This window comes from Gossypium hirsutum, chromosome A06 (assembly GCF_007990345.1).
Source record: "Gossypium hirsutum isolate 1008001.06 chromosome A06, Gossypium_hirsutum_v2.1, whole genome shotgun sequence".
Lineage (NCBI taxonomy): Eukaryota > Viridiplantae > Streptophyta > Magnoliopsida > Malvales > Malvaceae > Gossypium > Gossypium hirsutum.
Window position 1 is genome coordinate 46,773,289 of NC_053429.1, and position 72,089 is coordinate 46,845,377.

The 72,089-nt window shown below is 32.9% G+C and overlaps 1 protein-coding gene and 1 pseudogene across 1 annotated transcript; both read left to right on the forward strand.

The window, feature by feature from the left end:
* The first annotated feature begins 27,670 nt into the window (after window positions 1-27,670).
* LOC107963145 (uncharacterized) lies at window positions 27,671-28,048 on the forward strand. The gene has a single exon (XM_016899727.1). It carries the CDS (start codon window positions 27,671-27,673, stop codon window positions 28,046-28,048), a length of 378 nt encoding a protein of 125 aa, XP_016755216.1.
* Window positions 28,049-42,936: 14,888 nt separating this feature from the next.
* Window positions 42,937-48,559, forward strand: LOC107963146 (amino acid transporter AVT6E-like; annotated as a pseudogene).
* The last annotated feature ends 23,530 nt before the right edge of the window (window positions 48,560-72,089 follow it).

A 72,089-nucleotide genomic window follows, 5' to 3' on the forward strand; every position in this document is an offset into this window, starting at 1 on the left:
ACCTTTTTATTATTATTACTATTGTATTATTACTATTATTATAATTATATTTTATTTTTTATTACTATTACTATATTATTTTTATTTTTATTTTCTATTATTATTAATATTATTATTAATACTAATATTAATATTCTTATTATTACTCTTATTATTATCATTAGTATTATTATTTTTACTACTATTATTATTATCAATATTATTATTACTATTGTTTTCGTTATCATTGTCATTTTTATTTTGTCATGTTTTATATATATATTTATGTACTTATGTACTTGCTTATTTCATTTTCTTTATGCATTTGTTTTATTTTTTTATTACTAGTCTTGCTTTTATTTCATCTTTTTATAATTGCTCATATTATTGTTATTGACATTGTCACACCTATTATCATGCTATTATACGTATTAGTACCATAATTTGCTTTTATATTTCACTATAAATCACGTCATATTTTTTCTCGATACATTAAAATAATTTTTTCATAAAAGCAATATTCCATATTTAGAAATTCGAGAAAATCGTGCCCTAACTTACTGGGTTTCGAATTTTCTCATTTAATCTAAATAATGGAATATTCTTTTAAAATCGCAACACGAGTTTTGAATAAAATGCTTATTCTCGGAGATACGAGGTGTTGTGTCCTAACTTACATCATAATACAAGAAATAGTGATGTATTACTTACATATAAACTTACATCTCATTTAATATCAACGCAATAACATTAAATTACACATTGTCTTATTAAAAATCATATGAACTTACAATTTCCCATAATATCCATAATCATAGAAATCACATTTATGTATGATAATTCAATGCACTTCATGTACCATAGACATATTTTTAAATCAATTCATAAACTTGGCACCATAATCATTTAATTTAACATAATTCAATTAATTCACTAAATTTAACTTTCAAATATAAATTACAGCATTATTGTTGTATTATTATCATACCAACTTACATACTTTCAACACCTCGGAGATCATAGTAAATATATCAATTTTACATTGAAACATGCATAAATTAATGCTTATTATACATATGAACTTACCTTGATATTAAAACGGCCATTTTACCAACTTTCCCAATTTTCGATTTTTCTCTCATTCTAGGTTCAAATCTCATTTTTCGGGATCTAAAACATCATATTTTACTTATTTAATTAATGTACTATTCAAAACAGTCCTTAACTCAAACTTTGGAAAAATTACAATTTTGCCCCTAAACTTTTGCATATTTTCACTTTTGCCCCTAGGCTCGGGAATTAAACTTCGTCCCTTATTCTTATGTTTTATGACATGATGATCACTTTTCCCTTCTATGGCAACATCAAATTCTCACTCTAACATATACTTATGACTATTAGGTATTTTTACCGATTAAGCCCTTTTGCTCGTTTTCACTTAAAACTGAGTAGCACAAGTTGTCTAACATAATTTAAAACCTCATGTTGTATCATAAAACACCAGAATACACAAATTTTACCTATGGGTATTTTTCCAAATATGAACCCTAGGTTGAATTATTGCTAGCATAAGTTAAATCAAGTTACCGGGACTCCAAAAACGTAAAGAACTTGAAAAACGGGGTTAGAACGAACTTACAATTGAGCTTGGGAAGCTTGAAAACCCTAGCCATGGAGTCTCCCTTGGTATACACGTCCATGGTGAAGAAGATGAGCAAAATTGGCTTTTAATTTTGTATTTTAATTCATTTTACCCCTAAATGACCAAAATACCCTTACTACTAAACTTTCTAAAAATTCCATCCATGTCCAATTTTCGTCCATAACTTCGAAATTGGTCAAATTGCTATTTAAGACCTCCTAATTAATATTTCAAATCAATTTCATACTAGAAACTTCTAGAATGCAAGTTTTGCAACTTATTCAATTTAGTCCCTAGCTTCGAATTAAGCACTTTATGCATAGAATTTCTTCACGAAATTTTCACACAATCATGCAATCATATCATAGACCTCAAAATAATCAGAAAATAATTATTTATATCTCAGATTTTGTGGTCCCGAAACCTCTGTTCCAACTAGACCCAATTTTGGGCTATTACATCCGTGCAGGATAGTGGATCGCTTTCGGGATACATCCGTACCTATGTCTTCGTGAGATTTTCATCTCCGTGTAGCCATAGGGAAATGTATTCCCCTGTACTGAACTCGGTCTATATGAGCCTATAATGGGTGAAGATCGAGGAATCTACTGGTTCGGGTACCTTTACTTTAGAACCGAGCCGCATATAGCGAGCCGTAGGAACCCACCTTAGGTAGAGCTACACCAAACCCTAGTGGTTACCTGAGCAAGTGCTATGTTTTTTATTCCTTGTTTGCTATAAACTGCGTATGAAATACTGACTTGCTTTGTTTTACTTTGATTGTATTTGCATGGCATTTTCATCATAAAAGGTGTTGATTCACATTCGGTTGCTAAGTAGATAACTTATCATGGAAAAGGGGTTTTTTGATAAAGTACAAGACAATGTGACTGTCCAGATATGGGCTGAGACAAACAACAAGAGAAAGGTGATAGTCTTACCGAGGGGTACGTGTCAGAGTTGTGGGATTTTACTCGGATCAGCGTAACTCAGAATAATCTCTAAGAGATGAAAGAAATTTGGGGTCAGTGGGATGACAAGATCAAACAGCTATTCTACTGTCATTATGGTGATTTACCCTATCTGCTTGATATCAAGGTAGACGAGCACCTATTTTGGGCCCTCACCTAGTATTGGAATTCTGTTTACAGTTGCTTCACTTTCGGGAAGGTAGATTTGGTACTCACTATAGAAGAGTACACGGCTTTGCTCCGTTGCCCAAAAATTCAGGTTGACAAAATTTATTCCAGAGCTGCCAACGTCCCAGCATTCTCAAAAAGGCTGATGAACATCATAGGGATGAGCGAACAGTGGGTTACAGCCCGGATCAAACAAAAAGGAGATTGTAAGTGTATTCCTTGAAAGAATTTGAGGGATCTAATCTTAGCGCATCCTGATGTGAAGAAGAGGGTAGATGTCTTCTCTTTGAGCATTTACAGACTGGTTATCTTCCCCAAAGCTTTGGGGCATGTAGACTGTAACATCCTGATTTTTGGGCCTAGTCAGAACAATGGTTTTGGGACCACAAATTCGATGAGGAAAAATTCATTTTTATTATATTTTTATGGTCTACGATTTCACGAAGTGATTTCGTGAAAATTTCGTTCAAAGATTTTGACGTTTGGGCACTCAATTTGGTCAAAAGGACTAAATTGTAAAAAGTGCAAAAGTTGAGTTCTACATGTTAGAAGTCTCTAATTGTTATGAGTTTTTAAATTAAAGGTCCTTACATGTTAGAAGTTTGTGGACAAAAATGGACATGGTATGATAGTTTTTTTTTAAATTTTTTCATTAAGGGCATTTTAGTAAATTGGTAATTAAAATGAATTAAAAATGCCAAAATAAGCCAAATTTGCTCATCTTCTTCCTCATGGATGATTTTTTTATGAAAAACACCATGGCTAGGGTTTTCAAGCTTTCCAAGCTCATTTGTAATGGATCCCGAGCCTATTTTTAATGTTCTTTACATTTTTGAAGTCCCGGTAACATGTTCTAGCTATTTCTACCATTATTTTGAGCTAGGGTTTGTGTTTAAAAATTTACTCATGAATGATATGCATGTATTTTGATGTTTAATGGTAGAATATTAAGCTTGAAATTGTGTTAAACAACTTTTGCTAAGTGATTTTACGTGAAAACGAGTAAAACGACATAATTGGTAAAAATACCTAATGTTCATAAGTACATGTTAGAGTGAGAATTTGATGTTGCCATAGAAGGGAAAAATGGTCAGAATGTCATAAAACATAAGAAAATAGGATGAATTTTAATTTGTGAACCTTGGGGCAAAAGTGCAAATATGCAAAAGTTTAGGGGTCAAAATGCAAATTTGTAAAAATATGATTTTTGGACCCGTATGAATAATGTGACTAATTATTAGGCTAAATTTGATATTATAGATGAAATAAATCGAGATTCGGGCTTAAATCGGGAAAATACAAGGTTATAGACTAAAATGGTAAATTGTCATTTCTGAATCGAGGTAAGTTCGTGTGTTAATAATAATGCAATACCATGCATGAATTTTAATTCTCTATTGATATGGCATAAATTGTATGAGTTAATATGTTTAAGAGAAGTTGATGGATGGTATGTATGATATGGAAAAATGTAATGCTTGTTGTGACATGTGAAATTGAATGGCAAATTATTGTTACATGAATTGAGTGTTAAATTACTATTACCTGGGTTGTATGAATTGCTACACGGTTGTACCTGATGAGATTTCAACAAGTTTGTACGTAAATAATTTATTGATTCTTTTTATTTTATTATATTTTGTTATCATATGAAATGTGGCTGCCTATAGAATGACTATTTGTTGTAAATTGCAAATTGAAAAAGGACTATGAATAAATTTGTAACATGTTGGAAAGTGAGGAATTTCCCGGTTTAGCCTTCGGAATAGAAACAATACGAATGATCTATTGTGAGGTCGCATGTGTATTACTAAGTGTAGGCTACTATGCGTACCCGATAACTTCGATCACGTGTGTAGTACTAAGTGCAGGCTACTACGTGTATCAGATGGTTAGGTCACGTGTGTAGTACTAAGTGTAGGCTACTATATGTACCGGATAATTGGTCGCATGTGTAGTACTAAGTGCAGGCAACTATGCGTACCAGATAGCTTTGGCTATAAGTGTGAAAATATGTGCAGGCATCTGAGTATCAGTTATTATTCCGAAGAGTTCAATGGGAAAATTGATTAATTAAAAAATACATGTGAACATGATTATATGATGAATAAGTACAGGTATATGTTTAAGAAATTTTTGAGCAACATGATCGATATTTGAGTGAACTTCGATAAGACAAAATGGATAAAGTGAAATTATGTAAGACTGAATTTTAGTAGTAAAACAGTGTTGGACAGCAGCAGTTGTGTGAATTTGAAAATTTACCAAAAATTGTGTAAGTTCAATTAAATTTCAAATAAATTATATAATTAAATCTTAATGAGCCTATTTTCATATAAAGGAAATAGAGGGAGCAAACAAGTTTTATATTGTGTGATATTCTAATTTTTGTGAGACAGTGTTAGAATGAATTGGAGATCCACTGTTCTGACTTGGAAAAATTGTTAAAAATTGTAGAAAACTAATTATAGGTTATAATCTATATTCCTAGAATATATTATGAGTCTACTTTTAATATAAATAAACGATAACATTATCTGAGTCTCGTACTACGAGATAAATAAATTTTAGTGAAGAAAGGTCGAAGCTGTTAAACAACAAAATAGGGGAGACTTTTAATAATAAACTGTACTTATTGACTTGACCAAAAATTCTAAAAATTTTATGGTAGAAAAATATATGAGTCTAGTTTCTATAAAAATTTACATATCTTAATTTGGAGTTCCTTAACTCTAGATATAAATGATTTAGTGACTGTTACTCAAGAAAGCGGCTTAACCAGAACATCTGTAAATGTACAATTGGGTTAGTTTTACTGAGGAAAGCATGTTAGTAAATCGCTTATTGTTATTTCATGTGAGCTTAATAAGCATAAAGCTTACCCCCTCCTTTCCATTTCTTTTAGTGTTGTCAGGTTAGCTCAGGGTTGGAGATCGTTGGAGGCAGCATCACACTATCAAGCCAACACCTTGACAGTATAAACACATATGCTAGAATTGTCAAGTGAGTGGCATGTATAGGGACCTAGTTTTATAACATGTATTATTATAATTTGGCCAAATATATTGGTCTTTAGTGAGCTAATGATTCTGACTTATAAATCTAGCTATTTATATTATGTTTGATATCGGTGATGTGCATATGCATGGTTGGTAATAAGTTGTTTAAGTTATTTAATTAATGAATTAAGTCCGTTAACACCTCGTGTTTGACTCCAGCGACGGTCTCGGGTACGGGACGTTACATAGACGAGGCGGTTTCTGACCTTTTTGACAGGCATAGTAAAGGGTCCACACCTGTACCTACGATCTTGGCTAAAACTTTTAGATCATTGAATGCTTGTTGAAAAGCGAGCGAAGGGAGATTTATTGGGTGTGCACAGCTCTTGCTATCTTGGTTCCACAGTCATTTTTGGTAAGTGGAAAAGGTCTCGTATCGCATCTTCTACGAAAACTACTCTCCACTAAAAGAGTTAGTGGCTACACCGAGACGAGATAACATTACAAAGGAAAACTGGATGACGGTTCTTCAGAATTTGCAAGAGGAAGACGTTGAATGGAGAGCCCCGTGGATGATTCCTGACGAAATATTATATCGATGTGGAGACTTTGATTGGGTTCCCTTGTTAGGAATATGGGGAGCCGTTGGGTATGCTCCTTTGCTTGCATTAAGACAATACAGATCAAGACAGTTTACGCCACCAACATACGGGTTAGCTTAGTGCGAGTTCGTATTCACGGGGAATAATTACAAAAAGAAAGTTTGTAAGATATCAAATGCCTGGAACCAGACTCGTAGAATGAAAAAGTTTGCTGCCAATTCCATGACTACCCTTAAGTATGACCGGTGGTGGGATCAGAGGATTAAAGACAACATCCCTACGTCAGATCAAGAAAACCCCCGATCAATGGAAGAACACTTGAAAGTAATCCCATCTGAGCTAGAGATCATCAGACAACATTTCAAGATAAAGAGCCTGGAACTAGAAAAAAGGATCGAGCAGTTGGAGGAAGAAAAATTGCAACTGGGGTTAGAAGTTGATGTCCAGAAAATAGAAGTTGAAAGACTCAGAAAAGGAAAGAACAAGGCTGAAGAGGATTTGGACAGTTTGAAAACAAACTACAAGAAGCTGCGAAGGTTAATTAGAATTGTTGGGTTAGGAAAAATGTCTGAACAGTGGCGGCAGGAAGTTAAATAAGAGAAAAGTAAAGCCAGCCAATGGGAAGAAAAATTTCTAGATGCTCAAGCTCGAGAAGGTACTCTAAAAAGGAGTTTGGTAGAAAGCCAAAGCGGGAAAGAGGGATTAAAGATTCGGGTGTCAGAATTAGAAAGGTCATTGTATCAGTACCGTACCCGTAACTCTGTAATCGAGTTGAAAGCTAGTCAAAGTAGAATTGAAGAGTTAACAGAAAAGTTAGAAGAACTTAAAGTAGCACTGCAAGATCGTGAACTTCAGATTGAACTCCTTGAGGTAAATAACAAGCAATGGAAGGAGCAATTTCATCAATTTCAAGATCAGGTCAAGAACAGGGATTACGTCATGGGCGAAGCTTTGACTCAAGTGCAAGAAGTGGCTGATCACTTAAAAACTGTGACAGCCCAAAATTGACCCTAGTCGGGAAGTGGTTTCGGGACCACTAAACCGAGTCATAAAAATAATTAACCATCATAATTGATGCTCATTATATGTACATGTGCATGTGTGAAAATTTCGTGTTTGAATTTTGTTAATTGTAAGTGAATTTTATCAAATAGGACTTATGTGAGAAAATTTTGAAATGTGCTAGGCAAATGCAAAGTGGCCTATTAATGCATATTGTGAAAATGATGGGTTTGCATGTCAATTTACCCAAATTAAGGCATAGTGGCCGGCCATGCTATGAGTGGAAACATGTCATAAACATGTTATGTTAGTGAGGTATGTTAGGAAAAATAAAATAAGGAGTATGGGTAATAAAGAAATGGAAACAAAAAAAAATGTGTGGTTGTTTCCCCCCCCCATTGCCGTGAGTTAAAGAAAAGAAAAGAAAAATTTTGTTCATCCTTTTTCATCTTCTTTTGGCCGAAAATTCTAAGGAAGGAGGAAGGAGTTCTTGCTTCATGTTTGGTTTGGAAGAGGATTAGGAGGAGGTTTGGCCATACTTGTATCTAGATCAAGGTATGTTTGAGGTTGTGCCATGAGATTCATGCATGTTTTTAGTTGCTAGCTTGAGTTCTAATTAGCCCATGGTTCAAATCTTTGCTATGTCATGGGGATGATATTCGGCCTAGGTGGATTTTGTGTTAATGCCATTGCATGCTAAATATGAAGCTTGTTAATGATGCATGTGATGGTGGATTGATGATTCTTGAATCTTCTTTTTAGCATTTTTGAGTGAGCACATATGTGCATTGGTTGCTAGATGGAGAAGAATCGGCTAGCAAGTTGTGTGCTAAGGCTGAATATAATTTTTGTGTATTAATGAGTAATGCATGTGTTAAATTGATGGAAAGGGAGAGGATGCTTTACTAGTGTATATATGTGTGTATTAGCCAAGTTTTGAACTTGAAACAAAATGGTGTTTAGTCAATACAAGTAACCATACTTGTAGAATGTATTAAGTGTTGCAATCGGCCCCAACATAGACATGTATGTTCAGCCACATGAATAAGTACATAAGCTATTTGTATGTTCGGCCATAGGTAGCCTATTGTTGGCTTTAGCTTGACTTAGAAAATTCGGCTAAGGGGAAATATTAGCTAGTATGTTGAATTCGATTCATGATTTCGTACACATGTGACTCTAATGTCTAATGTATATATGGGCTAAGTACCTTGAGCTTCTCTTTTGATGTTCGAATGAATTGTATTAAATTGCTTGATGTGATTAAAAATGCGTATGACCATTGTGTATTTGAGCTAAAAGGGTGGCCATATGACCTATCAAACTCCTTGTCATATTCGGCCATAAGCTAGCAAAATGAGACTTTAATGAGTTAAATTTGTTTGAATTAGCTCAAGAGCTTAGAGGACCCCAGTTGGATAAGGGAAAGGAAAAAGTGGTCGAGTAGCCATCGGAATCGTTCGACAACATCCGAGGTAAGTTCTTGAGTAAAAGAGCTTAAATTATGATTTGATTAGATCATGTTTTAAGCAAATCAAAATCATGCTCCTTGTGTGTGGCTATTGAGCCGAAATTGCAAGAATGATAAGTGTCTTGTGTTTGAATTTTGCTAACGAAAACGAAATACGAATGTGCCATGATTTATTGTTAAATGTGCATGGTTATTTGAATGATGTCCGGGCTAAGTCCCGAAGGCTTTGTGCTAAGTGACCATATCCGGACTAAGATCCGAAGGCATTTGTGCGAGTTACTAAATCCGGGTTAAGTCCCGAAGGCATTTGTGCGAGTTACTAAATCCGGGTTAAGTCCCGAAGGCATTTGTGCGAGTTACTATAACCGGGCTATGTCCCGAAGGCATTTGAACGAGTAGCTATATCCGGTTAAATTCTGAAGGTACGTGATTTGGGAATGAATGATCTTGCTGTAAAAATTTCAGTTAATACGCTTGAAACATCCCAACATTGAGGTATGTTTCGTATGTGCTTTGAATTAGTTGAGCCCTTACAAATAAGTATTCGCTCAGTTGATAAATGAGCTACCGGCCTTTGGCTAAGTTGATCTTTGTGTATGAATAAAAGGGTTGGTAATGTGAAGTAAGTATGATATTGAAAATTTGTGCATATGAAATTATCCGTTTAGCTACTTGAATGCTATACTTTTGTTGTGCTGGAATCCCTTGCTCAAAACTTACTAAGCATAAATTGCTTACTCCGTCTCCTTGATTCTCTGTTTTATAGATTTTGGTTCTCCAGCTATCGGACTCGGGATTTTGAAGTCGAAGTCGCCCACACTATCAAAGCCCCCCCTTTTGGTACAATTTTGGTTGAAGGACTAAATCGTAAAAATATCAAAGGTTAAGAGCAAAACGGTCATTTGGACCGAGGGTGAGAATTTGACTTGTGATGTATAATGTGGGGTATTAATGATATAATTTTGTTGTTATAGACCCCGAGGAACAAATTCCAGAGGTTGATCGAGGTAAACGCAAGGTTTCAGAATAATTGAAACACAACTCCGAAACAAATACCAGGTAAGTTCAGATAACTTAAAGTAAACCCCTAATATGCATAATTGTATGATTTATGAATGCATGATGATTGCATTTATTATTGGCATGAAATATCATAGAAATGCATATTTGATGGTAACATGTGAAAAATGTCTCGGTTGATGTTGACAAAGAGAATTCGATGGTAACCCGTAATTACATGTGATTTGAGATCCTGCATGTGTTGCAGTAAGGATTTAGCCCAGACGAGAAATCTGTTGATCTCAATTATGAAAAGGATCTAGCCTGGACGGGTGTTCCTTGAATGATCGAGCCTCCCGAAGAATATGTGAGCATTATGGATTTAGCCCGGACAGGTAATCTGATTAGGGTCTGAATTTAGCCTGGATTGGTAATTCAGATCCGAGCTCAGTAAGGGTGTATGTCTATAAGGGATTTAGCCAGGACTGGTAATCCCGACATCACCTTATGAGTTCATGATATGGGGAATTTAGCCTGGACTAGTAATCCTGCCATAAGATGTGAGGTTTGCGGGAGTGCATATATGTAAAATGATCATTCGTAAGAATTGACGGATAATGGGTATTCCATCGAGATTTCCTAGAAACTCAACGGGATTAATATGATGCATGTCAATAAGATGATGAATGATGAGCTCATCTACATAAATTACATGATGCTTTGTTATGTGACTAACTCATTGATTGAGTGCATGTGATATGGAATCATTTCATAATTGATGATTTCATGATTTAAATATGGATGTATGATAATTACTCGGTAAGTTTACTTTCCAATTATTAGAGCTTACTAAGTATGTAAATGCTTACCCCTCTCTTTTCCCTATCTCACAGAGCTCGATGACTCATACGGACTGGAAGACAATTAGAGAGTCGACACACTATCAACTAGTCAAGCTTTGGTATAAAGACATTTTTATTTTGTTCAATGGCATGTATAGGATTTTTGAGTATTTTGTTATATGTGTCATTTGATTTGCCAAATGAAGGCATGTAAAAATATGTTTATCCTTTTGTATATGGCCATGAAAATTGCTTTAATTGAAGTAGGCTTTGACCTACGAATTTTTGTATGGTTTTATTTACAAGTGATGGGTTGTTACCAATTGGAAATGAGTTACATGAACGAGCCAATTTCGGACGAATTAAAGTGACATGGAAACCTCATATCATTGGTTTCATCAAGATTATTTACAAGTGTATAATCATGTTTTCCTTCGAACTTAGTAACCACTAGGTATAAGGAGTAGAAAGGGGTGACTTAAGGCTTGGAAAGTAGCCTATTAGGGTCCTTCCCATGGGTGTTGGCTATGGACGTGTGTCCCCTGCATTTAAAATTTTAAATCAAAAACGCACACGAGTAGGCCACACAGGCGTGTGTCCTTACAGTGTCTAAAAGACAATGTTGTCCACGGGCAGGCAGCACGGGCGTGTGCCACGGCCGTGTTGATAAGTCAGTGTTGCACACAGCCGAAGGGCATGGGCGTGTCCCAAGTCACATGGGCGAGTGAGTCCACACGGCCCATCTACACGGCATGTAACACTTTAAGATAAGGAAAATTTTTCTAAGGAGCCCAAGGTTTATTGAACGTGCCCGAATTTGTCCCGCACTGCCTCTAGGTACGTTATAGGCATCGAAGGCCTATATAAGGGACGAGATATTCATGGTTGAAAGGTTTTAAATTTGAGCAAAAATTTTCGACCCAAATAGTGTGTTATAAGTGTAAAGCCCCAGTAATGCCTCAAACCCTATCCCGGCATCGGATACGGGTGAGGGGTGTTACAGTGTGGCCTGGCTGTATGGTTCAATTTGTTTTGCTAACGTCATAAACAGAGAGTTACACGGCCTGAGGATACATGCGTGTTGAAGACACATGGGTGTGTCCCTATGTCTACACGGGCATGTGACCCTGTGTCATGAAAATTTTTCTAAGTTTTCCCAAAACTTTCCAAAGTTCTCGATTTAGTCCCAAACTGCCTTTAATGCATGTTTAGAGCCTCGGTAGCTCGTGTAAGGGACATTATGCATGTGATTGAATGTTTTTTATTTAAATGAAATTTTATGGCCTGATTTTATGAAATTTTGTATGTTTAAGTCCGGTAACGCCTCGAACCCTTCCCGACATCGGATACGGGTAAGGGGTGTTACAGTCTAAATGTCTTAAGTGTGTGGTATCTCTATTTAAAGATTCAGCTTACCAGTGGTGGAATACATTGATTTCTGTAGTGCCGAAAGAGAGGATTACTTGGGAATTCTTTCAAACTGAGTTTCGCAAGAAATATATCGGTTAGAGGTTTCTCGACCAGAAATGTGAAGAATTTTTGGAGCTTAAACAGGGTTGTATGATAGTGTCCGAATATGAATGAAAATTTATTCGATTGAGCAAATATGCTCGAGAATGTATTCAAACTGAGACTGCAATATGTAAGTGGTTTGAAGTGGTTTAAACGAAGATATAAAACTATTAGTCGGGATCCTCGAGTTGAAAGAATTTGTTGTACTAGTTGACCAGGCATATAAAGTTGAAGAGCTGAGCAAAGAGAAAAGACACGCTGAGACTGAATCTAGGGATTCACGCAAGAGATTGACGGGAAAGTCATACCAGTCAACATCAAAGAAATCTAAAAAACATCACTACCGTCCTACTACTTCTATGGGATACTCCAGTAGAGACAGAGGTACCCGACACTCCAGTCCTAAATCATAGACTACATCTATAACGAGTGTGGGTAAAGCTAGAAACATTAGACCCAAGTGCAAGCACTGTAACAAGCAACATTATGGTGAGTGTCGAATAAAGAGTGGAGCGTGTTTTAGATACGGTTCCTTTGACCACTATCTCAGAGATTGCTCAGAGAAATCTAAGAAAGATAATATTCAAACTTCGAGGCCGTGTAACACAGCTGCGAGAGGTAGACCACTTCATAATCCTGGAAATGTGAGTGATAGTTGTAGTGTGACGAAAGATTCTACTGCAAGGTCTGAGGAACGAACACCAGCTAGGGCTTATGCTATTCGTGCGCGCGAATATGCTTCTGTGCCAAATGTTATTACCAGACTTTTTCTCTTATTGATACTGATCTAACTGCTTTAATTGATCCCGGATCAACTCATTCATATGTTTGTATGAATTTAGTGTCTAGTAAAAGTTTACCTATTGAGTCCACTGAATTCATGGTTAAAGTATTAAACCCTCTAGGCTAGTATGTGTTAGTTGATAAGGTTTGCAATAATTGTTTGTTAATGACTCAGGGTTACAATTTTTCAACTAATTTGATGCTATTACCGTTTGATGAATTCGATGTGATTGTGGGCATGGATTGGCTAGCTCTGCATAATGTTGTGGTAAATTGTAAACAAAAGCATATCACATTGAAATGTCAGATTGGTGACATGCTTTATATTGAATCAGATAATTTGAATGGGTTACCTATTGTGATATCAGCTATGTCAACACGGAAATATGTGAGAAAAGGTTGTAATGTTTACCTTGCTTATATATTGGATACTAAAGTGTCTAAGCTGAAGCTTGAATCAGTGCCAATGGTTTACGAGTATCTTAATGTGTTTCTAGAGGAGTTACCTGGATTACCGCCTGTCAGAGAAGTCGAATTTGCTGTAGAACTTGTATTGGGAACAACACCGATATCGATAGCATAGAATAGCTCCTACAGAGTTAAAAGAGTTGAAAGCACAGTTGCAAAAGTTAACTGATAGGGTTTGCTCGACCTAGTTTTTCACCTTGAAGTGCATCGATTCTGTTCATAAAGAAAAAGGACGGATCGATGAGATTATACATTGATTACCGTCAGCTTAACAAAGTTACAATCAAGAATAAATATTCACTGCCTCATATTGATGATTTGTTTGATCAAATGAATGATGCTACAGTATTCTCAAAAATTGATCTCTATTCCGATTATTATCAACTACGAGTGAAAGATTCGGATATGCTTAAAATGGAATTAAGAACCAGGTATAAACATTATGAATTTCTTGTGATGTCATTTGGTTTAACTAACCCACCTGCAGTATTTATGGATTTGATGAATAAAATCTTCAGACTGTATTTAGATAGATTTGTTGTGGTATTTATTTATGATATTCTGATATATTCCCGAGATGAGACTAAACATGCCAAGCATATGAGAATTATTCTACAAACTTTGTGAGATAAACAATTGTTTGCTAAATTTAGAAAATGTGAGTTTTGGCTTCGGAAAGTTGGTTTTCTACGACACATAGAATCAGCTGAAGGCATCAGAGTCGATCAGAATAAAATTTCAATGATTGTTAACTTGAAACCACCGAGAGACGTATCTGAAGTCAAAATTTTTCTGGGATTAGATGGTTATTACTGGAGATTTGTAAAAGAGTTTTTGATGATAGGTACACTGATGACACGGCTATTACAGAAAGATGTGAAATTTAAATGGTCCTATAAATGTCAGCAAAGTTTTAACCAGTTGAAAGCCCTGTTAACCGAAGCAACAGTTCTGGTTCATCCTTAATCAGGTAAGGAATTTTTTATTTTCAGTGATGCGTCATTGAACGATTTAGGTTGTGTTTTGATGCAAGAAGGTAAAGAAATAGCTTATGCTTCTAGACAGTTAAAGCCACATGAAAAGAACTATACAACACATGACTCAGAGTTGGCAACTATTGTCTTTGCATTGAAAATTTGGTGACACCATTTGTTCGGTGAAAAATGTCATATATTTATCGATCACAAGAGTTTAAAGTATCTGAGTCGCAAAAGATTTGAATTTGAGATAGTGTAGATGGCTTGAACTATTGAAAGATTATGAGTTAGTTATTGATTATCACCCGGGAAAAGCAAACGTAGTTGTTAATGCGTTGAGTAGAAAATCCTTGTTTGTTCTACGAGCGATAAATACCGACTGTCACTATCTGATGATGGCTCGATTTTAGCCAAGTTAAAAGCTAAACCAACATTTTTACAACATATCTGCGAAGCTTAGAAATGTGATAGTGCGATGTTAGCTAAACGGGTACAGTGTGAGTTGACTTCTGATTCAGAATTTCAGATAGGACTAGATAATTTTTTGTTATTCAGAGGTAGAATTTGTGTACTGAAAAATCCAAAGCTTATACAAAAAATTTTACACGAAGCTCATAGTGGTAGCTTTTCTCTTTTCTGTTCATCTAAAGAGTAATAAAATGTACAATGATTTAAGACAGATTTATTAGTGGCCGGGATGAAACGTGAAATTTCTGATTTTGTATCTAGATGTTTGATATGTCTGCAAGTTAAAGCTAAACATCAGGTACCTTGAAGACCGTTACAGCCAGTGATGATACTGAAGTGGAAATAGGATAGAGTTACTATGATTTTGTATCGGGGTTACCCCTATCTTCGAAAAAGAAAGATGCCATTTAGGTTATCGTCGATCATTTAACAAGGCTGCACATTTTATTCTAGTACATACAGATTTCTCACTTGATAGATTAGCTGAGTTATATGTTTTAGAGATTTTCAGATTACACGAAGTATTAGTCTTCATTATTTCAAATAGAGATCCGCGATTCACATCGCGATTTTGGAAAAAGTTATAGGAAGCTCTGGATACGCGAATGCATTTTAGCACTACATTTCACCCTCAGACCGATGCTCAATCCGAGAGAGTGATTCAGATTCTTGAAGATATGCTTCGGTGTTGTGTTTTAGAGTTTGAAGGTAAATGGGAGAAATACTTAACGTTAGTTGAATTGGCGTATAATAATAGTTTTCATTCGAGCATAAAGATGGCACCGTATGAGGCTTTGTATGGTCGTAAATGTCAAAATCCATTATATTGGACTGAGCTCAGAGAGAAAAAGATATATGGGATTGATTTGATTTGCGAGACTGAGGAAAAAGTTAAAGTAATTCGAGATAGCTTAAAAGCAGCTTCAGATTGTTAGAAATCTTATGCGAATCTTAAACGTAAAGAAATAGAGTTTCAAGTTGGTAAAAGGGTATTTTTGAAAGTTTCACACTAGAAGAAAGTTCTTTGGTTCGGTCGTAAAGGAAAATTGACTCCGCTATTTATCGGACCGTATGAGATTACTGAGAGAATCGGACCTATTGTGTATCGATACATAACATCATCGATCGATCTTTCTTCTTCACAAAGAGCACCGGTGCACCCCATGGTGAATAGCTCGGTCTCGTAAAAACCTTATTCATTAACTCTTACAACTATACCTTCAATTCTTTCAATTCCGTCGGAGCCATCTGATGCAGAGCAATCGAGATGGGTGTCGTACCGGGGACCAACTCAATTCCAAACTCAACTTCCCTCACTAGAGGTATTCCGGGTAATTCCTCAGGAAACACGTCTATAAACTTGCAAACCACTGGTACCGATTCAATTTTCAACTCGGACACTTGAGTATTCAGCACAAAAGCTTCGTAAACCTTATATCCTTTCCTCAAATATTTCTCAGTAGTTAAAGACGATACTACTACAGGCAGATTATCTGACCCATTTGGTCCAACTCGAAGAACATTCTCGTTTTCACATTTAAACTCAATTATCTTTTTCCCACAGTCCACTACAACACTATAAGTAGTCAACCAATCCATCCCAAGGATTACATCAAATTCATTAAACGGCAATAACATCAAGTTAGCCGAAAAACAATGACCTCTAATTGTTAAAGGACAATTTCTACACACTTGGTCCACTAACACATATCTACCCAAAGGATTGGACACTCTTATCAAAAATTTAGTGGAGGTATCAATTCCATACAAATATAGGAGTAGGTAGACCCCGGATCAATTAAAGCAACGACAGATATATCATGGATAGAAAAAGTACCCCTAATCACGTTGGAAGACTCCGTCTCTTCGCGGGCACGAATAGCATAAGTCCTCGCAGACGCTCTGCCCTCGGACCTTACCGCAGCGTCTTTTGTCGTACCCCTACTACTAGCCCCACTCCCGGGGTTCTTTTGTGGTCTACCCTTCAACGGAGCACTGCTTACCTTCATTTCTTGCTTCTTTTCTCTCTCTTCTATCTCAAGGCAATCATGAATAAAGTGGTCTAATGACCCACACTTGTAGCAGCCCCTCTCGTTTCCTCGGTACTCGCCAAAATGACGCCTACCACATTGAGAGTGTGACAGCCCTAAAGTGACCCTAGTCGGAAAGCGGTTTCGGGACCGCTAAACCGAGTCACCAAATTATTTGAATATGATAATTATTTTCTAAAATATGTGAATATGAATGTGTGAAAGTTTTAAGCTTTGATTTAGTTAATTGCATGTGAATTTAGTTAATAGGACTTATGTGTGACACTTTTGAAATGTGATAGGTTAATCTATAAGGATCTATTAGTGGACTTGCATGTCAATTTCCCCCATTTAATTACTAGTGGCCGGCCATGACAAAGGGTGATGGGTAAAACATGTCATAAACATGTTGTGTTAATGGTTTATGTTAGAAATGATAAAATAATAATGGTTAGTAGGATGATGAAAAAAAAAAGAAAAGGTTCTCATTTGTTTCTTCTTGACCGAAAAATCAAAGGAAGGAGGGGAAGAAAAGGTTGAGGAGGTTCGGCCATACTTGTATCTAGATTAAGGTATGTTTGATGATGTTCCATGAGATGCATGCATGTTTTAGTTGTTAGCTTGAGTTCTACCTAGCCCATGGTTTAAATCTTTGCTATGTGATGGAGATGATATTCGGCCATGGGTGTTGTCTTCTTGGGTGGTGTTTGATGTTGGTGTTGATGCATGAAGATGAGTTAAGTTTCGACTAAGGTGGATTTGTGTTGATGTCATTTGCATGCTAAATGTGAAGCTTTATAATGATACATGTGATGGTGGATTGATGCCTCTTGGATTTTCTTTTTAGCATTTTTTTTGAGATAGACATTAGGTTCTTTGTTTAACCCATGACCAAAATTGAAATGGTATGGTGTCTTGATGCATTCGGCCATAGTAGGAAATATGGTTGTTGTTCATGTTATTTGCATGAGAAATGGTAGTAAGGTGAAGTGCAAATATTAGTATTTGATTACTAGTGTACATATGTGTATTAGCCGAGTTTTGAACTTGAAACAAGATGGTATGTAGTTAATACAAGTAACCATATTTGTAGGAAGTATTAAGCATATAATTGGCCTCAACATAGACATGCATATTCGGCCACATGAGATAGATTGGTGTTGCATGTATTCGGTTAGGGGCAAGCATATTGATGCTTTTATCTTGACTTAGATAATCGGCTCAAGGAGAATTTGTTAAAGTGCTTAGTTAATTGATAATAGGTTAATGATGTGTGTATTCGGTCATGAAGGTGCACATGAGGAAATGTTAGATTAATTGTATTAAATTGCTCAATGTGATTAAAAATGCGTATGACCACTTTGTATTTGAGCTAAAGGTGGCTATATGACCTATCAACTCCTTGTCATATTCGGCCATAAGCTAGCATAATGAGACCTTAATAAGTTAAATTTGCTTGAATTAGCTCAAGAGCTTAGAGGACCAAAGTTGGACAAGGGAAAGGAAAAAGTGATCGAATAGCCGCCGAAATCGTTCGACAACATCCGAGGTAAGTTTTCGAGTAATGAAACTTAGTTTACGATTCGATTAAGTCATGACGTATAGTCATAACAAAAATACGGTGATATAACGATTCTACTTGAATTATATGTTGAATTAATTAGTCTATACGTATGATGGGTAGCCGTATGTGCATAGAGATCATGTCATAAAGCAAATCAAAATCGTGCTCTTTGTATGTGGCTATTGAGCCGAAATTAGTAAGTGTGATAAGTGTCTTGTGTTTGAGCTTTGGTAATGAAAATGAAATATGGATGTGTCATGATTATTGATAGATGTGCATGGTTATTCGAATGATATCCGGGCTAAGTCCCAAAGGCTTTTATGCTAGTGACTATATCCGGACTAAGATCCGAAGGCATTTGTGCGAGTTGCTATATCCGGGCTAAGACCCGAAGGCATTTGTGCTAGCGATTATATCCGAGCTAAGTCCCGAAGGCATTTATGCTAGTGACCATATCCGGGCTAAGACCCGAAGGCCTTGTGCGAGTGGTTATATCCGGCTAAATCCCGAAGATACTTGGGTTTGGGAATGAGCGATCTTGCTGTAATAATTTCAATTAATACGCTCGTAAAATCCCAACGATGAGGTATGTTTGGTATGTGCATTGAGATAATTGATTCCTTCTAAATAGTATTTGCTCAATTGACTAACAAGCTTCCAGCTTTTAGACAAGTTGATTCCTTACGTATGAATATAAAGGTTGGAAATGTGAAGTAGGTATGATTGTGAAAATATGGGTATATGAAATTATTCGTTTAGTCGTATGAATGCTATACTTCAGTTGTGCATGATTTCATTGCTCAGACCTTACTAAGCATTAAATGCTTACTCTGTTCTTTGAATCTCTGTTTTATAGATTTTGGTTCGTCAACTATCGGACTCGGGATCGTCGAAGTCGAAGTCGTCCACACTATCAAAGCCCTTTTGGTACATTTTTGGTTGAACTCTGAAAATGGCATGTATAGGACTACCCCTTTTTGTTGTTGGTCACATACCCTTTGGTTTTGTATAAATTTGGATAGCCATGCGAAAATGGCTTATATACACTTTGAGCATAGCATTATAATCGTTTTGTATGTTGTTCATTGAGAGGTATGGAAATGTTGGTAACGATTAGCCATTGGAATGGTTAATCATGATCATTTTGGCGCTTTGTATGACAAATTCTAGTTGATTCATGGAAAACCATGAAATAGATGAAGTTTACCTTAAAAACAGATGCTGACAGCAGCGGTGGTGCGGATTTGAAAAATCACTAAAAATAGTAGGAATGGAATTAAATAGTGAATAAATTATGTAATTGAACCTTGATGAATCTACTTTCATATGGAAGAAACGAAACGATCATATGAGTTGTACTTTAAGAGATATTTAAGTTTTCGTGGAATAGGGCCAGAGCGATTTTTGGATCCCCTGATCTGACTTTGGAAATTCACTATAAATTAACCAGAGATAATTAGAGGTCATTCCATGTATGTATAGATTCCTTTTTGAGTCTAGTTTCGTTAGAAACAAACGGCATAAGTAATGAATCCCTGTATAGATAATTAGAGGTCATTCCATATATGTATAGATATATAAGTCGTAATGCATGAAGGTCAGAGCAGTCAAACCCTGAAATAGAGGAGACTTTAACTAATAAACTGTACTAATTTGCTCAACCAAAAATTATAGAAAACAATTTTTAGATGAATATATGAGTATAGTTTCAGGTAAAATTTACGAAACTGGTTTCCGAGTTCTGGAACTCAAGATATGATTTTTAAGGTAACAGTGACGCAGTTAGCCAGCTTGTCTGGAAAATTTTAAATGAATTGTGTTTTACAATGAAATAAGTCTGTTAGCACCTCGTGTTCGACTCCGGCAATGGTCTCGGGTACGGGGTGTTACAGAGAGCATTCTGGCCTATTTGGCCGAGCGCTACCGACGCTTGTGACTGAAGTGGTCTGGGCTCTTGAAGTGGTGTTCTGTTAGTTCTTATTTCTATTTGAAAGCCCTACCAAAGCATTCGATTGGGTAGTGAATTACTTCAATCTCTTAGAGAAGGATTGATGTGATTTCCCCATCTATCTCTTCTTGAAATCTCGCAACTCAATAGCCGCTTTCTTCCTCTCTTTTACTAGCTCCTCTACCTTGCACACTCTCTCAATGAGCACTACAAATTCTCTCAGTTCTAGGATGCCACCAAATACTCGGATATCTTCATTGAGGCCATCCTCAAACCTCTTACACATGGTAACTTCAGTGGATATGCATTCCCGCACATACTTGTTGAGTTTCACAAACTCGCGTTCATACTCCGTCACAGTCTTATTACCTTGCTTCAACTCTAAAAATTCCTTCCTTTTTTGATCCATGGACCTCTGGGTAATATACTTCTTTCAGAAATCTTCTTGGAAAAATTCCCAAGTTACTCTTTCTCTCTGTACCACAGACACGAGAATATTCCACCACTGATATGCCAAATCCCGTAGAAGCGACACAACGTATTTCACGCACTCTTCAGGTGTGCATGATAGCTCATCAAATACCATAATAGTATTTTCTAGCCAAAACTCTACTCTCTCCGGGTCATCATCTATGCTAGCCTGGAATTCCTCAGCCCTTTGTTTTCGGATCTTGTCGACTGGAGGCTTCTCTCTTCTAAACATGTTCGCACCTTGCGGAGCTGCTGAGGCATACTAAGGAATCGGAGAAGATGGGGAAGGTGGAGTGTTCAGGTTTGCACGAACAAACTCTATATACAAAGCATCCATCATTTAGAGGTAGGCTTTTCTAGTCCCTCCGTCTTAGCCCATAGTCATGGGCTCGCTCTCAATTGGCGCGGTCCCTTCTGCAGGAGCCGACGCGTTACTTTCCATGTCATCTGCTGTGGCTCTATCAGGATCCATTTACTATATAAAAACATAATTCTGATCGTCAGAAATCGTCACACTATCAATATATATTTATGGCATGTATGGCTAGACTCGTACTCTCGCTAGGTTAGTCCTAGAACTGACTAAACCATAGCTCTGATACCACTAAATATAACACCCCATACCTGTAACCTACACCAGGGCAGAGTACAAGGCATTACCTAACTCGATATCATGCTTTCAACCGACCTCAAGTCACCGAGACAGTCTAAATTAAAACTTTTTCTATTTCTACTTTAACCTTCTTATTATGGGCCTATGAGCCCTAAATCAATCATTGAAAACTATTCAGAACCTTTCCGGGTCTTTAAACCAACCTTAAGAAATTGGCCTTTAAAACAGGACACATGCTCGTATGGAAGGGTAACATGCCCGTGTGACCATTTCGACATGGTCGTGCTGATGGCTTGTGTGATTCACATGGCCTAAGCACCCTAGGACACGCCCGTTTCCCACACCCATGTAGAATTAATTTCTAATTCATACCTACAGGGGTTTTCACATGGCTGGACTCACGCTCGTGTCAATGGCCAGTGTTCCTCACACGGCCATGACACGCCAGTGTTCTAGCCCGTGTGCAAAAACTTAGACATTTTGTTTTTGATGTTAGCATCCCTAAAATGTCACACGGCCATGGCACACGCCCGTGCACTAGGCCATGTCCTCCACACGGTTGAGACACGCAGCCGTGTCTCTACCCGTGTGTTTATTACAATGCATACTGACTTGAAATTTTTACGTGCAGGGGACACATGGCTGGACCACACACCCATGGGGCTGACCGTGTGTCACACACGGCCTAGACACACGCCCATGTGTCTACCCGTGTGGACAATATAAGGCTATTTACCAAGCCTCTTTAACACCCTAACATACTTAGAGTCATACAAATACCAACCAATATCAAAACAACACAACTTCTAATATCAAATCAGTCACCATAAACATTCATTTAACCATGACAATACATCTTTTATAAATCAAAATGAGTGTTAGCCATCATTCAAGGCTTAATTCAAAATGAAGGGTTCGAAACCCGAGTCATTACAATTGGCCAATTCTCAAGGACACAAAATGATAAAGTCTAAGCCTTATGCATGCCATATTCAAAAATATAAATCCAACTATACCGGTTGCTTTAGCTGATAGTGTGATCGATATCTCTGACTTTTGGTGATCCTTGAGCTAGATAGGCTGCACTGTAACGAAATGGAAAGGAAAGAGAGTAAGCATAAAGCTCAGTAAGTTGCACATAAATAAATATACAACACTAAGTCTACCATTTATCAACAACTCATGATACAAAGTGGGCATAAGCCTGACTTAGTCTTCACTTCATACAAATCACATAGCATATACAATGAGTTCACGTCTTATACATATGTATCACTTAGGTACCTATAATACTCACAATACGGTTATACTTTCCTTATTAACTTAAATTCATAACTTTCATCGTTGAACCATTCGGTACACCATCGGCTATTCCATAAGACTCAAACATTGGTAAGGTGTTGATGCCATGTCCTAGACATGGTCTTACACTGGTTATCATCTTCAAGGTCGATGCCATGTCCTGGACATGGTCTTACACTAGCTTTCACATAATCGTGCCGATGTCATGTCCCAGACATGGTCTTACACTGACACATCTCGCAGCTGATGCATGTCCCAAACATGTCTTACACTGGCTTATGTCTCGAGGTCGATGCATGTCCCAGACATGGTCTTACACTGACACATCTCGCAGCTGATACATGTCCCAAACATGTCTTACACTGGCTTATGTCTCGAGGCCGATGCATGTCCCAGACATGTCTTACACTAGCACTCGTCTCGATTCCGATGCCATGTCCCAGACATGGTCTTACACTGTCTCTCATATTGTGGCCGATGCATGTCCCAGACATGTCTTACACTAGCTCACACAAGTGACCCAAATGTTACAGCATGAATATCCGGTTTACTTCCTAAGGTTTCAACGGAAGTTCTACTATCTCAATTTCATAATCAATCAATTCATGTTATAGAAATTCAATGACGATGTCAACACAAATGTCAGTAATATACTTGTATCATTTACATACAACTTACTTCGGACTTCAAAATGTAGCGAATATACAGTTTAGTCGATTTGCTTGGCTTTCCCCCGGTCTTGGTTCTGATTTAGAAATTCTTGATCTATATTAGCAAAAATACACTCATTTAGTCACTAATTACAATTAGGCAATTAAAAATTTACACCTTTGGTAAAATGACCATTTTGCCCCTAGACTTTGGTAAAATGACAATTTTGCCCCTATGCTCGAAAATTGATTTTTATCAATTTCATCACATCTTAAGCCTAGATGAACTCTTTTTAATCTTATAGCAACTCCAAATTCTCTCTATTTCGCACACTTATCACTAATTTTGCAACTTGTGCAAAATAGTCCCTTTAGGTGTTTTTATGCTAACACCTTGCACAAAAGTTGTTTATAAGACAGCCAAGACTCATTTTCTTCCATAAAAACTCAGCAAAAAACACAAATCATTTCATTTCAAAACCCTAAACTCTTGATCATTTTACAAAATAGACCCCCCATTAGAAAGCTCATGTTTCTAAGGTCTCAAAAATGTAAAAATCATTAAGAGAAACTATCAAAATTACTTGCTTGAGAGGGCTCAAAGTTGCTGAAATTTTTGAATCTTTCAAACCCCAAAAACGGCTGATAATTTCGGTGGGAAGAGATAAGAAAAAAAGAAAGTTGACTACTTTTTCTATTTTAGTCAAAATAAGTCACCTAGCATACCAAACTTAAAGATTTTGTCCCCTCTTTGACTCTATAGCTGGCCAAGAACTTTTAAAAGGGACTAATTTCCCTTTAAAGACCCCCAATTTTTGGTTCTCTAACTATTTGACCCCTTTAGCTATCAATTTAGGACTTTTGCACTTTATGCGATTTAGTTCTTTTTCGCAATTGGGCTCACAAACGTTAAAATTAGCTCACCAAATTTTTCATGCACTATAATAACCATGGTATGGCTCTATTTTTAAAAAAATAAAATAATTACTCCAACTTCGGATTTGTGGTCCCAAGACCACTATTTTGACTAGGCCCTGAATCAGCCTGTTACACTTACTCTATGTTATTTTATGTGTTTTATAGTAATTTAAAAGCTCATTCGGTTTGGAAGCTTGTTGGAGCTATATCACACTATCCATTGGCTCTCATTAGTACTTTCGGATATTTAAATTTGGTTATAACAGCATGTATAGGTTAATTTGGCCAATGTTGGCATATAAATGTTTTGTTGAGATTAGCCACTTAAATGGCTTATGTTTGGTATATTTTGATGTGTACATATGTGGCCTTATCATATTTTATATGTGTTTGATATGGTAGAATGAAAGAAAGTAAAATGTGGTTTGAATATGCATATATGTATTTGGTCATTTAAGTAAGTTTAGATACTTGGTTGACATGTTTGTAAGTTGTCAATTGAGGTGCCTAAGGCCATATTGCTTGTATGTAGCGATATTTCATGTTTAAGACTTTATTTTGGCTTGTTTTGAATGCTTTGTTATGGCTTATTGATGTGCAAAAATGTTGAGTTAGGTTGGTCTCAAATTGGGTGATAAATATGGCTTGAAAAATGGCCTATTTTCGTCCACACGGGCAGAGACATGAGCGTGTGTCTCAGCCGTACGTGACACACGGCCAGATGACATGACCGTGTGTCCCCTATATCTTCCTCAGCGTGCAAGTCAGTATGCTCACACAGCCTAGCACACGAGCGTGTGGTTTGGCCGTGTGACCCAAGTTAGGGAGTTACACGGGCACAGACACAGTCTAGGACACGACCGTGTGTCTCAATTTTGAATGTCCATATTGCCTAAGACACGAGCATGTGGCTTGGCCGTTGACCCAAGTTAGGGAGTTACAAAGGCACAGACAGTCTGGGACATGGCCGTGTGTCTCTATTTTGAATGTCCACACGGCCTAAGACACGAGCGTGTCTCTTGGTCGTGTGAGTCACACGGCCGTGTGACCCATGTAGCTTTGAAAAATTTCAATGTTTTCCGAAAAATTCTTTGAGTATCCAATTTAGTCTCGATTTGTTTCTAACGCGTATTTTAGGCCTCGAGGGCTAGTATAAGGGATAGTATGTTTGATTTCGATTGGTTTCTGACATGAATATTATATAATATAAAATGTTTGAAAAGTCTGTTTATTTTAGTTGTAAACTTCGATAATGCTCTGTAACCCTATTCTGACAATGGATACGGGTTAGGGGTGTTACAGGGTGTTATACAATTCTTTTTGAAAGGTTAACGGTTAAATCTAATCTTTTTTTAAGAAAAAAAAGTTGGTGACTAAAATTAGGTAAAAAATAACAGTTAAAGTGATAAAAGGTGTAAATGTTAAGGGCTTTAATTTGTCATTATGCCTTAAGTTTATAATATATTTTATATAGGCATAATAACTTATTTAGCCCTCCAACTTTACAAAAAAAAATTCATTTTAGCTCTCCATTTAATTTTTCACCTTTTTTAGCCCTTAAACTTCTATTTTTTTTATCAAATCACCCCAAACTAGATAGAAAGGTTAATGTTTGTAACTTTGCTGACATGTCAAACACGTGGATGATACATCATCATTTAATTACTTTTTAAAACGAAAAAAATATTTTTAAAAAATTATAAATTATAAAAAATTATTTTAAAAAATTAATTAAATATTAACATGTCATTCATGTAGCAATTCACATGTATGCTACATCAGTAAAGTTAACAAATATTAACTTTTCCATCTATTTTTGGGTAATTTGATAAAAAAATAAAAATTTAAAGGCTAAAAAAATATTAAATGAGGACCAAATTGAATTTTTTATAAAATTAGGGGGTCAAAAAAGTTATTATACATTTTTATATATACGATGTGATTTTACATAAACAGCGAGTTTTGTAGGCCCTTACTCTCTCCTTTATGTTGATCTGATCAATGGTTCACGCTCCGGCGCCAGGCTGCTGAGTTGAAAACAATAGAGAAGCCAAATGCGTTTAGTGTGAGTCACTCGATGACATGGCAACCACAATTTTAATCCCACGCTTTTTACAGTTTGGAAAGTCACCGACCTAAAACCCAGAACTTGGTCACCAAGCAAGCAAAGCATATCTGGCCAATCAGCTACTTTAACACCCTAAACCGCTGTAATTACATTAACCAACAATACCTTTATAATTCCTCCTTCATTTTTCTTAAATTTTTAAATTTTGAGCATATTAATTGTTAAAAATAGGAGTCCGTGTTGGATCGAGTAAAAAAATTTCAAGTTAATTGACTGATGAGTCTTATTTTATCATTCTAACTCGATTTGAATTTTTTTTTTAATCAAGTCGAGTGAAATAAAATTTGAATTGAGTCAAATCGAGTAAAATTATTCGAGTTAAATTAAAAAAATTACACATGTCAAATTAAACTCTTATTACAGTATAACTAATTCCATATTAGAGCATATAAATTTGAAATCATATATATTTGAAAAAAATTTCAAAGCAAAATAATAGAAAACAATTTTAGTATGATAAACTTTAATCATTAATTAACTTATTAAAGTTCTCAAAATTATTATGATATAATTTTTTAAAAATTTTTAACTTTTTTATATATTTTTTAAATTTTTTGAAAATTTTATAATATTTTTAAAAAATATAAATTTTGGAATTTTTATAAATATTTTAAATTTTAAAATTTATTTTAAATATTTGAAAATTATTTTGAACTTTGTTTGTGATTTTTGCTTAGAGAGATCAATTTGTTTATTTTCAAACTTGACAGGACCAAAAAGGTATTTACACCAATCTATTATTAGAATTATTCGACTTATTCTAATTATAAAATTTAATTCGATTCGAACTCCAAGTTAACTCAAATAACTTAAAATTTGATTTTTTTTTCAAATCAAATCGCTCACCCTAGTTTAAAACATTAAAAAGAAGACAAATACAAATAATTAACTTTTAAAAAATAATAATAATAATAATAATATAAAAATAACCAAGTTTTTTATTAATTAACTAAATTGTTAATTAAGTATGAGTGTAATATGAAAGAAAATAAAGTTTAGCTTAATGCACTAAACGACATCCGAAGGTGAATACAATGGAATCTTGCCCCATAATTCTCAGCAGCATCTCTCTATAAACCACAAACCTGCCTCCTCCCTTCCATTTCTAATATTTCAGCGTCAACAACAACACACTATTAACTTGAATCCAAAGGTTTTTAAACATGGGCAGAGAGAATTGGTCTGTTATGGGCCGCCTCAAGAGAGCAGTGAAGCAGATAAACTCCCTACTTCGCTTCAACCTAACAAAATGGCGCTCATCTTGCTTCCTCAGAAGCCTTTCCACCCGGCGCCGGCCGACCTTGAGCTTTAACGATCGCCTCAGTTTGCACGGCTGCATTGTGGATGAAGAAGAAGAAGAAGAAGAATCCAATAAAAAAGGACCGGTTCGAGCGCTTCATAGAACAACAAGCTATGCTAGTGCGGATGATGATGTTGACCAAAGGGCGGAGCTTTTTATCTCTAATTTCCGTCGACAGCTTTGGTTAGAACGCCAAGTTTCTTTGCAGCTAAGATATTGCCGATCCAGGAGTTTGGAGTGACACAGACTTACCTCCAACGCTGAAACCAGTTTGCTCTGTAAGATTTCTCAGGAACAAAATTAGCTTTATATTATTATTATTTATGGTTATGATTTTTCGAGAGTTTTTTTATACCGTATTTATACTGCTAAATTGTTTGAATTTACGGTATTTCTAGAGCTTTGATTGTTTTTTCTTTCCCAGCTTGCATCTATTTGTTTAATGCAGGATTTGTTGTAAAAACTTGAATAATGTATTTTAATAATTATTATTGTAATGGAATTCAAGAGCTTGTTTTAATAAGAATTCCATTGGTTTCCTTGCTTTGTGAACTTACAGTACTGGTGTGTGTGTATATATATATATATGGAGTTGAGGGATCATCATATTGTTATGATAATGCTTCTTTGTGTCGCTCTACAATTAGTGTATGATGCATTGTTTACTATGATGGTGCAGCAATTAAATTCCATGATAATTGTTCAAAATCCTTGGGTTTCTTTCAAATTCTTGCTACACTATTAATTTTTTTAGAAAATCAGGGTTTGGACGTTTCTTTAACTACAATCCTCGAACCTCCTCCTCTTCAAGTGGCTTATTGTTATATCATTAGGATTCAGATCTGAGTGTTGCATATGGATATATATCTGATAATGGTATGGTTAGATTTTGTAAGTTTTTAAATGTATTTGGAGGATGTCTAAAGATCATATCCCTATATTCATGTTACAATATCAAACATGGACCTTACTCCCTGCTTCTACTATTGAAAAATATTGCATTTTACGGGAATTTTGAGGCATATTCTCAATAGATAAAGGTGGAGAGTTGAATCGTTAAATTATAGTTTCATATTCTACTTCATGAGACCTTTACAACAATATATCATATGCTCAAAATGGTTGAGTGATGAATGAGAAATTGATGATCAAAGTAAGCTACTTGAAAATATTTGTTGAGGAAAAATAAATGTTTAGATTCCACATTGGTTAAATACCAAGTGTAAGATGTGTTTATATGTGGGAACTCTTTTAAAGAGTGATAGAATGACTAAGCTTGAAACCTTGCCTCGCACGTAGGGGGCGCAGGTCCAAACTTGACGAGGTTGAGGCACACTCGCATGACGTGGGCGACTTGAAATGTTCACATCAGTCAGGCCCAAAGTAGGCTTACAAATATTTTAGCCCAACATGTATATTATTTTTCCTCAGCAGACATAATCTGTTTATATAAAGACAATTTTTTTGGAAATTTTCCTAAATTCCAACATTCTCAATGGCTATAAAAGGCTACGAATTCTGAAGAATTTTACACACACTGATATCCTCTCACATCAAATTTCTTTTGTTCTCAAAACTCTTCTTTTCCTCTTCATATTTTCCAACGTGTCGGTGATAGAAAATAGGTAACGTTCATTCATTGATTGCTACAGAGGTGCTACTACTTTGATCATTGTGTTGTTCTATCCTGGAAGACATTCAACCAACGTTTCTCTAAGTATCATAGGTGCGAACGAATCTATCTTAAGAAAGTTTTGTTGAACAGGCCTCAACGTTTAATAAATCTTTATTCTTATTTTTTATTTCAAATTTTTTTACGATTTTATTGATTTACATATTTGACAATTTCAATATAAATTATTTATTTATATTTTATCTTTTATATATAAATAATTGTTTATTTATATTTAAATATTTTGTTCACTAATATGTTTTATCCAACATCTACTTGGCTTTGGGCAACCTCAATATTTGCAGCTTCTACCTTTGATTCTTCCACTTGATTTAAGCCTTATCCTCTTGCCTGTGCTCTCAACCTGCTTTTCTTCTCCAATTTCTTTAGTAGGAGCCATCTCATCTGTTGCATAATCTACACCTTTGTCTTTCAGTTTCTGTTTTAGTGCCTCATGGAACCTTATCTTCCATTTCTTCAGTCTGAGGCACATTATGGTCTTGTCAAACTATTGAAATATGGGTATCTTTTCCTTGTTCAACATTTTTTACTTGAGTAGGCATCTACAACATCCGTATGTTCACTTGCTTCAGCTTTTGGTATTTGGGAATCATTTAGCTTACCCTTATCAACTTGATGATCCAAGGTTTCTTCATTTTCATGCTTGCCTTCATGGTCCTACTCCCCTTTTCTATCTTGACGACTTGAAGGTGTTAGAATTTTAAATAATATCTAATATAAAATTAGAACTGTAAACCAGGATCTATCATGTTAAATTATCAAGAACAAATAAATAACAGAACTATATGCGAAAGAGTACCTGAATCCATGGATTCCTTGAAATTTTCTAGATTTTGGGGTTTTGATCTTCCAAATTAGCAAACAAGAAATTTAGAGAATATTTGCTCTCTCTTTCCTAATGATGGGATATTAGTAAAGATATCTTGTGTATAATATGGGGACCATAACCTTAATATTTATAACCTTGGCATATTAGTTCTAATCAAATTCTAATTAGCCCATCATTAATTAGAATTTGATTAGAACTTAATTACTAGAGTATCTACACATATTTGACCCATACTTTATTTAATAATTAAAGTTGTAACACCCCACATAGTCGTGCTATTAGCTCATGTAACTCACATGGCCTAAGCAATACAGGGACACGCCCGTGTCCTATACTCCTATGGAATTAATTCTAAATGCACACCTACAGGGGTTTTCACACGGTCTAGAACACGCCCGTGTCTCTGGCCCATGTCCTTCACACGGCCATGACGCGCCCATGTGTAAAAACTTGGACATTCTATTTCTGACATCAGCAATCCTTAGGGGCCATACGGCCAAGGCACACGCCCGTGTGCTAGGCCATGTCCTTCACACGGCTGAGACACACGGCCTTGTCTCTACCCGTGTGTTTACTACCATACATACTGACTTACAATTCTTAGTACAGGGGATACACGGCCATATCACATGCCTATGTGGTGGACCGTGTGTCACACACGGCCTAGACACACGCCCGTGTGCCTACCCGTGTGGACAAAATAAGGCTATTTACCAAGCCTTTTCGTCACCCTTACTTATGTAACCTGCACAATAATCACCCTATACTAACATAAGGGCACATCATATAGCAAAAATAACCACAATGGACAACATTTCATTTATGCAATTTACTCATTTATGAAAACATCACCTTCTATTTATAAATCAAAATAACTATTGACCATCATCCATGGCCTTATATAAAATTAGTATCATATTCATTATTTAAGCCAACACATTATGGCTAACTAACAAAACACTAAACAAAGACTTGAGTCCCTATACATGCCAGAAAATAAAACGACGAAACTAGCTATACCAAGGTCTTGAGTGATAGTGTGATCGAAGCTTTTGATGTCACTGGATCCCCGATGCTAGCTTGGCAGCACTATAAGGAAAGAAAAGAAAGGAAGGTAAGTGTAGGAGCTTAGTAAGTACATATATGCAATTAAAGTGTAATTATAAGAAAATCATATTCACCCAACGGTAGCTTGTCATGCTTAAAAGAATATAAATCACTTAACACCTCTATCTTACTCTTCCTTTCATTAATCTATACTTAAAACACCTCATTCTTTACTCAGGTCCTAACCATGAGTTCGGTATACATACCTCATCAAAGTGTTCACCAACTAAATCTTCAGGTTACCCGTTGAACTCTCAAAATACATATGGATACGCGATGAATTTGCATCTAAATGTCATATAAGAACTCAAGGCTACCTCATGCTATAAAATGCTCACATTTGAGCTACTCATGGGCCTTTTTATCAAGTCAGGACCCGGACCCCATAGTTATCATGTAACGTTTGCTCCTTGAGCCACTCACGGGTCTATACACAAAGTCAGTACCTGAACCCACATTACCTATAGCATTTATCTCATGAACTCAGACTCAACTCACAAGTTCAGACCACATAATTTTCATAACATGCCCCTTTTTATCCTATACTATGTCTAAGGTTCAACGGGACTTCATATAAAATCGAATAGCATCGCATTTGCTCACATTGTAATTTACTCGCATAACATGTCATTCATACATTCATGGCAACAATTAGAATTTAGATACATAACAACAATAAGCTAATTACATACGTATATTATTAAAATATACCAAAGTAAGCTTCAATAACACATTATTTACATATGTACTTGCCTCGATACCAAATGATGAAGACTAGCTTAATCCTCGTAAACTTTATTTTTACCCTGATCAAGGCTCAAATCATGTTTCTCTTGATCTAAATTAATAAAATTCATTTATTTTATCAACATATCAATTTAAACCCCCGAAAGTTCATAATTGGGCAAAATAGTTATTTTGCCCTCAGACTTTCACAAAATAACCATTTTACCCTTATGCTCAAAAATTGATTTTTATTGAATTTCTTCATATTATAAGCCTAGCCGAACCCTTTTTGCTCTTATAGTAATCCAAAATTTCAACTATTTCACACATTTATCATCTATTTTACAACTCATGCAAAATAGTCCCTATTAGGGTTTTCATGAGAAATCTATTCATAAAAGTTGTTTATTACTCACCAAAGGATCATATTCTTCTATAAAAATTCAAAAAACAACCTAAATACTCTCATGGCAAAACCCTAGACCTTCAATCATTTTGCAAAATAGTCCCCTCATTTAAAAGCTCTTGCTTCAAAGGGTCCAAAAATGTAAAAATCATCAAGAAAAGTCATGAAAATCACTTACTTATGAAAGGCTTAAAGTTGCTGAAATTTTCAAGCTTCAAAAACCCCTCTATTGGCCAATTTTTTGGTGGAAGAAGAAAGAGAAAAAAAAAGATGAAACCTTTTGTTGTTTATTTTATTCAAGCTAGTCAAAATTGGTGACCAAACACCACCTAATTTTGACTTTCCCATCAATTTGTCCCCTATGGCCGGCCAGCCTAAGAATTAGGGGTCTAATTTCTCTTTAAGGCCCCCAAATTAGGTTCTTTAGCTAATTGACACCTTTATTTAACAAAATAGGACTTTTACACTTTATGCGATTTAGTCCTTTTTCACAATTAAGCAAGAAATCGCTAAAATTAATTCACCAAAATTTTCATGTACTTATCTAATCATGCTACAATACATAAAATGATATTTAAAATAATTTCCTTGACCTCAGTTTAGTGGTTCCGAAATCACTATTTACACTAGCCCCAAGATCGGGCTGTTACAAAAGCCCAATAAAATTTTAACCAAATTAGATCACTTTTAATTTGGGCTAACCTCTCATGATAGTAAATAATAACATGTAATTATCCTTATTATATATGTGATGTCCATATTTTTCAACAATCTCCCACTTGGACCACATATATATACTAATTACTCTATAATTACATGTCATTATATAACCTTATGAGCTCAAAATTTTACTATCATATCCAAAAGTTATTCCGAACAATCTCGTCCATTAATTATGTTAACATAGAACCAAGGCGACTTTCGTTACATATATTGTAACAAAATTCATCCATGATCACGTATATTAATACAACCAAATGACATAGATCAAGTATGGATGTGTAGTATGGAAATTACATGCAAAATGATCTAAACATGTCTATTTCCAATTGGTCCTCCTTAGTGGGATCAAACCTTACCAAAATCTGAGTGTGAATAAACCAAATAAACTTTATTTTTGCAGAAAATAAACTTAATATCTTTAAACTGAAATAACTGAAAATGTGTCTATAACATAAAAGCATTTAAAAATACAATCTCCCACTAAAACTGAATATCCTTTAAATGACATTACACCCATATGAGCAGTGTGCTCTTATAAAACCTTAGGTGTCGTTCCTTAGTAAGCGGATCCGAAATCATGGAGTTTGTCCTAATAAGCTTTATAAGCACCTAACCACTCTGAACTTTTACTTTAACAACCAGGAACTTAAAGTCTATGATTTTTACTTTGATGTGCTCCTGTTGCTATTGGAATAAAAAAACTGCAAATTGTTTTCACAATTTGTACCTTAATGACAAAATCTTGTATCCATATTCCATCAAAATTGGAGTTCGTATACCTGATATCTCTAACTGATTAGACCTCCGATATGTGAGCATGTAATCTATTGTTCTCTGAAAATACCTTATAACCCTCTTGGATACGACCCAATGGTCCAAGCCAGGGTTGCTTAAAATATCTGTCTAACATTCCAATAGTGTACACAATATTCCAATGTATACAAACTTGAACATACATTAGACTTTCTACTACTAAAATGTAAAAAAAAAATCTAATGTATTTTTATAATCTCAAAATCATTCTTAGGGCATTGATTGAGACTATACTTATTATTGACAAGCAGTATGTCATTAACATATAAAACCAAATATAGAACCTTACTCCCACTAAAATTATGGTATATACGATTATCAATAAAATTCATCTCTAAACTGAATGAGATAATCATTTGGTAAATTTTGTAATATTATTGACGAGAAGTTTGCTTAAGCCCATAGATGAAGTTCTTTGCAAATCATTAACTTTGCATCATTAGACACAAAACTTTCTAATTGCACCATATAAATGTATGATCAATGTTACCATTGAGAAACCATTAATTTAATATTCATATGATGTAGCTTAATGTCAAAATATTCCACTAAATCCATTATAACCTTTTCTCTAGTGGACCTTTTCAATGGCATTCATCCTTGAGGTTGTTCAGTTTGTTCTTCTGGATCAATTACCTCATCTTGAATAGGAAGTTGTTTAACATTGTCTTATTGAGGTTCTAGATTCACTTCTTAATCAATGATAGGTATGAGAACCTAAACATCATCAAAAGTGATAGTAGGAACTAAGTTAAAATTCAATTCCTCCTTAAAAACAATGTATCTAACTTTATTTCTCCCTCCAAACTTAACATCCTTAAAGAATGTTGCAATTCTCATCTAAAAAAAATATTCCTAATTGTGGGATCGTAAAATTCATAGCCCTTAGTTCGTTCAGTATTTCCTTGACCCTTATACTTTATAGACATCAAAGAAGTTAGAAATGATGTCATTTCAACTTTATCATTTTTAGCAAAATGTTTCTCAATTTCGTTAAGGAAACATTGGCCTGAGTAATCTTTTCAGATTCTATGCCCTTAAAGGCTTCTAAAATGTTGTGCTTCATGATCATGAGACTTATGCAATTTGAACGATTCCACCTCCCAAAATCCCTTTTAACATGGGGGTGCTTTCCACAGTGAGAGATGCGAGTAGTTCTTCCTTTAGTGCAAGGTCTATGTTCATACAGCTAAGCACTATAAGTAAGTGCATTTTTCATTCATTGAAATTAGTCCTATTAAGCATGGGTATAGAATTTATATTAGCAGATATTGTGGCAGTAGAATATGAATTAGCTGAATATAGAATAAAAAATAAATAAAAATAAGCTCACGTCAATATTCATAAGTAAACAATAAATTCAGGATAATGGCTAATCCCATCTCAAGATACCACACACACCATTAATATCAAGTCTTTGGACAGTAATATTAACAGTAAGCGGTACTCTTGTTGTAGTAATCAAATATTGACAATAAATTATGTCAAACAACGAATTAATATTTGAACTAACATATTGCTTACATAAAGTCCTTATAATTGTCACACATTTATCGTCACAGATGTTGTTAAAATTCTACCAAATATTAACTTACCTTTGGGTCAATTAATAAATGTATGAATTACAAAAACATATAATCATCTTGATATTTTAAATAAACTAATCTACACAAAAGAGGTCACTTTGGCGGCATTTTGTTTCAACTAATTTATTTAAAAATATTAGACCTCCTTAATTAAAACCTAAAGCCAAAATCTGAATTTATTTGTTTCAAAATATTTCTTTTAATTTCATTTTTCAATCAAATTAAAAGATAATAGTATATATATGTGTATATATTTACCCCAAAAAAATATACAACGATGTTGGAAAATATAATAATAGTTGAATAAATCTTAAACCATAAACAACCTCATATAAGACTTCAAATTTAAACCAAAATAATTTGAATAAAGGTAAACCTCATCTTAAGATATCGGACACTCCATTAATATTTTATCTTTGGAAAAAATATTAACTTGTAAGTGATATCTTGGTGTAGCAATCAAACATTGACAATAAGAACATGTCGAATAATAAATCTTCCTTTGGGCCAATTTATTACTCACATATAAAACCGAATAATCGTCACATGTTTATCACCATAGTTGCACATGTAATATTATTAACCTTCATTTGGGCTGATCAATATCAACATAACTTAAGTTACATGTACACAAACTTTTATATTTTAAAAACAAAATAATTTATACAAAGAAATCACTTTGGTGACTTTTTGCTTCAATTAAGTTATTTTAAAAAATATATATAAACATACCAATATTTAAATTTAAATTTTCCCAATAATCAAATATCAAAACTATTTTTTTTATTGCTTTATAGACTCTGAAATAACCCAAAATAAGGTTGTCCTAATAATGCAATAAAAAACCGAAAACTTTAATTTTTTTGACTATTTCTTTTTTGTTACAAAACTATATATATCAAAATCAAACAGAAATAATGTAGTGGTTCAAAGCCAAATAATTAGCAAGCACATGAAACACCAAAGTAATTTACGCATATACATGAATTCATAATCAAATAGAAAAACTTACCCTGAATTTACATGTAAATCCAAAGTTGTATTTATGATTAAATAGATATTCACATAAATACTTGAAAAATATTTTCAAGCCAATAAATCTAAAAAAACAAAATCATAATAGTTGGCATATCCCATAATTCATACAATAAACCATATCATCATAATTTAACCAAATATTTGGAACCATAAGATGTCAAAACCTAATATTATAGAACCAAACTTAAAACCAAATTATTTAAATATGTATATAGTTGACATGAATTTGCACCAAAGCACCCGTAAAATTGAATATATAACCATAAAAAAAATTAACTTCAATGATATCCATCAAAACTTAATTTCACCAATTAAACTATAAAATATATCTTATTGAATAATGGTTATAAACACATGTTCACACAAACTATAATCATACATTAATCCTCAAAATCATGGTATGCATATAATATATATACACACACAAATATAAAAATAATACTGGTTTGCCTTACATATTTCATGTAAACTCAAATTTATATTCATGACGAAAGACATTATCATAAAACTTCTTTATACGCACAAATACTTAAAAAAATCTATAACCATAAAATATAAGAAGAATCTCAAATTATATAAAAGTCTTTATATGCGCAACTACCTATGAAAATTCATAGCCACCATATTTTAAAAAAATAATCCCAAATATTTTAATTTCAGTCAGATTCCATAAAGACTAAAACTTACATAAAATAATTATAAAAGAAACCAAAAGTAATCATTCGTATATATGAATTGAATTCAATGGTGAATATAATTCATCATAAATAAAGACAAAGGATGATGATACCATATATATTCAACTACAAACATAAAATTTAAAACAAATAGTGCGAAAAAAATATATTACCAACATTCATTTATTCGATTATCAAGCGAATTAACTTTCAAAACCAATTATACAACTCAATTGGAATTTTTCAATTGCAAAAAAATTGTAAGTCTATAATTTTAATTTAATAATGACTTTAATCAAAATTTATAAAATAATTGCGTGAAAAGAAGAGAAAGAAATCTCACAAATCAATTTTTATCAATTGATTATAAATAAATAAATAAACCTTCATTTTTCGAATAACATATGCAAATATTAAACTAGATTATATTTATAAAACCTTAAAACTTTATTTAAAGAATCAAAACCCAAAAATTTATCAATAATCTCAAAGATTCGACATAATATTTAATTAAAATATCAAATTCATAAAATTAAAAAAGAAAAACGAATCAATTCAAAATTAATAAAGAATCAATTCATTATCAATAATTCAACATGACAAAGCTTGGATGCTACTTGTTAGAATTTTAAATAATATCTAATATAAAATTAGAACTGTAAACCAGGATCTATTATGTCAAATTATCAAGAATAAATAAATAACAGAACTATATGCGGAAGCGTACCTAAATTCATGGATTTCTAGAAATTTTTTGGATCTTGAGGTTTTGATCTTCCAAATTAGCACACAAAAAATGTAGATAATATTTGCTCTCTCTTTCCTAATAATGGGATATTAGAAAAGATATCTTATGTATAATTTAGGGACCATAACCCTAATATTTATAACATTGGTATATTAGTTCTAATCAAATTCTAATTAGCCTATCATTAATTAGAATTTGATTAAAACTTAATTACTAGAGTATCTACACATATTTGACTCATACTTTATTTAATAATTAAAGTTCAATACTTCAACCAAATTAAATTACTTTTAATTTGAGCTAACCTGATAATAAATAATAATATATAATTATATAATAAGTGATATACATATTTTTCAACAGTAAGTTCATTCAATTATCTTAGATTACCAAAGTTGTCTCGAGTGCACTAGGTGTTTTGAAGACGAAGAAGTGGATCAGAATGCTGTTGTTTTCTGTGGAGCGGGAGTGCTTATGGTTACTCGAGTAGCCGATGGGGGCCCATCAAAAGATCTTTGCAGTAGGTTAGGCTTGTAGACTGTGTCATCAGCCTAAGGTTTTTTTGACATTTATGATAGCGTCGCTGCCTTTGTCTGAAATAGTTGGCACTTTTCAGTGGAACCTGCAGGTTCTATCTTAGACCATGACTGATGGAAGATTTGGAAGAGATAGGGCCCCTCTTCTCTTTCGCCATATATACTGCTGCTTTCGCTTTTTGTGGTTGCCATAAATTCTTGTGTGTCTAACACCATGGTGATCCACTTACCACAATTGTACCTGAATCCTGCATTAGATTAAATTAAAGCATAACCAACAAAAGAAAGAGTGTGACTCAAAGGATCCTTATATGATGGCATACTTCATTTGGTAAACTCAAATCGGAGAATCACCATTTTTAAGAGAGAAGTTATCTCCAATATTCAACAATCATACATTACATTAATCTTTTGGACCCAACGCATGAAATCATCCTCTTAAATTTAATTTTTATTAATCTATTAAGGTGTAATAGCTTATAAACAAGAATCTCAAAACTTACTTAAAGAATGTGAAACTTAATCAGTTTGAAATATCTCAATTTCTAATAATCACATCTTACCTAGCAGATTATATATATATATATTTATTTATTTATTCAAAGATCTAACACTGGAAAAACTTGAACTTCGTTTATAGGAGATGTGAAAGGGAAGAGAACAGAGGATTGATTGTTTAAGTTCAATTAAAAGAAGAATCTACAACTTTTTTTTTATTCTTAAACAGCAGTTTCCTTTTCCTTATGCTTCAAAGAAAACATGATGATATTGTTTCACAAATTGAAAATTAAAATATATTTTTTTTGACTGAAAGGCTGGATTTTATTAGAAAGAAACACAACGTATGATAACTAAAAATCCAAAAAAAAAACCAGCAAAAGAAGACAAACAAACCCTAAATGAAAAACCGATAAAACATCAAACAAAAACCCAGCTGCAAACGAAGAGCCATCCCCGGCCAAAACCGAACATGCAAGAAGAATAAAAGCTCACAAAGCAACCATCCAATGCCTGTAAAGAGAGAAAAAGAAATTTTGGCATCTACAACGGTCTCCATCAACCCGCCGTCCGTTCCGTACCAGCTGATGAGAAGAAGCACACCAACAAACCGAGGTCTGAGACAAGCACCTCAACCGACAAAACCCGAACCAAACCACCCCCTGTGGTCTCTAGCCACCCACTATGCCATCTATCCCGACACGAGTCACCCACACCGAGCCAAAAGCTAGGGGTGAACACCTCAACTACCCCTCTCACTTTCCACAATGTCCGGAATAGCCGACGGACCATCCTTGACCCACCAAGCAGCACATCGACGGCAAAAACCTTCTCTCACCAACAGGTGAGCAACCATATTACCTTCACGTTTGATATGTTGAAAAATGCACTTCTCAAAAGCCAGAGCAATCTGCTTTGATTACCAGACATATGGACTAACGTCCGATCGATCATCGCTGGCAAACTAGAATTTCAAAATGACCACGCTCGAGTCGCCCTCAACCTCCATCGACTTGGAGCTCCATCGACCTGGAGCCCATATCGAAAATTAAAATATTAAATATAATATTTACTGAATTAATATTATAAAAATGTTTTATTAGGATAATAAATGGTTTAATAATAGTAAATTTTAAATTTTGAGAATTATTTATTTTTATAAAAATTATCTTATTAATATAATATTTTATATAAATTTTAATAGTTTTAGAAATAAGTTAAAAAACAATCATTTTAATATTTCCTTTTTCTTGTAACAAAATGGAAATGATGAACCCATTGTTTGCCCATTGGCTCACATCCTGAGATGGAATAGTAAAAATTGCCTACTAATGTTACGTGCGACTCGAGTCTGATTGGGTTTAAATTACATCTAACTATTTACATTAATTTTTTAAGTTTGAGTTTAGTTTGATTCGAAAAATAAATTTATTTTTTTATTTAAGTTTAATTTGATTTAAATTTTTAGATTAATTTTTGTATAAAATTATTTTTTTTAAAAAATAAATATTTTAAATGCACTAAAAAACTAAAATAAAAGTTTTGTAATACAATAAAAATACATTAAAAATATTTATATTAAAAAACATTAACATAAATATAATAAATATTTTAGTATATTAAAAAATACAAATAAATATAATAAATATTTCATTGTATTAAATATAAATTTTAAAATTTTATATTTTGGGTTGAGTTATTTAGTTGGGTAAATTTAACAATGAATTTAATTATTATTGAATCAGTGATTTAATATAAATATAAATATAATTATATATAATTCTTATTTAACATATATAGTTAATATAATATTATTTTATAACATAATATTCGGGTCAAGCTGGTTTCGAGCAAAAAAAATCTTACCCAAGACTCATCCCATATAGAAAACAGGTCTTAAGTTTTACCCAAGTTTCAGGCCTCGTATTTTGTTCAAATTTTTTCATTTTTCAAACAAGCATTCTGGTTTGGGTTGATAGCCCACCCATGAACACATTTGTTTGAGCCTTAGTGAGTTGTACTATATATATATATTTCTTGTCAAATGTAATCTTTTTAAAACAAAATTAACTCAACAATTTTAACATTTTCTAGATTTAAGAAGTAATTACTTATTTAATTATCTTAATTTAACACTTTTTTCTGAAATTTTTGTATTAAATAAAATTTAACTTTAAATAGGGATGAACAAAATTTTTTATTTGATTTAAAAAAATTATTCTTTTTTGAATTTCGAGTTAATTGGATTGAGTTATTTTGCTTTTCAAATCAACTTAAATAAGTAATTTGATTATTCAAGTTGAAGCCTAGTTGAATTTTGTAACTCGAATAATTCAAATAACTCGAATAATAAATTAATGTAAATACGCCTTGAGTCCCTAGAAATTTTGAAAATATGTAAATTTGTCCTGAAAAAATTACAAAATATTTTTTTTTCAAAATTTTATAAATATGTTCAAAAAATTAAAATTATTTAAAAATTACTAATATATATAATGCTAAATTATATTTTTAAAAATTTCTAAAATTATAAATTTGTGGCCCTAAACAAGTAATTTATCAATCAAGCTTATTATACTAATTATATTGTTTTTATATTATTTAAAAAAAACATTTCAAATATACATTATATTTATGTTTTTAACTTAGAATTTAATTGTAGTGAACAAGATTTTAAAATCGAGTTTTTTTTAATGTAACTAACAACTCAAATTGGAGCAATAAAATAAAATTTTAATTAAATCGAAATTTTTTTACTCAATTAAAAAAACTTAAAAGATGAAAATGTTGAATGCTTTGAAAATATTCAATATATGTTTGTATGGTGGTTCCCAAGGATGATGTTATTGTGTAGAATAATATCGTCATCTCACCAAACCATAATTTAAGTTAAATAAAATTTAGGGTAAATTACATTAACAGTCACTTAACTTTGGGTAGTTGACAAAATAGTCACATTGGTTTCATTTCAGTCACTCAACCTTAGAAAAGTGACAAAACAGTCCTTTTTATTGTTTTCCGTCACAGACGTCATGACAAAGTGACATGGTAGATGACGGCGTGCTTGGTGTCAAAAAAACCCTCCAGCTGGCCGATTACCACCAATTTAATAGCCCTATCAGTACCAATTTAGGGTTTAAGAAGAAGAAGAAGAAGAAGAAGAAGAAGAAAAAGAAGAAGGAGAAGAGAAAAAATGAAAATGCCTCCAATTTTCAAATCAATCTCATATTACATATCTACAAGTGATTCCTCCAAACTCCTCCTCTTTCTATTTTTATATCTCTAGTAGCTTTTCTTTTATTCCAACTGAAGCCCTAAACTCACCTACCTTGCTTCTTTCTTTCTTTTTATATCTAGGATCTGGGTTTTACTTTTATCAAATTAGTGACTAAGAATTGTAGTTAAACATTATAGATTTATAATTTATTTTCATAAATAATTTAAACGAAAATTATATAGCAATGTGAGGTATGAAATTGGATTTAATTGAGGTTGAGCTACAAAATCTTCAATATTTGAAAATTTGGATTCTTTATACTTGATGGGTTTGTGTCTTTGTGTATTATTTTTAGATATATACATTCATTTTTAGAAAATTTTATGGAAATAACAAATAGATTGAATTCCTTTTTTTGTTTATGGATGAACAATGATCAAGCACTATGAACGAGATAAGAAGAATAAAAAAAAGGACAGAGGAAGAGAGCCAATAAGAAGAAGAAGAAGAAGAAGAAGAAGAAGAAGAAGAAGAAGAAGAAGAAGAAAAAGAGTGAAGACATGGTGTTTCAATGACAAAGAATCAAACCCCGCCAAATCAGGCAAAGATGACTTTTTTTTACAGCCTCTTCTTCTTCTTCTCTTCTGTTATTAAAGGGCTTTTATTTTTTTATTTTTTTCAATTTCTTCTTAAATTGGGTGGGTTTCGACTATAGACATTCAACGTGGTAAGTTAACTGACCACATCAACAGTTAACTTGCCAAATCAACGCTCTCGTTAAGACACTAACGGAAACTATTAATCAATGGCTGTTTTGACACTTTTTTTATAACAATAGTGACAGTTTTTTATTATATTTTAAAACTTGAGTGACTGAAATGAAATTTAAGTGACTCAAAGTTGGAGCGATTGTTAGTGTAATTTACCTTAAAATTTATTTTTAGTTTGAGCTATTATATTACTACCTGAAACGTCCTCTTGAAAGCATCTCAAACTTCCAAGGAAAAAGGAATAAGTAAAGGGCTAGAAAAAACTTCTCTTTTTTCTTTCTTTTCATAACAAGCGAAGTTAGGCAATGTATAACCAACGGGATAATATCATATCCTTAAAATAGATTTCACTTCCACCAATTGCACCAATCTTTTTTTTACCATAACCAAAACCATTTTGTTAAAAGCTGAAATTACCCATCGCTGGTCTTTGTTTTTATTAGTTAGTATTGTAACATAATATATTAGTCGGAAAATGCCCATCGCCTGAAGAGATTTTGAGTGAAGTGAAGGAATAAAAACTAGTCATTGAGGGTAGAAAATGGATCAAAATCACCCACAAATTGTCCTAGGAAATAAAAGAATTCAAGTAAAGGAAAAAGTTTTACACTGCTATAAGAAGCCTTCAACCATCCAAACAAAACCTTTAGCGGTGACTGCCCGACTTCATAACACAAAACCATGTCAACTATGGCGGTTGTGACGGCTGGAGTGCCCAAAGAAGAAGGTTCTAGACTGTAGCTTTAATTAACCCCAAATACAGGGCAAAACATAGGTGAGGGGCTTATTGAATATTTACTAAATACACGTGTCATAAGATCATTCAAGGGGAATATGAATTTCATTCAAAAAGTGGTTGCTTCAGAGCCAAAACTAATCCACGTATATATGGGAAATTGTTGACTTTTTCAACCAAAACCTGGGTTTTTTATTGAAATAATTTTAAAAAAAATTATTTATCGAAATAAGTTATCAGCCCGATTATTTATCAAAATGAGTTATTTTTTTCATTCGCGTTTATGTGATAGGCGTGATTCAATTTTTTATATTATTTTTTTTTGTTTTTTAAATAAAATATTATTTTTTTATTTTTATTAAAAATATTTAAATATATATACATATAAAAATACGGTCTAACGGGTCAAAATACGGATAAAAACGGGTCGGACCTATCAGATAGGCGCGATTAATGGAGCCTGAGAAGTAGGCGCGAATGGGCTGCCCACACAGTCCCCTTCTTGTAGCAGCAGACCGCCCACCTAGCTGCCCCTTCTGCCCGCACACACCCCATCCACACACCGGAAGAGAGAAATGAGAAGAAAAAAAAGAAGAAGAAGAGAAGAAAAAGAAAAAAAAAAGGCAATATATTTTTTAGTAAATAATTTTGTTTATAATTTAAAAAGTTTAATTAAGATATTGTGGTTTTTTTGTTATTAATTATTAATTATAAAATATTTATGTTTAGTGTTTATAGTTTTGGATTAATATTTTGTATGAATGTAATTTTTTTTTGTTTTTTATAATTATTTTAAAATTAATTTGTTAGTAATTTAGGATTATGTTAAAAATTTTTATGTTTGTAATTATTTTAAAACTAATTTATTAGTAATTTAGGATTAAGTCACTATAGGAAAATAGGGTTTTAGCGGCGTTTTATCAAAAAACGCCTCAAAAATTTTAAAATACAGAGCAATAGCGGCGTTTTAAGAAAAACGCCGCTAAAAATAGAGCAACAGTGGCGTTTTAGTAAAAAACGCCGCTAAAAACAGAGCATTAGCGGCGCTTTCGGTAAAACCCCGCTAAAAACTAGAGCACTAGCGGCGCTTTTGGTAAAACGCCGCTAAAAACTAGAGCATTAGCGGCGCTTTTGATAAAACGTCACTAAAAACCAGAGCATTAGCGGCACTTTTGGTAAAACACCGCTAAAAGTCATATAACCCCTAAACCCCAAAAAAATCATAAACACTAATCTTATAACCCCTAAAACAATAATTATTAAAATTTATGGTTATACAATATATTAAATATTCTCTTATATAATTGTAAAAGAGATATATAGTATTGAATTTAAAATATTAATTAAATTAATTATCATTATAGTTTAAGATATATGGTTTAGGGTTTAAGCAGGTTTATGAGTTAACTATGGTTTAAGATATACGATTTAGGAGTTAACTAGTATTTGAAGGTTTATGATGAATTATGGGTTTAGGGATTATGATTTAGGGTTTAAAGGTTAGGGTTGAAGTTTACAATGGGACAATTATTAACTTCTTAAGAGATAATTTTCTTTCCAGATTCTTACATGGGATGCTATTAAGAAAGGGTGATTTTGAATGTGGAATTAGCATTTGTTGAACTATGTGGAATTAGCAGTTGTTGAACTATGTATAATTTCCAAGCTTAAATAACATAGAAATTAATATCTTACAGAGTGGACATTATAACTAGAGTACGTTCCAATAGAGAAATTGTTTTATTAAAGTTATGTAACTTTGTATAAATAATAATGCCATTGTGTATTTTTATCTATTTTTTTATTTAAATATATTTAGATTAAATAGAATGTCTCAAATAAAATATGTTAAAAATTAAGTTTAGGTTAAGGGTTTAAGGAAATGATACTATTAGCTAGAAATTAACTGAAGAACATTTAAGATTCATGCTATTTTGTATATACTCATATTATTTAATATAAGAATATAAGCATATATATATATGTGTGTGTGTGTGTGTGTTTTAATTTGTACTACACTAACATTGGCCACACGAATTCCCAAAAATATGTATACGATTAATATGGTTTAGGGTTAGCAATTTTTAAAGTACTTTATAGTTTGGGCTTTATGGTCTAGGAGTTATGGTTGGTTTAGGAGTTACCGAATGGTTTTGGGGTTTAAAGTTTGGGGTTAGGGGTTTTGTGTTTGTGGTCTAAGGTTTAGGGTTTAGAGTCTTAGGTTTAGGTTTTAAATTTAGAGTATAATTTTGGATTTTAATTTAGAAGATAAATGTATATAAGATAAATATATATAAATTATTATTTTAAAAAATATATAAATATATATATGAAAAGTGGTTTAGTGTGCAATTGTGTACATGAACTGTAATTTGATGTAGATCTTGTAAAATATTTACGCATTATATTGATATAATAAATAACATCATGTTTTTTTTAATTAATTTATATGCATACATAATATGTATTTTAAAATGTGTATTAAATCAAAATTAAAGTTTCAACTATAGTTAGGGTTTAGAGTGTAAGTTTATTGTTTGAGGTTTAAAGTTTAAGGCATATTATTGAATAATATTGAACCAATATTTAGCATTTTATGAGATTCTTGGGAATTTGTACTAAACCTAATATAAATATATGAAATATAGATTTTGTACTACACTAACATTCATCACAGTAACATTATTTAGATATAATTTAAAAGAAATTGTAAATATATAGTTTTAAATTTTGATCAATTTTTATAAAATATTAAGGTATTAGCGGCATTTATACATAAAACGCTGCTAAAGATCAGAAATAGCGGCGTTTTTCAAGAAAACGCCATAAAATTTCATTATACATTACAGTAAAATGGCGTCGTTTTCTCTGAATAGTAGTGGCTTTAGCGGCGTTTCTATAATAAACGCCACAACTCGTATTAGAACGGTGTCGTTTTGTAGTATAGATAAAAGAGGCGTTAGTGGCGCTTTGCTGAAAACGCCACAAAATTTCCATTTTTGAAACGGCGTCGTTTTTTCTCTGCTGAGGTTTATGCCCTTTACCCGAAATTTGTTTCATTTTTTGCTAAGTAATTTTCCCCCATTTCGTCTCTTCCTTCCCTAAATCCCTAAAACAGAAAACACCTCTTTCTTTTTCCCCAAATCATCCCTTAATTCCCCAAACCTGAAATCCTTAACATTTTCCCCAAGTCCCCTTTTTTTCCCTTATTCTGTTCCCCCATCCCCAAAATCCCTAACTATTTTCCCTTTCCTCTCGTCGACGGTCATATGCTTCATGGGTTTGAAATGGTTAGTTTTTGAGTCCCCTTCAGATTAATGTGTAGTTACTGTATTACTTGCCTTTTTTTTGTTTGAAATGGTTTGAAATGGGTTTGATCTCGATGATTATACCCTTGTTTTAAGTAAACCCAATACCGGGTCTGGTGTTTCTGGTGCTGTTTTTAACTTAACCACCACAATTATTGGTGCTGGAATCATGGCTTTACCTGCTACTATGAAGGTTTTGGGGCTTGTTTTAGGGATTTTTTTGATAATCCTGATTGGGATTTTGTCTGAAATTACTGTCGAGATGTTGATTAGGTTTGCGGTTTCTTGTAAAGCTAGATCTTATGGGGAAGTTGTGCAAATTGCAATGGGGAGAACTGCTAGGGTTTTGTTTGAGATTTGCATAATTGTCAACAATGCAGGTGTCCTAATAGTTTATTTGATTATTATGGGTGATGTTATGTTTGGTTCGGTTCGTCATATTGGGGTTCTCGATCAGTGGTTAGGATTGGTTTTTGGGATCATAGGAAGTTATTGGTTTTGGTTGTTATGGTTGTTTTTCTTGCTCCATTTTGCGTGTTAGATAGGATTGATTCATTGAGCATGACTTCGGCTGCTTCGGTAGCTCTCGCTGTTGTTTTCATTTTGTTTTGCTTTGCTGTTGCATTCATTAAGCTTATTGAAGGGAAGATAGAGGCTCCAAGGATGAGCCCAGATTTTGGATCGAAAATGGCAATTTTGGATTTACTAGTGGTTATCCCTATTATGACTAATGCATATGTTTGCCATTTCAATGTTCAACCTATATACAATGAGCTCGAAGGGCGATCTCCTCAAAAGATGAATCAGGTGGGGAGGATCACAATTGCTCTTTGTGTTGTGGTCTATGCCTGAACAACAATATCAGGGTATTTGCTCTTCGGAAAGGACACTGAAGGTGATGTTTTGACCAATTTTGATAGGAATCTGGGAATTTGTTTTAGCACTGCTTTGAATTATATTTGCTCTTCATTTGGTTCTGGTTTTCCCTGTTATTCACTTTTCCTTACGGCAAACTATGGATAACTTGGTGTTTGAGGGATCAGCTCCTCTCACGGAGAGTAAAAAAAGGTCTTTGGCATTAACAGTAATATTGTTAGAACTTATATATATTGGATCTACTATGATCCCAAATATATGGACAGCTTTCAAATTTACTGGAGCAACAACAACTTTTTCCTTAGGTTTTACGTTCCCTGCTCTAATTGCATTGAGGATAAGTCAGCAAGAAGAGAGCATGAGCTTAGCAGAGTAGAGGAATTTTTGTCGTGGTTAATGTTAATACTGGTTGTGATAGTTAGCATTCCTGGGATAATCGGGAATATTTATACCAAATTGCAATGATAATATGTATACAATGTAACTTACTGTCTTTTAATGGTATTGAGCTTGGTCCTATTTCTCCTGTTAATGTTATACCAAATTGCTGGCTGTTTTTTTTAATCATTTTATTTGTTTATTCCCACCTGTTATTAGCAAATATAATTAATATTATACTAATCATTAAATGTTGTTTATTTTTAGAACTCATTTGATTGTTTTGTTGACCAGAAACAAACTTCTATTCTTCAAATGCAATGAGTAGGGAAGTCTCTCGACATTATTAGAGATCAATCCCAAGCATCTCTAAATAAACCCTCAAGAAAACATTTCCAATTCAATCAAGGTAAACATTGCCTTCCCTAACATTTATGTTTCTTTCAACATGTTTTTCCTTTTATGTTTTCAATGTTTAATTAACATTTAATTACATTCCTAAATTTTTAATGTTTTTCCTAACATTTAATTAACATTTTAATTACATTCCTAAATTTTTAAGCTTATTTCATCCACTCTTTTTTGTGTTTTGTCTCGATTTGGCTTCCTTCGTTAAGTTTCCTGTAGAAGCTTACTTATCTTTTATTTTCAAGAAACAGATTTAGGTAATGGAAGATGTATGCCTGCGTGTTTGTGTCTCTATATATGTATGTATTTGGTACTAGATGAAAGCTTTACTCCAGTTTTGAAATATAGACCAAGTTTTGCATACATTGATCAATTTCTGGCTCTTTTCCTTTGAATACATGGTTCTCTTGACACTAAATACTCAGGTACTTTCTGCATATTCTGTGATTCTTATTAGATAAGTTATATATCAACAGTTATGTTAGTTTCCATCAAGGCCTCTGTAAACATAAAGTTGGTATTCTGGTTAGGAGAAGTTAATGTTTATGAGTTTTGTGGAGTATGATTCTGCACATGCAAAGTTGGTTTGTTTCAAGCTGTGCATTTCATGTTTACATAATAATGGTGATTCCATTTTGGTTTTTTAAATGTTCTTTTGGTCTGTTTTCATGTTTCTATCCAACTTATGTGTTTAGTGTGGACTTAGATTGATTTAAGAGTTTAATGCTGTCTTGTTGCTCACGTTTTATATAAAAAATTGTTATATTTTGTTTGAAAATGCTTTTCAATTTCTAATTATAAAATGAGATGTCGATTGAAGGTAATAAATGCTATGGTGAAGGAAGAAAATGGCACTGATAATGGTATTTAGAATGGCAAGCTTATATTGGATATAGTAAATTGCAGCAAGACTCAATATATTATGATGTTTTTCATGGTCATTGGCAAATTCCAGTTGATTGGGGTTGAAGCAATTGATTTTAATATTTAATATTTAATATTTTTAAATGTCTTTAAAAGTTATAACTAATTTGTATCAAAATAGTATTAATTATTATTTGAAGTATGAATAAGTATGAATAAGAACACGTGATAATCAGTGTCTTCTTGAGTAGTTCCTGTCATCACATTCTTAAGTTTCCTTTGTCCCATTGATGATAAGTGTGCTTTCTATATAGTGCAGTTTTGCCAGATTTTGCTGAGGTGTACAGCTTCATTTACTGCTTCCTGCTCTTCCTGCAAGTATTGGTTCAACTGAAGCTGCCATTTAATCTTCAAATTAAAATTTGGTACTGATATAGATAAAGTTTTTATATTTGCTTAAACTGAAATATATTTGGTGCTACTCTTATAATCTTACATCTGTTCTAGGTACTATCGAGCACCTGAAATAATATTTAGTGCAACTAAATACACCACAGCCATTGACATTTGTTCTAGGTACGTACAAGTTTAGTTGCTAAATTTTTTTCCTTATTTCTATGCATTTTCACTTTAAATTACTTAACAAATATTACTTTTTGGACTCCAGCCTCTGTTTGCTGGTGAGAGTGGAGTACACCAGGTACGTTTTATTAAGGTACGTTTTAAATATTTTAAAGATTCAAAGTATATAGGCTGGAAACCTAACCTTATAGTATTAATTATTTGAAGTATGAATAAGTATGAATTAATTTTATTACCATATATGTAGCTTGCTTGTCCATTATAATTACAACAATAGCTGACCTTCTCTCCAACCTTATTTTAAATATTTTAAAGATTCAAAGTCTATAGGCTGGAAACCTGACGGGTTACCTTATATCGAGCTGCAAGATATAATGGATCCTCCCTAGGTGTAACAACGCCACGTATGATGAATCTTAAAAAATTCAAGAAGAATTGAAAAAAGTTCTATCGCTATTGAATATTTATATAACCTTAATTTATTTCCAATTTACTTATAAAAATTAAACTACGATTCTTTCTTGATATTATTATATTCAAATTACTATTTTGTTATATTAATAATGTTTGATTTTAATATTTAATATTTTTAAATGTCTTTAAAAGTTATAACTAATTTTTATCAAAATAGGATTAATTATTATTTGAAGTATGAATAAGTATGAATAAGTTTTTATATTTTGGTTCAACTTAATTATTATTTGATTCAACTTAAGTATGAATAAGTATGAATTAATTTTATTATACCATATATGTAGCTTGCTTGTCCATTCCTTATTTTAAATATTTTAAAGATTCAAAGTATATAGGCTGGAAACCTGACGGGTTGCCTTATATCGAGCTGCAAGATATAATGGATCCTCCCTAGGTGTAACAACGCCACGTATGATGAATCTTAAAAAATTCAAAAAGAATTGAAAAAAGTTCTATCGCTATTGAATATTTATATAACCTTAATTTATTTCCAATTTACTTATAAAAATTAAACTACGATTCTTTCTTGATATTATTATATTCAAATTACTATTTTGTTATATTAATAATGTTTGATTTTAATATTTAATATTTTTAAATGTCTTTAAAAGTTATAACTAATTTTTATCAAAATAGGATTAATTATTATTTGAAGTATGAATAAGTATGAATAAGTTTTTATATTTTGGTTCAACTTAATTATTATTTGATTCAACTTAAGTATGAATAAGTATGAATTAATTTTATTATACCATATATGTAGCTTGCTTGTCCATTCCTTATTTTAAATATTTTAAAGATTCAAAGTATATAGGCTGGAAACCTGACGGGTTGCCTTATATCGAGCTGCAAGATATAATGGATCCTCCCTAGGTGTAACAACGCCACGTATGATGAATCTTAAAAAATTCAAAAAGAATTGAAAAAATTTCTATCGTTATTGAATATTTATATAACCTTAATTTATTTCCAATTTACTTATAAAAATTAAACTACGATTCTTTTTTGATATTATTATATTCAAATTACTATTTTTTTATATTAATAATGTTTGATTTTAATATTTAATATTTTTAAATGTATTTGTGTAAAAAAAAGATTTCCAAAAAAGTTCTATGGAGCTTATAAATAATTCTATCGACCATAAAAAAGAATTAAAAATTTCAACGACTGAAGGGCCAATTATAAATAACTTTATCAATATAACAATATTGATCATTGTTTAAATATATTATAACTAATTTTTATCAAAATAGTATTAATATTGATCATTACTTAAATAAATTACATAACTCACATAACGTACATAACAACTTACATAACTTAACTAATACATGTAGTTTAATCTAATAATTTCCTTAAAAGCATATAGTTTAAAAGTTCAAATTACATAACTTACATAATCTACATAACTTACATAAAACATAAATATATATCATATCAAGACTTACATAATAAACAACTTACCCATGTAACTTATTGCCAACTTTAGACTTCAACAACTACGAAATGGATAGGACTTGGATGAATTTCTCAAGGGCAAGCAATGAGTATCAAAATGGAGTGCAATCTTTTTTAGATTTTGCATTTCACAATTCAAGCCAAGAGAATATGATTCTTTGCCCGTGTAAGAAGTGTGGCAATATCTATTGGCATTATCGTGAAGTTGTCTACGAACATCTAATTGTTGATGGCTTTATTCGGGGGTATAAAAAATGGATTTTCCATGGAGAGTGTACACCTAGTGGAGCCTCTTCGACGATTAATCCGGGTTATCCTTATAGTGGTTACTGTCAGCATGTTAGAGAAGATGACATGGAAGGTATGATGCGGGATGCATTTAATATGCGGAGTGAAAGTTTCCAATAATTTCCACCAAACTATGTTGCATCTGATGATTATAATATCGGTGGGAATACTTTTATGGAAACGAGAAGAAGTGTACCGGATGGACAACCGAATGAAGAAGCGGTGAAGTTCTACACGTTACTTGGTGAAATGAATGAAGAACTTTATGAGGGATCAAAATTTTCGAAAATGTCATTCTATATTCGCCTTTTCCACTTAAAATGTTTGGGAGGGTGGACCGGAAACTCTTTGACAATGCTGTTAGAGCTTTTGAGAGAAATGTTCCCGTTTACAAAAATCCCTCAATCATGTAAAGACATGAAGAAAGTGATAAAAGATTTGCGCCTTGGGGTACAACAAAATTCATAGTTGCCCAAATGATTGCATGTTGTATTGGGGTGATCGGAGAAATCAACAGTCTTGTCATGTTTGCGGTAAATCTCGTTGGATGAATAGAGATGCAGAAGATGTTAATGAGGATGAATATGGGCCACAGGAAGCTGAACAAGATTTTGCGATATTTCCCGCTAATCCCAAGGCTTCAAAGGCTATTCATGTCGTCAAAGACAGCTGAGTTTATGACGTGGCATCATGATCAACGAACGGATGATGGATTATTAAGGCATCCTGCAGATTCTTTTGCATGGAAATCATTTGACAATAAATTTCCAAGCTTTGCAAGTGATCCTCGGAGTGTAAGGTTCGGGTTAGCATCTGACGGATTTAATCCTTTTAAAATCATGAGCACCTCGTACAGTACTTGGCCTGTGGTCCTTGTTCCTTATAATTTTCCTCCATGGCTCTGCATGAAGCAATCTTCTTTGATATTATCTATGATTATCCCCGGAGAGAAAGGCCCCGGAAATGATATTAACATATATCTGCAGCCACTTATTGAAGAGTTAAAACAATTATGGGCGGGTGTTGAGACGTATGATGTATTGAGAAAGGAGAACTTTTACCTACGTGCTGCTTTGATGTGGACAATTAATGATTTCCCGACATATGCGAATTTATCGGGTTGGAGTACCAAAGGACGTTATGCTTGTCCTTGTTGTGCTGCTCAAACGTGTTCACAGTGGTTATATAATGGGAAGAAGTTCTGCTATATGGGGCATCGTCGGTGGTTAGATGAAAATCTTAGATATAGATTTCAGAAGGCTTTATTTGATGGTACTGAAGAGTTGAAAAAAGCTCCTGAGCAGACCATTGGATCTGAAATCTTATTCATGTTAAAAGATATAGATTTCAGTTACGGGAAGCTGAATCAACCATCTAGCAGGCAAACAAATAGACGATCGAGGGATGAATCTGATGATGAATCTGACGAGGAGGATGACCCTAATGAGGCAGACTTGTGGAAGAAAAGAAGTATTTTTTTGAGTTGCCTTATTGGGAGCATCACATATTACACCACAATCTTGATGTGATGCATATTGAGAAGAATGTCTGCGAGAACATCATCCGGACAATTTTGAACGTCAATGGTAAATCAAAAGATAATCTTCAAAGTCGACTTGATTTAATTCACATGGGAATTAGGCGTGATATTCATCCCCAAGTACTTCCTAATGGAAAATATTGGTTGCCGCCTACAATTTTTGCAATGTCAAAGGAAGAGAAAGAAATGTTCTGCACAGTGTTGAAGGATATAAAGGTTCTGGATGCGTATTCATCAAATATATCTCGATGTGTAAGTCTTAAAGATCGAAGACTATATTCATTAAAATCACATGACTATCACATCCTGATGCAAGATCTACTTCCAGTTGCTTTACGGTGCTGTATGTCAAAAAAGGTAACGTCCTGTATAATTGAGCTGTCCAATATAATGAAAGCAATTTGTGGCAAAGTTCTGAATGTTGAAGAACTTGAAAAAGTACAAGATCGAGCCGCTTTGACATTATGCAATTTGGAGAAGATCTTTCCACCTTCCTTCTTCACTATTATGGTGCACCTTGTCATTCATCTCCCTCGTGAAGCAATAATTGGTGGGCCGGTTTTCTATCGTTGGATGTATCCAATTGAAAGGTGCTAATTTATTTCAAAGGAATTCACCTTTATACCTATAGTTACCAGTTTTGATAATGTTGTATATGGTGTTTAGGTTCCTAAGCAAATTGAAGTCTTATTGCCGTTACAAGCGTTATCCGGAAGGATCAATTGCTGAAGGCTACTTGGTAGAGGAGTGTATGACATTCTGTTCTAGATATTTAGATGTTGAAACAAGATTGAATAGACCAAGTAGAAATGCCGGACTCAATGATCCTAACTTGGACAAAACTTATTTATTTCAAAGTTATGGAGAACCAATCGGCAAAGTTGAAATTGTAGAATTAGATGACCGATCTTGGATACAAGCACATAGATATGTTCTTTTCCACCACGATGCACTTGAACAATTATGCAAGTTCGTTCTCAAATATGATAAATATTCTTCTTTTTTTGATTTGTTTATTTTTTAACGAATTAAACATGTGTTTAACATAGTTAGTACAAACAAATCTTAAGATCTCGTCCACGCTCACGAAGATTACAACATCGCGAGATTAATAGGTTATTCGCAGAATCTTTTCATGAATGGTTAAGCAAACGGTATGCAACTCAACATTTTATTAACAAATAATAATGTTTTCTCATAACATTTATAATTACTCAATTTACTTTCGATTCAATAGGTTTGGAGTGGGAATGTCGTTAATGACGAAGTTAAATGGCTTTCCCAAGGTCCGAATCGAGTAGTAAAAAGGTATAGTGGCTTTATCATAAATGGATTCAGATTTCATACCAAATATCGCGAGAGATTGAGGAGAACTCAAAATTGTGGAGTAGTTGTTAATTCTTTAATTACAAGTTACGCTAGTGCTAGGGACAGTAATCCTGTCGAAGGAAATGTGGAGTATTATGGACTTCTAACCGACATTATTGAGTTGGATTATTATGGAAAATGGAAAGTTGTCTTATTTCGATGTGATTGGGTTGATGCTAATACTGCTTGCAATGATCAGTTTGGTTTTACAATGGTGAATTTCTCTCGATTAATTCACACTGGAGAACATTTGATAGACGAGCCGTATGTATTTTCTTCTCAAGTTAAACAAGTTTTTTACTCGAAAGATCTAATTGATGAGGGTTGGTACGTTGTACTCCGAAACACCCCTAAAGACTTGTTTGACATGGGGAATGGAAGTAGAGATGACATCGATGAAAGATCAGAAACTTTGCCTTTTCCAGAACAAGACTTAGATGAAAATATCCTTAGTACTAGTACACAATTTCAATGGGTTAGTCAGGATGTAGACGAAGATATTTACGATTTATGATGTAGTAAGATTTTATGATTTTTTATTTATATGTAATGTTATAATTTTAACATTGGTCATGTTAAATAATTTAACTATTTTATATTTACTATTGTTGTTATTTCTTACTAAAATTTTATCTATTTTATGTGTTGCAGGAAAAATGCCTAGAAGAAGATTAAGAGATCTTAGTATTGTACAGAATACTACAAATTCGGAAGAAGTAAGTACTGAACAACAGACAGTTGTTGGATCTTCAAGCGTGCCGGAGACACTTGACGAGTCTGTGGAATTTCAAAGTAATGTTAAGTTTATTTTACAAATTGTATTAAATTTTATTACTGATTTATTTTTAAATTTCAATATAGTAATAATTTATTATTTTTCAGCTGAAAATGGTGGGACGCGTAGAGGTCGAGGACGTACGCTCCTAACAGATTTATATAACTTAAATTCTGTCGAGCGTGTCAAAGTAACTAGAAACAGCCATGGTCAGCCTGTTGGACAAGAAGCTCGACTTTTAGCAGGCTATTTGGGCATTATAGCACGAAATGCCAATATGTTGCCCATCAACTACGAATCATGGCATAACATGCCTGATAGCAATAAAAATCAAGCTCTCTCTAATATTAAGGTAACAAAACGTTAATGTAATTATAATACTTTGGTTTAAGTTTCATTTATATTTACTTCCTAAACTTGTGTTTTTTAGGATAGGTTTGCTTTAGAGGTCTCTGATGCCTATATCATGAAGGCATTGGGTAAAAATGGAGAGACAATAAAAGCATTTTGAAAAAAAAATATTTTAAAAAACCCATAAGCCTCGAAGAAAAATTGCAAAATGTCCCACTGGGAATGCTGAGGTACCAATGGGAAGATGCGGTTCGATTTTGGAATTCGAAGAAAGGAGAGGTATTATGTACTTGCAAACTCTTATAAATTTTTTAGTTTATAGTATTTACTATATACGTAATAATAATTTCATTATGTAGGACCGTGAGCGAGTGGGAACAAGCAGCAGGCAAAAACAAAAATTTACGCACACGGCAGGGTCGAAAAGTTTTGCTTGTGTAGCTCAGGCCGAGGTACTATGGATTTATTAAATCTATCAAGTATTAATAACTTTTTACTATTAAATAATATTTTTACTACTATATTGTAGGAAGCCTCGTCTGGTCAAAAAGTTGGACGCCTTCAACTTTTTGACATTACGCACAGGAAAAAAGATGGAACTCTGATGTCATCTGAGGCTGCAGAAATTATGGTATATTTACTTAATAAAAATTGATTCATTATAAATATTTATAATATTTAATTATAATGTTTTAATTCGTCGTTTTTATTAGTGTAATTTAAATAATGTTATGTTATATTCATTTTTATTGTTATTTCGTTTCTAACTCTTTAACTAATTTATTAGGAGAAACTAAAAGATAAGAAGGCAGAGTATGAAGCGACTGCTTCGACTGATAGTTCTGTTAATTTTGAGGATATTGATAACAGAATTATTAATGAAGTTTTGGGTCCTGAAAGGTATGGTCGGGTTAGATTTCAAGGATCTGGTGTTAACCCGACCCAATATTTTGGATCCACCTCGCACCAATACATGCCTTCCGGGAGTCAAAGTCAAGCTAAAGTTCAGAGGTTAAAAGATCAGATAGTTCAGATACAAGCTAGCACAGATGAGCAAATTTCTCAACTTGGAGTGGAGGCAGCAGCGAGGAAGGCAGAGCAGAACAGGAAATACAATGAACTCCAGCAGCAGCTTCAGTCTATGATGACTATGTTCCAGCAATTTCAAAATCCGCCATCATAGACATTTGTTTTCTTGTAACTTTTAACATTATTTTAAGAATATTTTGAATATTCATTTACAATTTATATAATATATTTTTCGTATAATTTTGTATTATTTAAATTTGCGTGTTTTGGTTGGATTTCATGGTATATTTGCTGTTTTTATTGAATTTCTTGCAGGAGGGTTGATATAGGTGCAAAAATACATATTGCAAAACTGGGCAAATTAGCGGCATTTTTTAAAAAAGCGCCGCTAAAAATACATGTCTTTAGCAGTGTTTTTTAAAAAAGCGCCGCTAAAAGTACAGGTCTCTAGCGGTACTTTTTTAAAAAGCGCCGCTAAAAGTACATGTCTTTAGCGGCGTTTTCATAAAAACGCCGCTAAAGGTCCTGGTCTTTAGCGGTGCTGCATATAGCGATGTTTTTTGCGGTGCTTGGGAAAGCGCCGCTAAAAGTATTAGCGGCGCTTAAAAATGCCGCTAAAGGTAAAAAAAACGCCGCTAAAAGTCTGTTTTCCTGTAGTGAGTTATAAATTGTTGTGTTTAGGTTAATATTTGGTGAGTTTAATATATAAGTTTATAAAAAAATTAAAAATCATTTCATTTTGAAAATGAATTTGGACAAATGATGTTTAAGCTCATTTAAATTTTTTAAGTTACTGTTAAGTATTGGTATGTTAATGGTTGTTGTTAACTCATTTAATTTTTTTATATCAACTTGGATATCAAGATTAAGTTACATAAATTATTTAACACCCACAAATATCAATGTTTCTAGTTTTTGTATTTTTTTATGTAATTTTTATATAATGTAATTTTATTTGATTTTTCATTTATTTGACAATTTGTATTGATTTATTAAAATGTTGATTAAATTTGTTATTATTTTTATAGGTTGTTTGTTTGAAAGAAACTAATTAGGTATGTTTCTACTTCTATTTTTATTTTTTTAATTTGTATATTTTTATGTTCATCCCTTCTGCTCCATCTTCTTCACCAAATGGAGTGGGATCTTCAGTTGCTTCCGTACCAGCTAACTCAGCAAATAACTAAAACGGTACATTTTAGTTGCTTCGAGTCCCACAATAAAGAGCAACCATTGTTTCCATGTCTTCATTGTCTCCATGTCTTCATCGTCTACGAGTTCTATTTTGGTGAATTTTATGGGATCCGTCGAAACTGGAAACTTGTAGAAAAGTTTCAAGATCCTTCTCCCACAACGTCTATAAATTTTTCCATTAATTTTTTCCTTCATATCATCAAACGAGATATTTCTATTAAAACTAATTGCTACTTGTTTGCGACATTCAAATATACATCCCACGGTTGTTTTTAAAATTTCTCCATAAAAAAAACACATACGAAAAGCTGATTCTTCATCTTCAATACTACATCTTAAAAAATTTACAAAATTTTCAAAACAGTTTCGAATAGTAAAAAAATTACATAAAATTTTTAATGCAAAAATTTTCATTCAGAAGCTAACAAAATTAATAATCTAACAAAATAGCTTTCAAATAATAACATTACTAACAAAACTTTACATTCTATTTAAAAAGAAATAAACTAAAATACCTTATCTTCCTCCTTGTTTTCCTTTTTTTTTCTTCTCCCTATCTTCTTATTTTTGTTCAACTAAATTTTGTGTCTGTTGCTCTGCTAAATTTTGTGTATATGTTCATTTGATTTTCGGGGTATATATAAGGGAAAAAGTAAGCAACAGGCGTGTGGGCCCCACCATTTGCGCCTTAGAGGAAGGCTTAACTAGTCGCGCCTCTGACATAGGCACAACTTGTATTGTGTCTATACGCGGGTCATACTGATCCGAAAATAAAAAAATAATATTTTATTAATTTTTTTAATATAAAAAATTGAATCGCGCCTGTCAGATAGGCGCGAATGAGAAAAATAACCCATTTTGGTAAATAATCGGGCTGACAACTTATTTTGGTAAATAATTTTTTTAAATTATTTCAGTAAAAAACCCACCAAAACCTAGTTTAACTCACTAATTAGCTTATTATTATTATTATTATTATTTACTTTTCGCTTTGTAAAAAATTTGTATTGAAAAGAGATGTTTCATCATTATGTATTACTTATCAATTATTTAATATCATTTTTCGAAACCATTTTTAAATCGAGTTTTGTAAAATAGGAATCGACTTTAAGAAAAACAAAAACGGGAGTCGCCACCAATCTTTTTAGGTGTGATTGGATCACCTTTAAAACATTTTTTTTTAAAATCATTAGTTTTGGTCTACGAAATCATAAGATGGGTTCGGGAGCCGGTTACATACGAGGAAGGGTTAGCACCCTCGTAATGCCCCAAAATTGGTACCTAATTGATTATCAAGTGTTTTTAATGTCGGAAATTTAAAATTTTTAAGATGTAATCCTCTTTAAAATATCTTGATTTTGTAAATTGGAGTTCACTCGTATCAAAGTATTGACACTAAGTTAGCTTTTTAGAAATCTCTATCTCGAAACAACAAAACGCCACATCCAATAAGTTAGGACATATTGCTTTGCAATTCTAAGACAGTTGCTCACATTTTGAAAACCTTTAAAAACTTAGAAGGGTACTTGATTATTTGAACTCAACGAGAAAAGTTGCAACCCAATAAGTTAGGGCACTACTTTCTCGAAATTTCCAAACACCAAGCATTGCCTTTATATTTTTTGAAAACTTTGGAGCCTTGTTTTTTTTTAAAAAAAATGATGCGTGGGGAATTGTATTGCATTACAAATCTTACATAGTAACATATTATTGTAGTAGGTAAATAATACATGCATTTAAACAAGATGATGGCAATAATATAAAGATCGTGCATTTGATACATACATATAAAAATAATATACATATATAGCAAATATTAACAATATGCATACAAAGATATATAGCATGTATTGAGAATGAATAAACAAAACATACAAACATACAAAGTAATACTTAAATAATGCATGATATACAAAAAAGAGTAATACAATATCAATGTACATATTCATGAAATGTAATATCAAATAATAAATATAAAATAACATATAACACATGATATATGCATATAAAAAAAATGAAATGAGTTATTGTTAACAAAATATACATATAGCACAAATAAAGACATAATATTTAATAATAATTTTAAAATAGTATTTGCTATACAATATATAAAACATAATAACAAAATATTTATAAAAGAATAATAATTATATATAAATATATGGGGTTTAAAAAATATATAAATAAAAGTATGTAAAAGAATTTATAAAATAACACGATATATAAAAATATCATTTTAAAGTAAAATAATACATAATAAATAAATAATTAATAATTTAATATGTGTATAATATGATTTAAAAATATAATTTAATTTACAAATTTTAAAATTTTAAATAATATAATGAATAATATAAACATAAATAATATAATAGATAATATATGATATACATAACATATATAAAAAATGATAAGTAATATAGAATAAAAACAAAAATATAATAAATGTTATATAATAAAATATAATTTAAATATATATAGAAAATAAGAAATATAATAGATATAATATAAAATAATGAATCTATATGTAAAAACAATATATATAAATAATTAATAAATATATAATACAAGTAAAAATATAATAATAATATAAAAATAATGATGTAAAATAATAATAATAATTTGTGAAAAATAATAAATAATAAATAATATTAATATATATGATAAAATAATCTTACAATATATAATATAAAAGCAAGGTTAAAAACAAATAACAATATATGAAATATATATATATAAAATAATAAATAAATATATAGGGCTAAATTTAAAGTTCAACAAAATTACTGGGCAAATTCAAAAGAAATAAAACTGAATTTAGGTTCCAATTAAAACGCGCGTAAAACAAAAGGGACTCATTGGGCAAATTGCCCTATTCCCAAAACGGCGCCATTTCCCAGAATGTGATTTAATAACTGTTGGGACTAAATTGAAACAATTGTAAAATATTAGGGCTAAATTAAAAATATAATAAAACGTAATTATAAATTAAAAGAGGTGGAAGGACCGATTGGGTAATTAACCCAATTCTAAAAAACACGCAGATCCTCCCCGAGTAATCGGGTCAACGCGCGGATCCTAGCCTTAATACGACGTCGTTTTAAGCTTATTGGATTAAGCTAAAACGGCGTCGTTCTGTTGTGGCTATATAAGCCAAACTATTAGTTTTAAATCATTTTGAATCGGTTCTGAGAAAAAAAAAGAAAAAAATTCTCTGAAAGAGAGTTGGGAAGGGGTATTCGGAGGGTCACCGGACCTCCATCTAGGGGTATGTACGCGCTCTCGCGCCCTCGTCTTCTCCTCCGCATGCGGTGCTCGGAGGTTTAAAAACCTTGCCTTCAACGCCGATTAAAGGTATTGCTTTCTCTTTTCATTATTTGCAGTAAATATGTACATATATCTAAAAAATTTCACCTTTGTGTATTCAATCGATTGAGATGCTTGCTCTGTATATGTGTACGAGAACAAATTCTTTTACTAAATCTCTAAATTTTTATTGATTCTCTCTGTGTGTATTCTTTTTCGAACGTAAGTCCTTACATCATTTTATTTGGGCTTTTATAGCCACCGCTTTGTCACATAAACTGGGAAAGAAATCTTCAATTTCTTTCCATTTCTTGTCCACTGTATCCACCGTATCTTTGATTGTGATCTGTTGAAATCCTTTTATTTTAGTTTCCCTTTTTTGTTTTTCCGTATCTGCTGTGTTTCCTTTTCTTTTGCAGGTACTTGCGAGAAATCTGGTGGTGACGAGGGTTGGTGTAGATTCGCGCGCTGATTTCGGAGGCAAAGTCACAGCGCTGATGGCCTCGATTGGGGAGCTGGACAGATGCTCCCCGAACCTTCCAGAACCTGTTGCGGCGCGAGGGGAAAGAGCTAGGGTTGAAAACCCTAGCTAATAATTTTAGGTTTTTGGGCCTCTGTTGTTTGGGTCTAGTTTAGGTCTGGGCTTCAGGTGTATTTGGGTTAAGGTTGTAAGTGGGTCCACTGGGTAGCTTTAGGCCTACTAGGTGGTATCCGGGTAAATGGGTCTGAGATGTTTAATTTTGGGCCCACTTTTTGGGCTTTGTAACATGGACTATTTATTTTTGAATGGACTTTTAAAATAAATAATCATTTACTTTTTTGTTTCTGTTCTATTTATTTAGTTAAGGGCCTGGTCAAATTTGGGCTATTACATCATTTTAATATATTTTTTTATGATATTAATACATCATTTTAGTAATTTTTTTAACTTGAACCTTGAATCATGAATGACTCAAGGTTTAAGGTCTAAGGTTCGGGATTAATGGTTTCAAGGTCCAAGGTTTAAGATCTTAAAGTCTAAGGTCTAAGGTCTAAGGTCTAGTGTATAAATTTTGAGTTTAGAGTTTAGGGTTTAAGGTTTAGATAAAAAAATTTATTAAAATTATGTGTCAATGACATAAAAAAATACAAAAATATGTTTCATATAATCTTTTTTCTTTGATTTTGGTTAACCACATAATCTAATTAATTAGTTAACATTAAGTTCACCCACCACCTCCATTTCCATTTCCATTATTTAATCCTACCCTAAGCTACATTAGGTTTTATGCATGTCTCCTCCTATGTGTTTTTATCCAAACAGTATACAATATCATATCTCTTACACCTAATTCTACTCTAACCCTTCTCCTACTTCCCATCCTTAAAAATGGACATTACCTTAGTTATTCAATGTTGTTGGCTTTACTAAATAACATTGAACGGAATTAAAAAAGAGATGCGGTATCTGCAAAGTGTTAAGCATTACAAAAGAATGAATTTAATATGTTGGCAGCTGGCGATTTCTAAACTAGACGTGCGTACCTCACACTACACTTTATAAATTTATCTGCAAAATGCATGCAGCTTTTCTCCTATTTTCTTCTTATTTAAGTCGTTGCCAAAAAAGGTTTACTTCCAATTTAAAACATAACATGAAGGGGAAAAAAGTGAAAGAAATAAATTTAAGAAATGATAGGTGTTGAAACGTAGAATTAGAAATCAGGATGGTTTGGTTTAGAATTTTACTTTTTATATTTTACCAAATTTGTGACACCTTTAAGCAAGGGTAAGATTAGAAGCTGATAGGGTTTTGGCCGCCCTAAAATGAAAAATTTTCTATTTAGATTCATTGAAAATTTTTAAATTTTAATTTAGTATAAGTAAAATTGTACTTTGGCCCCCTAACTTGATTTATTTGAATATTGTAATGCCTTATACCCAACCTAGTTTACTGGATCCGATTATAAGACGCTACATTACTTACACACTTAACTAAAATTTTCAATCTAATAAAAACGATACTGAATATACCTCTTATTAAGAAATTATGTTTGAATAATACATTTATTGTTTGTCATAAAACTTTCAAAGGTAAAATAAAATCTTACAACAATTTACTTAAATAAATAATCAAATTGTGGCGGGTATTACTATTTTTCATTTGAAAACATGTTTCAAAAAGGGTTCCTTTGTATGCATAATATTGCCCTTGATCTACCACTATGACACATCCCTGGCTTGGTCCCTTTTGACGGATTAGTCCAAATCACATATCTGTATACCAAAAGCATGCATATAAGTTTCCAAGGAACTTAGTGAGTCTCACTCATATTTACCTTTTTACAGAGGTATAGATTCTTTTGACTCAATGGGTTTGGGTTCCCTCTCAGACATTGGTGGGTACAATTTTGATTCTTGGTTGTTGAATAACCATATGTCAAACACTGCACTCAACCATCTTATACTCCTTTCACTTGACTAACGGATTGTAACAGCCCATTTTTAGGGTTAATTGGAACAGTGATTTCGGGACCACAAATCTGACGTCAAATTTTTATTTTATTTTAATATTTACAGTATGATATTAGGGTTGTGTGAAAATTTCGTGAAGAAATTTTACCGTTTGGGTGGTTAATTCGTTAAAAAGGACCAAATCGTATAAAGTGTAAAAGTTTAGTTCTATGAGCTAAAGGTGTTTATTAGTTATGGTTTTTAAAGTAGAAGTCCTCAAATGGTAATTAAACCATTTGAAGTGTGAATGGACACTTATGGGTATTATTTATGCATGTTTAATGGTTTTATTTTAAAGATAAAATAGTAAGTTAATTATTAAAAATTAATTTAATGAAACCAAACATGCATTTCATCAATTTTTTACTTCTCCTTCACCGAAAATAAAAAGAGAAAGAATCCATGGGTGTTGTTGAGGTTCGGCCAACATAATCTCATGCTTGTAAGTGAAATTTTGCTCGACTTTTAATAATTTCTACGTTTTTGAGATCGTTGCTTTGTAATCTAGCTAGCTCGTATATCTAATTTTTGAACTGTTAAAGTATGTGAATTATACCATTATTAATTAAGTGTATGTTTTGATAATTGATGATAGAAAATAAATTATTATTGTTAGATATACAAGTTTTGTAAAGTGAATTTTGGTAAAAATGTCAATTTTGGACTAAATTGTGAATTATTAAAATTTTATGGTTAAAAGTGTGATTATTTGGAAAATATGGGCTACTAGTGGTATGGCTAAAATTCGGCTAGCATGGGCTTATCCTTAATTACATGAATTTGCAATTTTATGTGATAAGGACTAAGTTGCAAAAATGTGTAATAAAAGGTGCAAAAGTGTAATTTTGCCAAAATATGTAAATTGTGTTAAATTGAATGAATTGTTGATTAAATAAGCTGATTTTGTTTATAACTAGACTAAGAAAAGCGAAATTCAAGTATAGATCGAGGAAAAGATAAAGTATCAGACTAGTCGATTCGTTCAATCGTTTTAACGATCGAGGTAAGTTCATATGCTAATAAATGTACTTAAATTGTGTTATAAATGCTTATTTATTATTGAATTGAATTGAATGCTGAATGGTCATGATTACGAGCCGAAATCGACAGAGTTATGATATCCTAAAGTCCCGTACGAACCTTAGGAATAGTATAGGATACAAATGTCATGAAATTAGGTTACGAGATGTGATTACATGTAAGAAAATGTCTAGGAAATTGGCTTTGTATTGTGATTACGTGTAAGACCATGTCTGGGACATTGGCATCGTTAATCAATTACGTGTAAGACCCTGTCTGGGGCAGTGGCATCGATATTTGATAACATGTAAGACCATATCTAGGATATGGCATTGTATGAGTTATATGTGATTGCTGAGTATCCTTAACGATTTTGAATGGTTCAACGGGCATAGTCAAGATGAGAATGGAAGTAAAATCGAATTAAGTAATACAGGTATGTACAGAACCTATATGAGAATCGAATGAAGGTAATTTGGTGAGTTCATAGTGTATCGTGTATATGAAATGAGAAAGATTTATGTATAAGTATGTTTCATGCCAAAATGTGTTTATTTGGCTATAATGAGGTATGGATTGAATGATATGTGAGATATGAGTTATAGTTGTTTTAATTAAATATACATATGGCACACAGTGTGCGAAATACCATTATTTGATGATATTTAACATGATTCATATTTACTAAATCAAATGTGATGGATATTGGATTGAATAAAGTTATATATATTTGCTTATGTACTTGTAAATGTGAATGAATTGGTAAGAATGTGTTAGATCTCTATGAAACAAACTCTTGGTTAACTATGTGAACGGATTCATGGTATAAAGGTGAAAGCATTGAGTAACATTATGATATATGTAAATACTTAATATGTGTTTATTCAATAAGTTGAGTTTATTACCATACGAGCTTACTAAGCTTTATAGCTTACTTTGTTTTCTTTCCTATGTTTGTAGAGTTTCAGAGGCTTGCTCGGGTTGGAAGTCTTTGGAGATCTAATCACACTATCCAGCTATGGTTTGGTATTTCTAAGCTTTGTGATATTGGTTATATGACATGTATAGGTATTGTGGTTATTTGATGAGTATAAATAAATTTTTGGAATTGATGCCTATGTGTTTGATGTAATTAGCCATGAGATGTGGTTTGAAAATGATGTTAGTTTGGTGTGTATATTGCCTTGTAAAATGATATATCTTGATAAGTTTGGTGATGGTTCAAATAAATAGTCATTTGGTAAGTGACATGTATATGCTTGGTTTAGTTTTGATATTTGAATGCCAATTTGGTGGCTACATGACTTGATTATGATATGTGTTATATGTGTGTTTTAAGGTTAGTAAAGATATGGAGTTAGTTGAATTCATAAGTCAAATTATATAGGTGAATTATGGCTATTAAATCAAGTCGATTTGGTAAGTTTTTGATTAGTCAAATGGTTATATATGAATAGATGAAATGATTGGAATGTAATGGCATGATTTGTGCATGAAATTGGTATGGTTGGCTGCCTATTTGTGTATGATATTTGTACCATATGACTTGTTGCAGGTTGTTAAGTTTGGGTGAGAAATGTGGTTTGAAACAAGCCTATTTTCATCCACACAGGTTGAGCACACGGGTGTGTGGCTTGACCGTATGTGACACACGGCCATGGTCCATTAAAGCTTAGTTAAAAGTCAAGTCAGTGAGTTACACGGCCTAGACACACAGGCATGTCTACTGGTCATGTGTGGCACACAACCTTGGCACGTGGGCGTGTGTGACCATTTCGAATAGGCACACGGGCCAAACACACGGGCGTGTGGTCGATCGTGTGGCCAAGTCAGTATGTATGCCCTGTTTCCACATGGCCTGGACACGGGTGTGTCTGGTGGCCGTGTGAGGCACACGGCCTGGTCACATGGGTATGTTTGATTGATGTGTGTTTAAGGCCTCGTAGGCCTTCTTAAGGGACAATATGGTTATGTTTGATTGATGTTATATGAAAATACTTAATGTATGAGAAATGTATGCTTTTGTGATGTGATTGATCGAAAATACCTCATAGCCCTATTCCAGCCACGGATACGGGTTAGGGGTGTTACACGAATCCCAACATTACACTAAAATACTACTATTCCCTTGTAGTTCTTAGTTGATGCGTTTTTTAGATCACTATTCAGCGGATACTATTCTTGATGGATTCCTTGACATACTCCGACGATTACTAGAATACTTGTTACTTTATACCTTCGAACCAAACCATACAAATTGACTTAATGGAAGAATCTAATAATTTAATTCTCATAATAGAAGTTTCATACATAATTTGATAGTTCTCAAATTTGGCGAAATCTTATACCACCAACATTCTAGATTTCCCAAGTTCTCTATCATGGTAGATCATTAAAGAAGATTCAATAATTGGTTACTCTGTCGAGTATTCTATCGAAAAATGCTTTACAATCATACTCAGATTTCACACAAGGCACACTTTCATCTCTCCACTTTATCCTTACAGAATTCTTTCTATGGATTTCCCAGGTAATATGCCACAAAAGCTACTAGAGGAAGTTAGCCACAAAGGCTTTTCAAAGAGTTCACTGTAAAGACTTTTCAAAGAGTTTCGTGTTTACCGTCCTGGTGGACCATCTCAGTAGATGCCATGGGGCTTTTCCCACATGGTCGTATATCTTCATGCCCTCTTGATGTATTGTCATATGATGCCATGACCATAGACTTTCCATATATTTATTTTGTGATATATCAGTCCAATTAGCATTACAGTTACCTTACCAGAGGCTACACAATAAATCTTTTTCTCACCTTTTTACATAACTCAAAATTGTCAAGCATTGAACCCATATACCAAGGAAGTATAAAATAAGAACTCAACACCATATAGTACTCGATATCGTACCATGCTACAAATTGTTTACCTCATTTATGTATTGTAGATATCTCTCAGAGACATGCATTTTCATAATTATATGGCATGCAGGAGTTAATTTTAAAGACTCATTAGAGACCTATCTTTAACTCGGTCAAGAGTTTCTAGTTTGATAGTCCTTCTCGATCCAGCAGCAGTAATTGCTTAAACGATCATAAGATTTCCATTAGAATCCTCATTACAGACATTTTACTAATATTTGAACTATAAGTGACCTTTATGTAGGGCCTTCCTATAACATTCTTCCTTTCTGTAGTCGTAATGTGCACAACTATAGGACTTACTAGAACACTGAATCATCTATCTTAGTTCGACCTTATTGAAGAGGAAGAAGAAGATGTTGAGGTTAGAGAAAAGAAACTGAACATTAAGTCAATAGCCCCCGATACCATTCAAAATGTCTGCTTCCTATAAATATATTCTCGATCTGCTGATTTCCTTACCAATTACAGGGTAGGTGAAAGAAAATCCAGTGAAGATTATCCTCATTGTTGACCAGCCACAGGGAGATCGAATCAATCTAATTTACTCCTATTGAGAAATGGCCAACCATACTGCTTGTGAGGACTTATTTAGTTGGCTTATTTTAGTGTACAAGTAATCTCTCATTCATTTTGCTACTTTGCTCTTTTCTCTGATCTCTACCTTTTGTTGTTGTAGAATCCCAACAACTCCCAACTAAGTCAATATGAGATCCAATTTGAACAATATTCATACAAATTAGACGTACTATGTTTTGGCAAAGAGTCTCATTTAGTGTGAACTTAAAGACAATCAAGCCTCCTACAGTTTCCTCATACATCTAACAGTCTCTTAGTGTTCAGACAAACTCTAAGGCGTACACCCTCCATAGGTGCGCACTTTTTGGGCATAATCTTTCTTCTCTTGGAAACATCTTGTGATCAATTCTTTAAGTACCACCAATGGGCGGATGCTTTAACATTAGTATGCGCCAGCATTCTAACTCGTTAACCAACTAGCCAAATGGTTGATTAAGCTATCATGGTGTGCCTAAAATAGAACTAACATACATTATCTCACCCTTACTTGGATTCGTAAATCCTGGGGTATGATGAATACGCACTCAAAGAAATTTGGGGTTCGAGGATAGCAAATAAGATTGATAGGTTGAAAGCCGGGAAATAACTTAGAGCTTTTTTGTACAAAGCACAAGTAAAATTTCAATTAAAAGCTTATTACTATAAATACTATAAGGGCTTGATTTTAAGAAAAATTTTAAACTTCTTTTCTACCTAAAAACACTATTCATAAATTGATTTTTCCAATAATTGCTATTAGACTAGGTTGTATTATGTTTATAGTATAAACTTCTTCTATACTTAGAAACACTGCTCACTAAATTAATTTTTCCAATAATTGGTATAGACCAGGTTGTGCTATGTTTATAGTACAAATTGAACCAAATTTTCTCTCTTTCTACCATTGTTAGATTAAATTGAGATAAGAAGTGACATTCTTAAATTTTATGCATGTTTTGGAATATTATGTATGTGGATGAATGTTTGAATTATTTTATTAAAGTAATTTTACCAAAGGTCATTGGATAAGTATTAAATAAATTAGCTTTTGTAATGATATCATCTCGAAGTTTGATTTTTAATTTAATTTAATTTGTTATAAAATTAGATTAATTCATGTAAGCTGGAAACAAACTAGAAAGTTATGTAACTTAAAGTTTTCAATGAAACTCAAAAAATGAGGTAACTGACGACATGAACAAAAATAAATCAAAACTGAATGAGACGAAGTAAACCCAAAAAAACTAACGGTGGAGGTACATCAGACAAGACTTAAGTAGAATGGATCCTAGATCAATTTGTGGATTTGTACACTTGTGATGTTCATAGTGTAACATACCTTAATCCTGAATGGTAGATGGACTATGTATGTGTGATTCTTATACTTTGATGTAAATGAAAGCCTAAGTTCGAATAGATAAGGAACCGAAGGCTAGTACATTATGTGTACGATTTTTGTAGTATATAGCATCATTCCACAATAGTGGAATTCATGACCCAACTAAAGGGTAAACGATACATAATGAATCGAAAGCTAGTACGTTAGCATTACATGATAGATGAAAAATAAACATGACCACTAGTCATTTGTCCTTTTGATAAATGTTATGGTTACTATTTAATAGTAATTGACTTTTAATGAATGAAGATGTAATGATTACCGTGAGATAAAATAAGATGATATTAGGAGAAAAAATTTATCCCAAAGTGATTAAAGATATCCTCATATTTGTAATTGACAGATCGGATCAACTACTCGATAACCCTGCCTTTCCCCCAATCTAATTCCAGATTCTTCTTTTCTTGATAATTGAGCTAAGCAATGACCGAACCCTTCAAACGCTAAAATGGTATTCTTTCCTCTTGAATTTCAGAAATTGAAGAAGATGAAAGCAATAAAGTTTGTTTGTTTTATTTATTATCATATTAGTAATCAAATTACGTAAGTAACCTTTAATAAAACATTTAAAAACACCTAATCATATGTCCATATAAGTCCACTAATGTTTCAAATGGTTTAATTACCATTTAAGGCCGTCATATTTAAAAGCCAAAGCTATTTTACAGCTTTAACAATTAGAATGCATCTTTTTCATTTTACGCGATTAAGTCCTTTTTATCAAATTAACCCACCAATCAATAAAATTACTTTACGAAATTTTTACACCAACACAATATCATACTGTAAATGTGAAAATAATAATAAAATAAATATTTTAAATTCAGATTTTTGGTCCCAAAACCACTGTTCCGATTTGACTAAAAACGGGTTGTTACACGCAACAAGTAATAAAGTGACAAGTAAATATCGAGTTATTGTACCCACAGGGACTGTCAAAAGAATTATTTATGAACGCAATTTAAAGTACTTTGGTGAGGAAAAATATTTTGATTTGAGGAGGTGATTAAAAACTAAGACTTTTAACTAAGTAAAATAAATAAAGAGAAAATAAATGCATTATTTCAAAAGATGATTTTAATCAAGATGACATAATTGTGTTAGATTAATTACATTTCTTAACTTAGAATTATTAAACTCATGTTTATGTTGTTACGAATAAATTCATAGCAACTCGGTAATTTGCTAACATATGAACATACTTACCTACCAAATTCCAATTATCTCTTGACTATATCTCTATGTTAATTCAGCTGATTAAACAAATTTTAATAAGCAAATAGGTTAATGCACATACATACTTATGAAATTAAAATAATCTCTTGTACATATCTCTATGCCAATTAAAATAATTAATTCAATCTTATAAGCACATAAAAGATTACGTGAGATAACAATATATTTCTACCTTGAAACAGTTTAATCACAATAATCTTGCAAGTTATGCAAGGCTAATGTATTGCTAGATACCGTTGCTAATTTAACCCTCAGCTACCTTAGATGATTAAACATGCACTGATTAAGTATCGTGTCAATTAATTACAATTTTAATCTATTTAAATAATTAATTCATTAGTTACCTTACAATTG

Excerpts from the sequence above, each read along its gene's own strand:
- LOC107963145 (XM_016899727.1), top strand. The coding sequence starts at position 27,671 with ATGGGCAGAGAGAATTGGTCTGTTATGGGCCGCCTCAAGAGAGCAGTG.